The 72,089-nt window shown below is 44.9% G+C and overlaps 1 long non-coding RNA gene across 1 annotated transcript; it reads right to left on the bottom strand.

Annotated features, from left to right (window-relative positions):
- Positions 1-18,982: 18,982 nt before the first annotated feature.
- LOC146400259 (uncharacterized) lies at positions 18,983-39,531 on the bottom strand. Its single transcript, XR_014816679.1, has 4 exons — positions 39,231-39,531; positions 22,683-22,918; positions 21,044-21,256; positions 18,983-19,991 (listed from the first exon to the last, which is right to left on the bottom strand). It is a non-coding gene; the product is annotated as an uncharacterized LOC146400259 (long non-coding RNA).
- Between the last annotated feature and the right edge of the window lie 32,558 nt (positions 39,532-72,089).

Genomic DNA, 72,089 nt, shown 5'->3' with positions numbered 1-72,089 from the left:
TCTCCTGTCCTGCTAAAAGATAAACTGTGGTGCACCTATGCAATAGAAAACTACTCAGATATAAAAAGGACAAGAAGAAGGCAATACATGGTATCTTAGATGGCTGTCCCAGGCATCGTGCTGATTGAATAAAGCTGATATCAAAATGCCCGAGCTGCATGATTACAATCATACAATATTCTGATTATGACAAACTTATACCGATAGAAAACAGATTTCTTTTCCCACTGTGGTTGATGAAACCAATTCTGTACTTCGATTATGGGGGTGTTTCTTTGTACGATAAGATTTCAAAGTATTACACCACCCCCCCCACACACGGAAGCAGGAAACGACTGGTGAAATTTAAGTGGGGTCTGTAGTTTAATCTTCTGCATGCATCATGTTTTTGTTGTCAGGTCTAAGCGCTCTTGCCAAAATCGAAATCGTGAAGCCTTTCTCTCAGGTTTTATTCCGGAAGTTTTATGGCTGTACGGTTGGCATTTAGATTTAATTCTATTTTGAGTTAATTTTTTATGTCAATTTGATGGGCCTCTTGAATAAAAGCTTTCAGCCAGACCATTTGGGTGAACAATCAGAAGCAGAGCTGTCACCATTCTTCTGTGTTGACCAGACCCTGTCCAAAACCTGCCTTCTTCTTGACCTGTCTCTGATCGAACTTTGAAGAAGAAAACAGGTGCTTTAAGAAAACAGAGCCCTACTTGGGAGACGAGGGGTGCCTTCTCGTATTAGCAGCATCTGCCTCCTTCTTCAAGCACATCCTTTTTCACTGAACACAAGGCAGACACTGTCTTGGACATAAAGGCAAAAAAGAGGCGTGAGGCAGACTCGGCGCTCATCTCCCTCTGTTCTAAACAAGGCTCCACAGGTGCAGGTTCATGGCCACCGCGGTTGACGTCCAGACACAGTAGAGAAGGAGAGGTCCCTTCAAAGAGAGGGAAGGGCTCACAGAGAGGCGACACTAGACGTTCTCGGGAAAGCCGCGGCAGCGAGGTAGTGACGGGGGAGCAGGAGCCGAGCGCGGCAGGGTGGCTTGGGCACAGGCAGCCTCGCTCCAGGAGCAGTGACGGGCAGACGTGGCCAAGTAAACAAGCCTCGGGTGGAGCCGTCTTTTAGTTAATGGGGTTCTTTCAGCCAGTGCCGCACCCCATCTCCGCCTCTCGCATACGACCTTCGTGATACATTGAATGCATAGCTTTGTGATCATTAATATGCCTAGAAAATGACGAGAATTTCAATGTATATAAATTATATTATGTCATGTGTATGCTCGTTTCTGCCTCCCCCCCCCCCCCATCAGACCGCCTTTCCCTGGCAAGGCACCTGGGCTGGACCAGGAGGGGACAAAGTCAGGAGCCATGACAACCACTCAGTGATGGAGCTGAGGACTTTGGGCTTCTGAGAAATAGCTAATTTCTCTCCGTAAATTGTTCTAAGATACGCTTCTTTCCATTTTACCCTTCCCCACCTCTGGAATTGTATTGTCTAAGTAGTTACAATTTTTATACACTTCGATATTGTAAGTATGTATCTATACCCTCCAAGCCTATAATATCTGTTTTATTTTTTAAAATTGCTTTGGCCACTCCTGTGGCATGTGAAAGGCCTGGGCCGTAGATCCAACCTGTGCCACAGCAGTGACAATACTGGATCCTTAACTCCTTGGCCACCAGGGAACTCCGCATAATATTTTTTTGCATTTTCTGTTTTTCATCTTCTTTGTGCTGTCTTCTAGTAGACGGTCATCAGCTGCTGTCCTAGTTACTAGCTCCCTCTGCAGCTGTATTCTTCTGTTTGTTCTATTTATGTTTTGTACGACTGTTGAATTTCTCAAACCTGAAACAGACACTGTTCTTTTGATGACCTTGTTTACGTCTACGTGCTAACATTTTATCGTATCTTCTTAGGTATATTACATTAAAAATTCCTTACCCTTGCCACACATTTTTATTCAAACACTCTGTATCGACCACTTACTAGGCATCTTTTAACATGTTTTTTTTTTTTTTTTTTGAGTTCCCTGGAGGTACAGGGGTTAAGGATCCCTCATTGTCACTGCAGCAGCTCAGGTCACTGCTGTGGCGTGGGTTCAGTCTCTGGCCTGGGAACTTCCATATGCCATGGGTGCAGCAAAAAAAAAAAAGAAAAAAAGTGGGAGTTATTGCTCAATTGTCCGGGCCTGTTGGTTGATATTCCCTGGGGGCTGGTTATCACCACCCACTCTTACTGTGTGTCTATCTGGAGCAGAGGCCAAAGACCAGGGCCTGGCTGATTTCAGGTGAGTCTATCACTCCCTTTACTTCCAGTGCAGCAGCAGTTCCTTGGGCTAAATCGTCCCTTTAATGTTTCCTTGTATTCTTTCGGCAAAACAGTGTCTTTCTGCTGCAAACAAGCTGTGAGTGTTTGGGGAAGAGCTGAGAGGGCGGATCCAGAGGCAGAAGGGCTGCTCATTCCTTTTTCTATCAACTCTTGGTCCATCCCCGCGTCCCTACAGACGGGCCGATGCTCCTCAGAGGGCACAGCACCCCAGTGTTTAGGTCTTGCTACAGATTTCCACAAAGAATTATCAAAGATGTTCTCATCCCAACCCCAGGGAAAGACAAGAGAAAGTTGCATCTAGTCGTTCTGCCAGCTCATCCCTCAGCTCTGCATCCGGCCGCCCGCCGCCTCGCCTCCTTTATCCCCGAGATCAAGGCAGCCTTTCATTACTCAGCCTGCACAAACTTCACCGGTTCCTGGAACCCTTTCTCCCCATCAGTTTGGCTGATGTCTTCACTGTTGATTCTGGAGATCAGAGCACAGGCCAGCTTGCCATCTTGGTAGGAAACTGCTCGATGCTGGGTTTGGCTCTCAGACATGCTCAGTTTGACAAGCAAAGGCTTTTTATAAACTGAACTTGAATCCTACACATGGAATAAACTTTTCACATAGCTGAACACATACACCGAAGATTGAGACTTGAACCTGTCTGCTGGGACTCTAACCTGGCCAAGGCTCATATTGGGACTGGAACCCATTTTTTTTTAATTAAAATCACACACCTGTTGGTACAACCACTATGGAAAACAGCATAGAGGTACCTTAGAAAACTATGCATATAACTACCATATGACTCAGCAATCCCACTTGGGCATATATCCAGACAAAACTTTCCTTGAGAAAGACACATGCAGCAGCATGTTCATTGCAGCATTATTCACAATAGCCAGGATATGGAAACAACCCAAATGTCCATCAACAGATGATTGGATTAGGAAGATGTGTTATATATACACAAAGGAATGCTACTCAGCCATTAAAAAGAACCAAATAACGCCATCTGCAGCAATATGGATGGAACTAGAGACTCTCATTCTAAGTGAAGTAAGTCAGAAAGAGAAAGACAAATACCATACGATGTCACTTATATCTGGAATCTAACATAAGGCACAAATGAACCTTTCCACAGAAAAGAAAGTCATGGACTTGGAAAATAGACTTGTGGTTGCCAAGGGGAAGGGGGAGGGAGTGGGATGGATTGGGAATTTGGGGTTAATAGATGCAAACTACGGCCTTTGGAATGGATAAGCAATGAGGTCCTGCTGTGTAGGACCTCATTGCTGTATGGGACCTAGTACGATAATGTGAGAACAAAGAATGTATACATGTATGTGTGACTGGGTCACCTTGCTGTACAGCAGAAAATGGACAGAACACTGTAAACCAGCTCTAACGGAAACAATAAAAATCATTACTAAATAATAAATAAAATCACACACCTGGTCTCAGGACTTATTGAAGTTCATGTTCTTTATATTCAGCACAGGAGGAGTTCAGAGGCAAAGTGACGGGTAAGAAGTAGATTTATTGAGAGATAGGCAGAGTGTGGGCATCTCAAAAAGGCAAGAGAGCAGCCCTGGGAGAGACAGACTCCACAGACAGAGTGTGGGCGTCTCAGAGGGAAAGAGGTGAGCAGGCCTTGAAAGACGGGCTGGGGAGTTGTTATGGTTTGGGAGTTGTTATGGTTTGGGAGTTGTTATGGTTTGGGCAATATCACAGGCTAACAGTTGGGAGACTTATTCCAACTACTTCCGGCAAAGAGTGGGGCTTTCCAGGAATTGGCCACCGGCTACTTTTGGCCTTTTATGGGTGGCCTTGGAACTGCCTAGGCACCTGTGGACATGTTGTTCGGCCACTAAAGTGTCACAGTAGCCCTTAATGAAGCTCAGGTCGCTGGAAGTCAAATCTTGCACCATCCTGAACCTGGTTGGGTCCGACCAGTTTTTGCCACTCCCTCTGGTGTATGCCATTCTTTTAAGTGTTGCGAGCTGCCCCTTCCCTCCTGTCTCATAGCCACTCGAGTATGTATGGCATCCAGTCTTGCTCACTTGTCTGCGGTACGGCCCCGCTGTTGAAGGGGTGAGAGTCTGATTGCGGGTAGGATGTAGGGGAGTTGAATGGAAGAGATGAAACTGAAAACAAGTGATAAAAAGGGGAAGGATATTGAATGGCAGACTAAGGAGAGGTGATGTCTTATTAACTCACTAAATGGAGGTGTCTGAGGACAGGTTGTGAGGGTGACTGCTAGCCCACGTTCAGCCACCTGATACCTGGTGAGGCCGAGCACCCTGAAATGTAGCAATCTGGAGCAGAAGAAGGATTATTGCAGGGCCAAGGAGGGAGACAGGTGGCTTGTCCCCCGCCCAAAGCCCCAAAGCCCCAAACCAGAATTGTAAAGCATTTTGGAAAGCCAGGTGAGGGCGGGGTGGCCGGGTAAGGGGTCAGTTTGTGCGCAGTCCTCTGATTGGCTGATGGGGAGGTAGCAGGAGTGTCACAGGGTCAGTGTCACCAGTTCTAGGTCACCAGTAGGTCTGGGGGTGACTTGCTCATGGCATCAGGCCTTTCACATCTTCCGCTGGCGGGGGAGGATTTTCACATCTGGGAAACAACTCCGGACTGCCTTTTGGTCACTACTATCAGGGTCCTGAGAGAGGAGCTAAAGCTGAAGCTGGCGACGGCCCTCAGGGTCCTGCTGGGTTACGACCTGCTCTTCCTTCATCCTAGAGAGTGGGGGTCAGAGCATTTGCAGATGGAACCTCGCAGCACTGAGCCCCGTTAGAATGTCGTTGTTTTATTCCAGAGGAATGATTATGTCTCTACCAGAAATCTAAATCCTGTAAATGAAAAAAAATTAATAGGACCAAGTAACAAATCTGAGAAAGAGAATGAAACCCCTCTGAACAGCCTTAGAAGCGTTCTGTCATGTGACAGAAGCGTCACTGCGTATTTACTGAGCTGGTAAATTTGGGATAGGTCAGCAGGCTTCTGCAATAGTGAAAGCGACTTGAGACATTACTTGAAGCTAATGCCACCAGCAGAACACGGAGAAATAGGTTCATGGTCACATGCAAGAGATGTGAGCTGGCAGATCTAGACACAGCCTTAGGGTTTATGGTCTGGGCTCCTAGGTGACCGTGAAGGAATGACTCAGTGCATCACTCAGCTGCTTTGCTGAGGACTGGGTGTGAGCGTGGGAGCAGGGCTGGCTGGTGCAGGCTCAGCCTGGGACTCGCTGCGGGCGACACTGGCTGGAGACTCCTCCATCCGCCGGAAGGAAGGTCTTGGAACGCTGCAGCCGTCTGACCTCCCCTCCAGACCCCTCCTCCACCTCCTGTCACTGGTGTCACGCCTGCAGGGGGCCTGAAGTCTCCCTGCACCATCGCCTCCTGTCCCCTTCACCCCTCAGGAGCCTTCCTCCCAGTACATTTCCTGCCTGTCTAAACCTGGGTTGGTGTCTGGCTCTGTGAGGACTAAACTAACACAGGGAGCCAGGGAAAGGGGGGCTAATCGATTTTGCTGGGGGCTTTTGGATTTGAGGTTTACCCTGGGACCTGCTGGATACTATAAGCAGGTGACTGGAAATCTGTACTGCGGGTCCTTTTACGTTTGGGTACAATTTTCCTTCTCTGTGGAAACAGCATGATCTTCCCTATTTACCGTTGTATGGAGTCAAGGCAAATGTGTTGGCTTTCTTTAAACGTAAACTTCAAAATGTCATGTACATTTCAGTGTTAATCACCTTCTCCTTCAAACTGGTTATCTCCACGGGGACCTTGCAGATGCACAGGGGCAGATTCTTTAGCGAGGTTATTAATTCCGATTAAAGAGACATGAGGATGCATATTTCCCTTTCAAGGTTTTAGGGAGAGAATCAATTCTCAGGTGTAAGAATAGTTTTAGCATATTTATCCTTCAAGAAATGGCTAGAAGAAAATGCTCTCGCTACTTCTGAGAGTGCCTTCCCTTTCTCTGATGCCTCAAATGTATTAAGAAAATTATGGCTTTGTTCATTTATGTTTTAATCCATAAGCTGAGTGATAATGATACTTCTTACATTGATTGAAGACCTGCTCTGGGAGTTCCCACTGCGGCACAGGGGGTCAAGGATCAGACTGTTGTGGAAATATCAGCTGCCTCTGTGCACCGATGCCAAATAGCAACTTGAGACAGAGTTGGAAGAAATATAAAAAGAAGGTTTAATTGCCAGGCAAAGGGGAACACATCAGGCTAGTGCTTCAAGGATGGTGCCCCCCCACCCCCATTGGAGGGGGTGGTGAGGAGTCTTACAATGTGTGAGGAGCAGGGCGGGTCAGCTCGTGGACATCTTCCGGCTGGGTGGGCGGGGAGGTCGTTGGGAGTCGGCCTCATCAACCTTCTGGCTCCAGCGGGTCTGGGGTCTACTGTTTGTGGGCAGCAGCAGTGACTTCTTCCACCTCACGGGGCTGCAGCACCTGCAACACAGCTCCAAGGACACGGCTCAGAGTATCATGCACAGTCCTTGAGGAAGAACGAAAGGTCCTTGACGCTGGTGAAGGGCCAGACTCCTATCATTCTGTCTTGCTTGACTGTTTTGCTCCTTCTCTGCATTTTCTCACTTCTCTGATTAAATGGATTCTTGGACTCAAGTTTTTCTATAGACAAAAGGCAGGAAGAGGACATGAGTGGGGGTCTGTGCTGGGAGGGCCCCACGGGGTCCTGCTTGGTTTCAAGACTGCGGTGGCTCAGGTTGCTGTGGAGTCATGGGTTCGATCCCTGGCTCGGGAACTTCCATAGGCCTTGGGTGAAGCCGTGAAAAATAAAAAAGAAAGAAAAAAGAAAAGAAAGAGAGAAAGAAAACTGACTGTGGGCCAGGTCCTGGGGTGAGTACTGAAATCTACATCGTGGGCTTGCTGACTTTCCCACAAACAAGGTCCGCTAACCTGAGCCATCGCGGCACATCCTAGGACTGTGCTTTCTGGCTCCACTACATTCTAGTGGGAACGTGACTGATTCTACACACACGAAGATAGGAACAGAAGTGCATGTCAGTTCCTGCTCTTGTCTTCTCATCCCCCGTGGCGGAGCCTTCAGTCTCTCCTTGGCTCTTAACAAGCAACTTCCCAAGTATTGGTTGGCTTTGCAGCCCGGGTTCCAGTGTGAGGAAATGGGAAAAAGAGCCACGGCAGACCCAAATAGATGGGTTGAGGGTGAGCAGTAGCCCTCTCTGTACATAAATCATTAAAGCTGAGTTCTGGGAGTTCCTGTCGTGGCTCAGCGCTAATGAACCTGACTAGGGTCCATGAGGATGCAGGTTCGATTCCTTGCCTTGCTCAGTGGGTTAAGGATCCAGCATTGCCATGAGCTGTGGTGTAGATCGCAGACTCAGCTTGGATCTGGCGTTGCTGTAACTGTGGCATAGGTCTGCAGCCGCAGCTCCGACTCAGCCCCTAGCCTGGGAACTTCCTTGTGCTGAAGGTGCAGCCTTAAAAAATAAAGAACAAACAAAGACTGAGTTCTGTCTGTTGAGGTTGCCACATCATAACTCACAGAGGAACTGCTGCTCATTAGTGAAGGGACACTGAGGTACCTGGTGTTGTCTTAAGGACTCCCCGGGGGGATAGCAGAGAAACTGCCCTTGAAGGCTGGACGGCAGGCTGTGAAGCACTTGCTGAAACGTCTTCTGCAATAATGTAGAGTGCATGCAATAACCCACCGTCTTTAGCCTTCCAACCAGTACAATGTAACACTCAGACGGCGTTTAAGCACCACTGCAACTAAAAGCACTAAGAGAGATGCTTCATCATTCAGGGGCAGATAGAGTTTTCCTTAGGTGACACAAAGACCTAACTATAAAAAAATTTTGATAAATTGGGTTATATTTAGGTTTATAACTTTGAATATAATGAAGACAACATCTAGAAAATGAAAATCATGTCTCAGTGTGATAGAAAATATTTCCCACACACACACCTGACAAAGGATTTCACAAAATAAGACATTCAAATAACTCATACACATAGGAAAAGGTGTTGCATTTCCTTATTCCTTAGAAAAACACATCACATCAACACATAATAAGATAGTAAACTTACCAGAATGGTCACAAAGTATTGTCAATGGCAAGAGTTGTATGGGCGTTGGGTCAAGAGGAAATCTCATATGCTGCTGAGAGCAATTTGATACATCTGCTTTTGAAAGCTGGCAGCACCAATTAAAACTGGATCACACTTAATTATGAAACCAACAAAAATAGTGTCATATGTTCATCAAAAGTCATGGAAAAATGTTTATAGCCCTGAACACTGAAAACTCTCCACATCATCGTAAGAATGGGCTAATGTGCTTATTACTTACATAAAGTAGGACTAAAGAAAAATAGAATCAATGCTCACCCCCAAATCCTGTTGATTAGAAGAGTGCAAAGAGGAACGCATACTGCCCTTCTTCACCTATACAAATGTCACAAACAAGCAACAATCACTGATGATGGTAGAGCCGGACAGAAGGTTGTCTAGAGAGGGGGCAGTGACCACAGGGGTGACAGTGGTGTCTCTGGGTGCTGGAAAATTCAGTCTTTTAATGTGGGTGGTGATACACCAGTGGGCTTCTCATCTAGGGCTGGAACTCTAAAAACGGCGGTGTTCCCTGTGCTGTCTTACAAAAATGAAACAGAACAAAAACAAAAACAAAACAAAACAAAACAAAAAACTTTAGCTTTATGTCAATGTCAAAAAACTTAGTTTAATGTCAAGGTCAAATCAGACGTGATTATTATGCCAATTGCGACCTTCTCTGAAAGGATTTACCCTTGGTGTAACATGCTCTGAACTTAGATTTTGGGCTTCTTTTTTTGAGTGGTTTAACTATTTGTAAAGATTGGAATTTCATCACTTCATTCTTTTTTTTTTTTTTAAAGAATTTTTTCTTTTTTCTTTTTTTGTTACTCAAATGAATTTATCACATCTGTAGTTGTATAATGATCATAACTTATTTTAAAAAATGATCTTCTAAAGGTAAAAAAGAAAGAAAATCACTTTGTATTGAACATAAAGTGTATCACTTCAAGTGTTAAAACATATCACGGCAATATTTTGTGGCGGTAACTGACATCTACAATTAGGTGACTTTTAGTAGAGGATATACTGTCCTCAATATCGGTACACTGAATGTTTTATAAATCTAAGGTAAATCACAGACGCTTAATGATCTTAGTTTACTTATACCTTGGCATAATTTGCTTTTTATTATGCTAGAAATTATTTTATCATTACTCATAAGTCGTTCTTAACCATTCTACAAAAGACTAAAATAAAAATAAAATTGAATTGCCTAGAATGATGCACTGGTAAAATAAATTGCCTAAATTACATCACCACTTAGTTTCTTAACTGAATTGCCCAAAATAGTTCATCATCTTCTAAGAAGTTATACAATAAGTTTGGAAATATGATCATTGTGGTCTCTTTAAATAACATTCATTGAACAGATTTGAGAATTCAGATATTTTTCTCAAAAGTCCCAACAAAAGGGCCAAGAGACTGATATTTTCCATTATTATATGAATCAAAACGTGAATGTGTACAGACAACAGTACCTCAGATACAAAGGATGGCAAAATTAATCATATTGGCGAAATCTTAGCCTACACGTCATGAGATGAAATTATCCTATACACATTTTCTCAAACTCGGTAAGGATGGCGTGAAAGATATGGTTCTAAAACTATAGATACAGTTCTGAAAGCTCAACCAGTCCGTTGTGCATCAGGAAGTATTTTCTCACATAACTTCTTGTGAAACAAACAGGTACTGTCGTTGCGAGGGTATCCCTTGATTTTAACGGTGCTCATGCATCAACATTTATTTCATGAGGTTCATGCTTGGACAGATGTTGAAGACAAGTGTGATGGGTCATTGCGCTGTCTGTCTGGCCAGGCTGTTGTTCATACACTAACGTAGGTATTTTACAGATGTGTTTAACCGCCACAAGGAGTCAAAGAGATGATCCCCAGTCATCTTGCCGGGCCTCTTCCAGTTAGCTGAATGTCCTTAAGAGGAAAACTGAAGTTTCTAGAGGACGAGGACATTACCAGTGTCATTACTGCTGGAGTAGTGATGCCCTCACGATGGCTGACCCTGCCCTTCCAGTTGCATAAGCTGATTTCTTGCAAATTAATCACATATATAAGTATGATTGATGTATATTATGTATATAATTAATATATATATATGATTATACATATTTACATATGAAAGAGATGGTCTTTCTCTGGTTCTTTTACTCTGATCGAATTCTTACTGATACAACAGTTAAGTATAAAATATTTTGGAATTATTCAAATTGACTGGAAAAATGGATTATGTAGAAACTTTAAAATACAGTTACCAATCATCCAACTTGGTGTTTATAAACCTAAAAATGGAAATGTTTTGCAAGTATAGACCAAAAATGATAGTCAACCTCTCTACAACAAAATTATGGGCTTTTGAAGCACCAAAAGCATTGCATTTTGATGAATCGGGAGCTTGAAGAAGAACTAGCGGTGGTGATAAACTAGGATCTATTCCTGACTCTTTGAAATCAGGAGTCAGTCTTATAGGACTGACGAGGTCCAGGTTCATTCATGAGTTGACGAGCAGGGAACTGTATTCTAAGGGCATTGCCTGCTCCACCAAAAGAAAAACATGGAATAAAAAGATGCTTTGGTACATTTAATTCTTAGCAAAAATTTTAATAAAGCATTTTTACTATCCTTGTGCTCGAAGTTCTGCAAATTATTTGTAAAATGATTCTAAGATATTTTAAAATTGTCCACTATGCCCAGGGGGCTCGTGGTGATACTCCTGGTAGAGTGAAGGTCAAGATGTCCCTTGCCAATAAATTTGGAACAAAATTATTTGAGAGAGAGAGTAAAGGTTTGCCTCTCCCCAAGGAGCCTGTTAGATTCAAAATACCTGGAATGAACTGGAGAGAGTGGGGCATGTCTTACATAAATTGGTACATGGATTTCAATGAAATAAAATCAATGAGAAACAGGCTGTTTATGAGACAAGAGTACTTCCAAAAAGACTATGAGCCTAGACTTAAAAAATTATGTGGCAGTTCAGGACTTAAAACAACACTTGGGCCCACACATTGCTATGAAGGAGACGCAGATGGAGGAGACTGCTGGGTCCCCACGGAGCACATGTCACCTGGTGCCCAGGTCCGGCTCAAAGAGCATGATGACGGAAGGGGCTCTTCTGATGAGAAGACAAGGGCCTTGGGGAACTGCGGACAGGGTCACCCTTCCCAGGGAACAGGACCCACTAGGAGGATTTCCTTCTCTAGGGGGGGCCAGCCATATGACCTCCAGAGGAACTGCTGTGGCCATCGTCTAAATAGGAGGTTGTGCTGAGACCATCGACTTTGTGCTCCATCACTGCACAGAGAGAGCCGTGGTTCGCAGAGCTCTGGATGAAAAAGACCTGGCGTTCCCGTCATGGTGCCGTGGAAACGAATCTGACCAGGAACCAAGAGGTTGCCGGTTCCATCCCTGGTCTCGCTTGGTGGGTTAAGGATCTGACGTTGTCATGGGCTGTGGTGTGGGTCACAGATGAGGCTCAGATCTTGCACTGCTGGGGTTGTGGCCCAGGCCAGCAACTGTAGCTCCTGTTAGACCCCTAGCCTGGGAACCTCCATAGGAATGGCCCTAAAAAGCCAAAAAAAAAAAAAAAAAAAAGACCTGCAGCTACACCTAGCAGAGTCCAAAACCCATCACAGGTGCACACAGGTGTGCACCTGGAGCTCGCTGCCCATTTTGGATAGGGCTTCGGATTGCCTGTGCACTTTAGGGAGTGAGGGCCATCGGGAAGCAGACCTTTGTAGATGGTGAGACCTTCCACCAACCATTTCAGCGCCGGTGAGCTAGGGCTGCCTGACTTCGAGGTACTATTTGGGGCCAAGCGCTGCTCTGGGCTGGTGAGATGCGAGTTGACGCGCCCTCTCTCTTGGTTGGACCCAAACATTTAACGGCCCATTCGAAGCTCTGAACACCTCTTTTTCCTTCCTCCATAGCGACAGGCGATATGTAAGATGGTGACGGCTGTGTTAGTCTTGGTTTTAGAGTAATCCCCGAGCCAACTTGGAATCGTGAGCCATTACCCTGAATTTATCAGATGCGTACTTTCTGAGGCTGAGCTGATGCCAACCCCAACATGCTTCCTCGCCTTCTCTGCTCATCCTGCCTTGGTCTCCTCTGCCGACAGCCCGTCCCCACACTGCACTCCACCCCGCAGCCTCTGGGCCCCCTTCCTCTCCCACCCTTTCCCCTCCTAGGGGACCTCATGCATCCGTATCAGTGCTGAGGAACTCCGCTTCATATTCCCGGTCCAGACCCATCGTCTGACCCCCACATTCGGATTTTTTCAATTCCCTACTGAATACTTGCATGGGAATATTGCATTGTCTAGGCATCTCACCTGTCACCATTATCGCAAGGGGACTTTTGAACACACCTCTGAGCAAGCATGCGTCCTGCCAGTCTTTCTGTTACTCAAGAGCAAGTCTTTCTCTAGCTTTGCCCAGAGAGGCAGTAATCCTGCTTGAATCCTCCCTTTCCCAACCCGTTGTATTTAGTGCATCATCAGGGCCAGAGAGGTGTTTTCTGAAATGCACCTTAAATGTGTACATCCTGATGCATCCGCACTGCCTTTTGCCTTGGCCTGTGCCCCCATCGTCTTTCACCAAGAGACCACAGAAGGTTCCTGCCCAACCTGAGAGGCCACGTCTAGGCCGTGTAGGCCAGAGCGACTACTTGGAAAAGAGAAACAGCCATGATACTCTCTCCATTTTGATATTTACACAAAATCTTTCAAGGCCTTCGCTGTGCCTTGAAAATGAAGCTGGAAGTTCCCATCGTGGTCCAGTGGTAATGAACCTGACTAGTATCCATGAGGATGTGGATTGAATCCCTGGCCTTGATCTGTGGGTTAAGCATCTGGTGTTGCATGAACCGTGGTGTAGGTTGCAGATGCGGCTTGGATCCTGCATGGTCGTGGCTGTGGCGAAGGCCGGCGGATGCAGGCTGCAGCTCCAATTCAACCCCTAGCCTGGGAACCTCCATATGCCTTATTTGTGGCCCTAAAAAAAAAAAAAAAGCAACCGAACCCCGACATTCCATGCCTTGCAACCCCGTCCACTGTTAACCCTCTCTCTGCCCCTCTCCCTGCCCCTCCTGCACGCCAACCATCCCCGCCCGTTTTCGCATTCACTGAGCAGCCCCAGCCCGGTCTGACTCAGGTTTTGCACTTTAAACAGCTCATCACGAGGCCGCTGCTTTCTTATCGTCCCCCTTATCTTCCCCTCCATCCTGGGGGGATGTTTCTGGGCTCGAAATCTAGAGTAGAACCTCCCTAAAGAGCCTGTTCCTTGTTTGCCTTCTCGAGCCATGTTTATTTCACCATCTGCTTGGGTTCCTAGTTTGTTGTTAAGTCTTGTATTTTTTCTTTTTCTTTTTCTTTTGTTTAATATCTGCTGCTTGTATCTCCCAACATCAGGTGAATTCCACAAGGCTGGGCACTGACCACACCGGTCTTCTTCCCATTCGCATTTTCCTCAAGCCCAGCACGGGGCCAGGCAGACCGTGTTTGCTCAAGGAAAACTTGTGGCATCCACGCGAGTGGCTTTACTCTGCCACCCTTCCGTCACAGTCCTCTGCGTGTTTCTGCAACGGTAAACAAACCAGGGTAGTGAACATTGCATTTTTTTTTTTTTTTTTGGTCTTTTTGCTATTTCTTAGGCTGCTCTCGCGGCATATGGAGGTTCCCAGGCTAGGGGTCGAATCGGAGCTGTAGCCGCCGGCCTACGCCAGAGCCACAGCAACACGGGATCCAAGCCGAGTCTAACCTACACCACAGCTCACGGCAACGCCGGATCATTAACCCACTGAGCAAGGGCAGGGACTGAACACGCCACCTCATGGTTCCTAGTCGGATTCGTTAACCACTGCGCCACGACGGGAACTCCCGAACATTGCATTTTTAAAGAAAAATGAATTATGCTATTCCAACGTGGAGATTACAAAGTCACTTTTTATTCCATGGTACAAAAAAAAAAAATCCTTATTCTTCTGTCATAAATTTTTGAAGCCATTTTAATTAAGCCTTCTTCTTTTTTTAAATCCCATGTCCAATATGACGAAGTCTCACATGATGAATGTTCTAAATAAATTTCTGTACATTTGCCAACGTGGACATTTCTCACATAACTAGGGTTCTAAATGGAATTGGCTTTGTTTCGTATTCTTAGGCTGGAAATCAGGCTGGAAGATAATAAATAAATACATAATATGGTGGAAAGAAATACACAAATAAAAAAATGTGAGAACACATTTCTGGCATGAAAAATGAGGAATTGTATAAAGTGTAAGTGAGAAGAGAGGGCACTTACCAGCCTGACCTCTCTCTCCAGGAGATAGCGCGGGAAAAGAAAGCCTCGTGAGTTTGCTGCATTGTAATTCTGTGTATTCATTTGCCTCCTGGCTCCAGCAGCAAAGCACAGACACATCCATAAAGTATGATTTAACACAAAGTCACTTTTACTCTTCAAATTCAAACGTAAGGAAAGTGCAATAAACATTTCCTAAATTATGTGTAAATATACAAAAAATAGCTTGCAAGCACCTTAGTTTTTATGGAACTATCATGCATATTCTCCATTCCACAAACCCTAAAAACCTGTGTCTACTATTAAATTCTCATGATTTACAGGAGGGAGATCATGGGAAGTTAGAACAAATGCTTTATAAAATTTAAAAAAAAATTAGCCAGAGTTTCCAACTTGGTGACCTAGGAGGCTCCTGAGCTTGTGTCCACAAGACAGATACACAAAAGGTACAGCCACACAAACATCTCCTTCCCCAAGAGATCCAGAAACCGGTTGAGCAACTCTTCTGTATTGGAAAAAGGAGAAAAGGCCTCTATGAGAATGGACAGGAAAGGCTGAGACACCCTCTCATCATAAAACTCTCTCCTAATACAATGCCATCCAACTGGGACCAAAGATGCAGCTCCCAGCTTCTCCCTAAGGAGTGTGGGCTTTAGACCCTACATTTAAGAGTCTCTCTAGAAGAACAGATGCCTCCCAAACACCTAGTTCTGTAAGCCAATGGGGCTTGTGTCCATAAGGCACAGAACTATAGAAAAAGAACCTTAGGGAGGCTCGTCTGCACAGCTCGGCACAGAAGGAGCAGGTAGAATTGCCCCTTTCCAGCCTTTCTCTAAAAGTTCTCTATTACGTAATTCAAAAGCTGCCACACGAGGACCAGTGTCTTAATGTAATATGTATCTAGAGACAGGCTGTGGTCCTTCCAATGGAAGTAAAGCTGGGGGACGCCTCTTCCACCTTCTCCTCCAGCCTGTTTCTCGTGGGCAGTGTCTTCCCGAGAAAGAGCCTGTGCATGTGCCTGTGCCCCGTTTGAGAGGATGCTGCCTGAGAGATGGGCGCTGACCACCTGGCTCCGATGGCCAGCAGGACTTCTGGTCATGCATCCTACGCAACTGCACCAAATAAAGTAGTTCTTAACCGGCTCTCCAGCCCCCTGCAGCTTAGCACAGAGGGAGCAGAGGAAATTGCCTATTTTCCTGTCTTTCTCAGAAATAGAGATCTATTTGAATACTGCCTGGGGGTTACGCTTCTAACTTGAGCACATAGTTAATGGCTGGCTGTCATCTTCCCCAAAGATTGGGGAAGCCGAGGGATAACTCCCCCCATCTTTGCCTTTTAGCCCCAACAGTAAAACCAAGTCACCAGGGCATCTAGGAAAGAAGCATTACACACCTATGGTACCCCGGCTTTGGCAGCTGCCACCCAAGAGACAGGCTCAGGGACTGCCTGGCACTGACAGTCAAAGAGATTGCAGTCATGACTCCCACTGGGCTATACCAAATGGAGGAGCAGATCCTAACGGGCCCAGGAAAAGTCCCCCTCCCAGGGGTTTGGGCTGTGTACCTTGGACTAGCAGAGAGGGTGTGGCATAAAACACCCATTTCCCAATGTCTCCCCAGAAGGGGCTTAACTACCTACTCTCCCAGGCGCTACCCTGAGGGTCCAAATTTAATCAGCCTGCATCTAGAATCCGATCAAAATCGCCCGCTTTGGAACAGGTCGTGGAACACCCTCACCTACTGAAAGCCACTAAGAATAAAAAAGGCAACTTGGACACTCAGAAAAGTTCGAGGGGCAACCCAGAACTCAGGTCAGGCTATATAATGAGGTTCAGCCACACAAGACGGCTGTCTGAAAACTGGGAGAGGTGCTGTTTTTTTCCTAATGTGCAGATACCAATATAGAGAGTCAAGAAAATGAACCGAGAAATATGTTCCAAATAAAAGAAGATAAATCTTCAGAAACAGAACCTAAGGAAACAGAGAGCAATGATTTACCTCGTAAAGAGCTTAAAACAACAGTTGTAAAGACGCGCACAGAGGTCAGGAGAGTGAGGCATCAACAAAGGCAGAAAACATTAAAAAGTAGCAAACGGACAACGCAGAGCTGAAGAATTCAGGGACTGGGAGTTCCCACTGTGTCTCCGTGGGTTAAGCACCCGCATAGTATCCACAGATGACAAAGGCTGAATGCCTGGCCTCACTCAGTGGGTTAAGGATCTGGCGTTGCTAAAAGCTGCAGAGTAGATTGCAGATGCAGCTCAGATCCCGCGTTGCTGTGGCTGTGGCATAAGGTGGGAGCTACGGCTCTGAATTGACCCCTAGCCTGGGAACTTCCATCTGCCACAGCTGAGGCCCTAAACAAAAAATAATGAAAACAAGTAAGATTTCAATGACTGAACCAAAAATCTCAATAGAGTGGTATAGTATTTCTTTCTTGAGAGGTTTTTACCCCCATAATTTTAATTCTCCTGGCTTAGACTTTTTAATAAGCTATCAAATCTGGTCTGAGAAGGACTTTCTCCCCAAATAAAGTTCTGTGTCCTAAATCAGAGTTTCTGCCATAATTGTGAAGGATGATTGTGAAAGGAAGCGTCAATTGTTTGACACACTTAGGAGAGTAGGTCAGGCAGGTGGACCCCACCGAATCAGGTCCCTTTTAAAAGCTTGTGTGGCGGTTGCGAGTCTCCAGAGCTTGTCCATCCTTCTGAATGCATCATCCGTTTTTTTCCTCTTGATTTTTTTTTTGCTTTCTCTCCTCTTGTAGAGAGCTGGATTTTTCTATTTTTGCTTCTCCTCCACCTTCACCTCTGCCCTCCCTTACCTTCCTCCTCCATCCCCTCCCGCTTTCATTTCAGTATATAAATGTGATATGACGTCCCATATCGGAAACTATTTGCTTAGTCTCTTCACATGTTAAAAAAAAAGCCTCCCAGATGTACCATTTACAGATCTTATTTTCATATTTAAACTCTGTATCTGAATTCTGTCTTCATTATACAATTAACACATTTTTCTTTTGTATATGCATGCAATTTAACTTTTTTCTTTGTCAATTAAAATGTTTACCAATAAATTCTGATTTTCTCAAAATTATTAAAGCTATTCAAAATGCATATATTGGCATTTTTTATCTTCTTTGTTTTTTAGGAATAACTGTTTCCATCATTATTCCAGAGTCCTGATCTTGTGCGGGAAACTTACTCTGTTTCCCAAGATGATTTGTCCCTGAGGTTCTGATTCAGACCCAGCGATGATTTTTCTCTTGCTCCAGTCCACTGATTTCTGTGAATTCCTTGATTACTGCGGTAAGAACTTAATGACACAACCCCTGCTTTTTATTTGTCTAATCATGAAGCTTATGAAGCGCTCTCATTCATTCCCTACAGCATCCCCAAAGTGTAAACAAACTAGACATTCATTGTGAGGGCAGAACCTCAAACGCTGCGTCTAAGGTGAGCTCACGGCATCCATGGCAGAGGAGAGGCAGTGGACCAAACGGACAGACATATCTGTCCTCATGGGGCAGCCCCGAGGAGCCAAGAGAACCACATAAATACGTAAATACGGAGTCGGAGAGGTACCTAAATACCACGTAACAAGGAAGAAAACGTGCAAGCCTATGTGGGAGACTTTTAGTTGTGAATCTACGAAGTGATTTTTACCGACTGAAAGGAGGGGAGAACACGGCCGTGGGACCTCAGGCCTTTCCGAGGCACAACCCGAAGTGGGCACGTGCAGACCGTGTTGAAGGGAAACAAGAAAACTAGCGCAGCTGCACTGAGGGGCGCGTCCGGAGACAACCTCAGGCAGGTGAGAGGGACCCATCAGGTTGTGCCTGAGTCCCAGGATGGATTCCGGGGCTTTGCTGGAGGACCCACCTCCGAGGGGGCCTAAACACACGAGAGGCACCAGGGGTGCGTGTTGAAAAGACCACCAAGGTTACTGTGTTGGAAGTAAATCCAAACGCTGCAGGGGCAGGAAGGAGGGGGGACACTTGGAAACCTATTACAAGAATTTACGCCAGAGCGGGTAGAGCCTTTGTCTAAACCAGTGGCTTGGAGGGGGTGCAGTGGGGCTGAATGCTGGTTATACTTGAAAGCAGGTGAGTTGGAACTTGCTAAGAAACCAAGAGTGGGGTAGGACCTAAAGAGACCAGTCTGTGATGACCAGTGGCAAAAGGAGGGTTGCCTTTGACGTGGGATGCCCACAGGTGGGGCTGGTGTGTGACTGTGGGGGGATGGATAACAGTAGCCAGATGGTGGCAAGACTTGGAATGCTTATTAGACATTTGGGTGAGTGTCATGAAGACCACAGGAAATAGGAATACACAGTTCAAAGCTAGAGTCCAGGGTCAAAGACGTATTTCAGACTGGTCAGCTCTACGAGGTATTTACAGCTCAGAGTCTGAACGAGGTCACCTCGTGATTTGAGTATAAACAGAAAAGAGCAGAGAAGCCCGAGTTCTCCAGCATTTAGAGGTGCCAGCGAGCAGGAAAACCCAGCCAAAGGAAATCAGACATGTTGAAGAAAAACGTGTTATCGAAGAAGTTAAGGAAAGAGGACGGAAACCTGAAATAAAACTCTGTCCAGTGCCGCTGCTAACCCGATGGTGATGAGAAGACAAAACGGCCCTGCGTCCCGAGACACGAAGGCAGAACACAGAACACAGGCTCCGGGGCAAGTCGGTCCCATGCTGAGAGCTTGTGGATTGGACGACTGATGGATTGAGGGATCCATGAAATTAACCTCTACTGTTAAAAGTTCTAGAAGTACCAAAAATACATAAAGACAGTGCAAAGCGTTCCCACACATCCCACACCAATTTTTCCCGATGATTAACATCTTATATTATTGTTACGTTTAACGATTTTTACGTTTTCTATTACGGTTGATTCATGATGTTCTGTCCATTTGCGCTGTACCGCAGAGCGACCCGGTCACTCAGAGATTTTGTGGATTTAGTTCTCTTCTGATTTGCCCTGATTTTCCTGAGAAAGTGAAGGTAGGATTGAGGTAGAAGATGTTAGCGGAGCGCTGAGGACATAGAAAACCGTCTAGAAGCGCGGGCAGAGGATGGATGAGTCTGTGGCTGGCCGGGTGACCTAGGAGGACAGCTGAAGTCGCCTATCTTGAATTCCAAGAGGGATGTTCAGGCAGAATGGTTGGTGCTTTTTCTGCAACCGTGTTTGGCAACCTGGCTGGTTTCCCTTCAGAGCCTGGGTGGAGACGGGAACGATTCCTGGAGCCAGAGGGCAAGAAGGGGTCCTGGATACAAGGCCGTGTGGAATGGTCAGTACGGTGAAAAGGAGCCCGAAGCAGAGGCAGTAGGTTCCCCCTGGGTTCAGAAAGGAAGTAAGTAAAACAGTGAAGAAAATCCAAGCATTTATAAAACAAAGAGATTGTAGTTATTTCTGTGGCCTATGACTGGTCTCTATCTCTATTTTTTAAATTATTTTACCATTTTTAAGTTTTTATGGCCACACCCATGGCATATGGAAGTTCCCTGGCCAGGGACTGAATCCTAGGGGCAGCTGCCACCTACACTGCAGCTACAGCCATGCTGGATCCTTTAACCCACTGCACTGGGCTGGGGGCCGAACTCATGCCTCCACAGTGACCCGAGCCACTGCAATCGAATTCTTAAGCCACTGTGACATGGTGGGGACGCCTCTATTTCTTCATCTGGGTCTTCATTACTAGTCAGTAGTGTGGAAATGTGCTTGCTTTGATTTTCTCTTTTGGCATTTTATTTTGCAATAACAAGGTAAAATTCTTTTGCAACAAAAAGGTAAAATTGAAAGAAAAATTATAAATAGAATAAATGTAGTATTTTCAATAGACCCACTGCACTAAACCTAATAGGTCATCTTTTTTTTTCTTTCCCCATTTCGAAAGTTGGTAAACAAACTAATGTTCCAGGCATTGTGGAGAAACTGGTTTTTAAAGAAATGCTTTTCAAGCTTACCTGGTACCTGGCTCTGGTTACATTTCAAAAGCGGTAGAGGGTTCGATTTGGTTTTTACAGGACCAATGTGACCCCAGAAATGGTAGATTATAGAAGAGATTTTTGGCCCCCGAACAAGCAGCAGTTGAGACATTTCACTACCTTCCACTAGAGCTGCACCAAGCACATGGATGTTACAGGAAGCGCTGAAGGTGCATCTTCGCATAAAAACTCGAATGAAACTTTATCTTTGCTTAGTGCAGTTTCCCAAAAGCCTATTTTGCTTTAAACACATTTTTTGAACACTTCATATAGAAATATGCTGAAGGACAGGCTTAGACGCCCCGTGGGCCCGTGCACCCCAGGCACTCACCCCCAGGCACTGTGGACGGGCCGTCCTGTGTCCGAAGGGCTTTCCCTGCCGAGGAGCACGTCCCCTCCTCTCCTGCTCCAGGAAGACCAACCACGGCCCCTGGAGTGCTTCCTGAAGGGCCAGAGGGGTAGGGCCTCCGGGACACGGAACAACCAGCATTCTCACCATTCACACCGGGAAGCTGGATCAGAGTCATTGTCTGCATTTTATCTTCTAGGAAACGAATTTTCCAGAAAAAAAATAAATAAAAAAGCCTAAGAGATATTTTCAAAATGCGTAAGAGAAATCCAGCATATGTCTTCCAAATCCAGCACATATCCCAGGGTTCATGGAAGGAACCTGAGGCTTGGTATGCTTTCCAGGGTCGGTCAGAGGGTCAACGTTTTTCAGCCAAGCTGAAGGGCACCCCCTGACTTGCGTGTGGTGACAGGCATGTGTCTTGGCATCCATTCAGCTGTGGCACCTTGTTAGATTATCGGCAGGAGCCAGGCTAAGGATGCTCCAAGGCTCTGCTGGCTTTGATGTTCCCGTTCCTATCGGCATTCTTTGTATTTTAGGTCCATTTTACGGCAACATGTAACTGGACTTAAATGCGTCATAAAGATATCAAGCATTTAATGTCTTGTAGCAGACCTCTACCAGAACTGGCTTTAATCAAACAGACATGTGGCTATTATTTTTTATTTCTTAAAGAGGCCAATTACATACCCACTTATCCAGAGAAGCTTTGATTTACACATATTTTTACGTGTTTATTCTCTCTCCTTTTTTTTATTTATTTATTTTTTTATGGCCACATCTGTGGCATATGGAAGTTCCTGGGCCAGGGATCTAATCTGAGCTGCAGCGGCGACTTACGCCACCACTACAGCAACTCCAGATACTTTTAAGCCACTCGTCTGGGCTGGGATTCGAACCTACACCTCTGCAGTGACCTGAGCCTCTGTGGTGGGACTCTTAACCCATGGTGCCACAGCGGGAACTCCTAAGTTATCCCTTCTTCAATTTAAGTTCTATTTCCTGTCATTTCGTCCTCTGTGGAGATAGATAATGTTACTGCTAGCTTGAGAAACTAAATCTGCATGACACCTGAATACAGTTACTGAATCTTCAATTTAGAGGGGAGGGGCTTAAGTTAATTATTTACCTCCATGAAATCGTATTTTTCTTATCATTTAATAATGTATTTGAAATCTACTAAATTTCTCCTCATGTATGGTATGTCTTCCTTTAGATATGAAAGTGGGGAAGCACCAGGAAATCTCATTATTAAAATCCTAGTGGCCATGTAGCCTAAGCCACCACCTGATACCTGGTATTTTAATATTCACCATGGTATTTTCATCTGGTGGTCATTAGACCTTCTGAATGCTTGTGGCAAAGGAGAAGTCAGTATTCTACTTGGGGTAGCTATCTGATAAAGCTGACATTAAGCCAAAATTCAGCTTAGTTTCTTTTCCCACTGTGCTCTGGACAAGACTTCAGCGCCATAGGAAAAACGCTGCATATCGCTTCTCCGCGTCTGTCCCCCAAGTGAATACACATATCAATTTTCTTTTCTTATTTACTCTCTTATCCTCGCCGTCTACTTTAATGGGTCTCCCATGAGATAGTTTAAAGCCATTTCCATTTTCATTACCGTGCTGATTGTACCCGAACGCTTCTCCCGCCTTCTAATTAACAAAGCTCGGATGTCGCAGAAGAGCGGGCTGGTTGGACTGGCCCAGAGGAGCCTGGAATTAACTGCCTCCTCTCACCGCATCCGAGACGTTCTCGATGCTCCTTCTGCTGTCCCATGACCACTCGTGCGGTGGACCATGACCTGGCCCACTCTCAGCACGGACGGGGTGAGGTCCGGGGTGGCCGGGATGAGGTCTGGAATAGAGAGGCGAGGGATGTTTGTTCACCGCTTTCATGTGACGTTTTGTTTCTGTATCAAAGTCAGGCCGGGCCAGGGCTGCCTTTAGTGACGGGCCAACGCATGCGAAACACTTGTCTTTACCACCGTCTTGGTTCTCTCGTAAATTCTACCCCTTATCTTCCTCTCGTGTCTTTTATTTATGAAACCACGATCTTTTTGTGCAGTACAAATGGCTTTATACAAGTGAGGATTCATGTGTCCAGCCATGTGCCCAGGGCTTTTCTCTCCTGGTTGGTATATATTTTTAGCTCCCGGCAATGAGACCTCAATCAGGCCCCACCTCTGTGTGTAGCTGTGAGCGGTGGCTTAACAGGAATCCAGATTAAGTTACTAAATCTTGACAGAAATGCTAAAGGCATTTTGCTTACCAAGTTGTTCCATTTGAGTGCAAACATTAAATGGAGTTTGAAAATGAGGAGAGAGCTATATGCTGAAATATAATTTGAAATCCAGCAGATATATTAAGCAGAAAAATGGATTTGAGGTAAACAATGGAACAATTTCAAATTAAGAATAGCCATAAAAGGTGTGAAAGTGAACATTCCTGATAATAAATGGCAAATTAACTATTAGAACATAGGCCTGTATTATGTAAATTGGAGATTAAGGAGATAAAACTGTTGTGTGTGTGTGTGTGTGTGTGTGTGTTTAGAGCATGAGTTTTTGCAAACTTGTTTTGCCCTAGCTGGAGGCTAATGATTAATCTGTGAACTGGGGTTCATCAGCTGCTCACACAGAGCTTGGGTAAAGTCATATTTATGTATGTGTTACTTTACATATTCCTGGTGTGTTTATGAGCCAGGAGATGGCCACTGTTACACCTGCTGCCCACTGAAATTTTCTGGAGTAGCTCATTTCTCCCTCAAACCTGTGGTCCTGTTGGGTAGGGGATCAGAGACTCAGAGATGGTGCTTTCATCTCAGATGGGCCAAGGGGCTATAAAGGGGACACTGGGGAGGAGGAGAGGTCTGAGCATCTCAGCTTCTGCTTTGGCCCTTGAGGCGTCCTGAGGCTCCCCACTGGGCTGTCACCTTGACGGTTCTCACCTCCCACTGCAGCTGCTTTTTTTTTTTTTAATCTTTTTAGGGCCACACCCATAGCTTATAGAAGTTCCCAGGCAAGGGATCAAATTGGAGCTGCATCTGCCAGCCTACACCACAGCCACAATAATGCAGGATCTGAGGTGCATCTGCGACCTGCACCACAGCCCACAACAACACTGGATCCTTAACCCACTGAGTGAGGTCAGGGATCAAACCCACATCGTCATGGACACTAGTCAGAATCTTTTCCCCTTCACCACAATGGGAACTCCCTGCTTTCATTTCAAGTAGGATCCAGGGAGATCAGACCAGGGACACCTTGGTTTTGACATGAAAGTCTTTTCAACTTGGTCCCAACGGGATGGGTAAGGTTTTCCAAAGCAGGCAAGGTAATCAAAACCTATTTATTGCCGTTAGAGTCGCGAAACTGTTCTATGAACTTTGGATCAACTAATTAGCTTCCACATTTTCATCCGCATGTCTATTTAAAGCAGCAGGGACTGAATAATCCTGTGTAAGATATTCAAGGGATGTTATATTCCAGGCCCCCACCAGAAATGCAATTAGATGCCTGCGACTACAGCACACATTTGAACGTCTACATAAAAAGAGGAGGGAAACAGGGCAAAGCATAAACACATTTTTAAAAAACAGCTAAAGTCAAATCTGCTTATCTCAGGCCATTTACCTAAGACACGAAGGGTGACGGTGCAAAGTGGTTAAAACCAGTGCTGTAAATACTTTGTTTCTATCAATTATTCGTCATGTGGCTTATGTGACGTCAGGTTCCTTAACTATAATCGAGGGAAGGCAGTGGAAGCTAAGCGGACAATGGTTGTAAAGACTGAATTAATTCACATATATGCACAATCCATGAAAAGTTACCAGGCCCTGAGGAAGCACGACACATGCCTTTGTTTTACAATCATGTCGAAAGCACAACAACATTAAAGGTTCTCAGTAGTGTACTCCTCATTGTTCTGGCATTCACCAATCTCTAGCATATTGGAAAACTAAGAAATATTCTAGTTTTCTGAGAAGAAAAAACTAAATAACACAATTACAAAGTTCATTACAAATCAACTCATCTTTTCTTTACTCATTACCTATTAATGGATATTGGGGCGGGATTTTAAGAATCTTCAACCATTTACAATGTTAACATTTTTTTTTCTGGCCACACCTGTGGCGTATGGAAGTCCCCAGGCTGGGGTTTGAATTGGAGCTGTGGTTGCCAGCCACAGCCACAGCCACACCAGATGGGAGCCCTGTTTGTGACCTACAACAGAGCTCAGAGCAATGCCGGATCCTTAACCCACGGAGCAGGGCTGGGGATCAAACCCGTGTCCTCATGGATACAAGATGGTTTGTCACCACTGAGCCATAATGGGACCTCCTATTTTTAACATTCTGAGTTGTCCAATTTCTAAATCTCTGGGAAATGTTAAGAAAACATTTGGAAATAAGGAAACTGACCTTTGTGGTAGCAGTGCAATAGCTGACCTTTATACATAAGAGAAAAAAAAAATTATTATTATTTTTTAATAGTTATTTCCCCAATACAATTTTTTTCCCTACTGTACAGCATGGTGACCCAGTTACACATACATGTACACATTCTATTTTTGCACATTATCAGGCTCCATCATAAGTGACTAGACATACTTCCCAGCACTACACAGCAGGATCCCATTGCTGCTTGGGGTTAATAGATACAAACTATTGCCTTTGGAGTGGATTAGCAATGGAAAAGAGAAAATTTATACTATGCAGCTTCAAAACAAAAAATCAGACATGTGTTTGAAAAGTTTAGTCAGCAGGAAGGAAGCCCATTCGTGCGTGAGTTTGCTGGAGACCTTGGGATGTGCTAAGGATGCGAGGAATTCTCACGGTGCAACAGAGGGTCCCAAGGACAGAATTTCCTTCCAGATTATCAAGGCGGGAAACTGACCACGTACTTTCAGAAAGGTATCAATAGGGTATCTATCTCAGCCTTGTTAAAGAAGTAATCAGTTATCTGGCAGAAGGAACTGGCTTTTGGGATTCCCAGGAATACTGGAGGAGAAGAGAGTGGCTATGAATGTGGCTGCAGGGAGATTTGACAGCACAGTAAATTTTCATCCGTAATTGTTAGTTCATCATAATTATAACTTTCATACCTAATTGTTACTTTGTGTGTTTTTTGGGTCTTGAATGGTATGATCTGGTCCATTTCACTACGGTGACTTTTGCAAAAATGAAGAGGAAATAATAGGTAATTAAGAGTCAGTGAAGACTTATAAAGATGTTGTAAACTTGGGAATCTGACAGTGGAATGAAAAATGGGGAAGAATAGAGACCTTGCTGAGATAGTTATAAGGAACTCAGATGGATCATTGATTTTTTCAGGGGTAGCCTGGGTCTTTTGGAAGCCATTGTCACCTCTTCTCATCTATCAGTTTAAGAAGAAGATTCATAGGGAGAGAATTCTGGAAGTCCCCCCGCCACCAGCAGAAGATCAGAATGTCTGCTCAACCCGTCTGTGATTGCCTCTGATGTTTTCTCCTTTGCTTGGCATCGTCCCAAACACCTCTGCTGATATTTGCAATGCACGTAGTCCTTGCCCTCACCTTCTCTATTGGATTTTAAATAAAATGACAATAATATTTACTCAAATATCTTTTTTTTTTCCTTTTATAGACACACCTGCAGTATATAGATGTCCTGGGCTAGGTCAAATTGAAGGTCAAAGCTTCACCACAGCCATGGCAACACCGGATCTGCAACCTATACTGTAGTTTGTGGCAATTCTGGATGCTGATCCCACTGAGGTCAGGGAATGAACCTGGACCCTTACACATACAATGTCAGGTCCTTAACCCACTGAGCCACAAGAGGAACTCCCAAGCATCCCATTTTCCCTCAAGCCTGACTCAGGAATACTCTTTTCTGTCTTTCTACTTGCATTAACTGGTGGTAAGTGTTTGGAAATGGGAATCGAGGTGAAGTCGTGGGGAACAAAGAGGAGGGAAGAGACGAGACTCAGCAAGGTCCCTGGGTGGCCACGTGTACGGGAAAGAGGGAGTGCCCCTTGAGGAGGCCGAGTCTAGGAACAGATGTAAGTTAGGACCGTGGGGAAGACAACTCTGATTTTGGTGAGGTTCAATTGGAGGCTTGATGCAGCCTCTGCGGGCTGCTTGAGAGTCTTCGGACCTCGTGCGTGGTGTTCCGGGGGAAAGAGAGTGTGACAAATGCAGGGATGACTCAATGAAGAGGCCGTTGTCCAAGGGAACACACTGGGGAAAGCGAAGCAAGGAGTCACTTCAGGGATCATGAAAGAAGGAAAAGCAGGAAATAAAACAACAAGGGGGCAAGTCAAGAGGTTCAAAAAAGAGAGAGAGAGAGAAATACTTGAGGTTTTTCAGAAGTCAAACAGCAGTGGTTTATGGTTTATCGTAAGGAGAAGGTTGTCAAAAGTGCGAAGTATCTCAAGTGGATTATAATAACCTCATGTCCGACCAGGTAGGATTCTGTGGTTTTGACAATTTATGAAATTTGAGACCCAGTCCACTGGTGGAATGTATCATGGATGGTTAAGGAAGAAGTGGGGACAGTTAGTGCTTAAGAAAATTAAACTAGCTTATGACCAAGTAAGGATAGGAAGGAAAATAAAAGAAATCCAGTATCCAGCACAGTTCCCTAATCACCCTGTGGTTAACAATGTACAAGGCACGGTGACAATTCTTTCTTTGGTTAACTGATGCCATGAAAATAAAGGCAATATTAAGATTATATTAGCTTCCCAGACCATCTGTGCCATCCAGAGACATGAGCTGTGTCTAAGACTTTCAGTAAAATTATGTAAGTTCCTCTATATTTGGCTGAATCAAATGAAATGAGACCTTTATGGATCATTATAAGCAGAAATAAGAAAAGTACACAATTTAGTTATCTGGTCTCTGTGTGACATTAAAAAGCTACTTCGTGTAAGTCCATTTCCAGAACTTTTGCAAGAAATGCAGAGGAATTCTGAACCTTTGAATATATCCAAACATTTTAATATTGTCATCAGACTTGATCAATGTTTTGGCTGAGCATAGAAATCTAAACTTAAAATTCTTTTCCCAAGATTATTGAAGGCACTTTATTACTGCTCAGGACAGGTTTTTTTTTTTTTTTTTTTTTTTTGTTCTTTTTCTAACTCTTATTCTTTGGGGAGGAAAAAAAAATGTTCTCTTTACTCTTCCCTGCTTTCTCTCTCCTTAGCAGCTTTCAGGAAGTTTGATTTTATGTTTGGTGTTTTGTGGTGTTATTCCATTGCGTATACGTGTGAATTACCTTGTTTAACATATTATGCATTACGCCATCATAAAAAGCTCTCTTTTTTTCATATCAGTGATTTTCTTCATTTCCTTCATTGTTTTCTTGTCTCGTTTCTCTACTCGGTGTTTCTAAAATTGGAAAGACGTTATCCTTCTTGTACCTGATTTTCACCCCCCTAAATGTTCTCTCCTTTGTGACACAGTCATCTTTTGGCTGCCCCCATGGCATGCAGAAAGTCCAGGGCCAGGGTTTTTCCTACACCTACACCACAGCAGTGACCCAAACCATGGCAGTGACAACCCCAGCTCCTTAACCTGTTGAACCACCAGAAAATTCATACATGAATTTTTTTTTCCTTTCTGTTTCTTTGAATTTAGGTCATTTACACGTTATTATTCCGTCTATCTATTGTTATTTTGTTAAGTTGCCATTTTATATTTATTTCCCAATGCCTCTCTTATTCTCTAATTATTATCATTTTTACATGGTAGTTCATCTATTTTTCTTGAGGGGACTGCTTAACTTTTCCATAACTTCATTCTTGCTGCATGACTTACTTGTTTCCTTTGAATTAATTGCATGGTTGCAATTGCATTTTTTTTTCTTCCACACCGTTTTCCTGAAATATCTGCTAATTCTTGGATACCCATTCATTATTTATGAATAAACGCAGGGTCAATAAACCATAACCTTTGGCCCAAATCCAGAGGTTATATGCTTTTGTCAATCAAGTTTTTTTTTTTAAACACAGCAATACTCATCCATTCACATATTAGCTATAGAAATTATGACAGTTTTCATAATACAACAGCAAATTTGAAATAGTTGCAACAGAAACCATATCAATCTCAAAGCTAAAACTTGTTTATTATTAGCCCTTTTCAAAAAAAAAAAAAATGCAGACTCTGGGATTAGAATGGATGTCATTTCCAGCGTCCCACGGAGCTGGCACTGCCTGTCCTCAGGCAGTTTGTCCCGTTAAAGGGCTGGGCCTGCAGGCTGTGCAGCTCTTGCTCTGGGAGCAGTGAGTCAGATTCGAGATCTCAATTCTAGTTGCCAAAATAGGACATCCTTCTAGAAGGCAAGGATTAAGTACCCCTTGCTCTCGGAAAAACCTAATCAGCCCTTCTACTTACTTCCCGTCCCATCTGTTATCGTCTCGAAGTATCTCAGATCAGTCTCTGCTCCTTTCGGGGTCAGAGAACCTGCCTCTAAATGCAGGTCCCAGAGTTTATCCTGAGAGAAGAGTGTCACCGTCGCTTTGGTCCGTATGTTAGAGCAGGAATGGTCCTTAGTACTGAAATTACTAGTTAATGATCTCTGAAGCTACCACATAGCCTGGGGCCACTTATTTGCTGATTCAGGACTTTACATTTTCATGGCAGTTGTTTGGGAAGATCCCTTTTTTTTCCCGCTTTTTAGGGCCACATCCACAGCACATGGAGGGTCCCAGGCTAGGGGTGGGGGTCCAACTCGAGCTACAGCCACCGGCCTACACCACAGTCACAGCAACTCCAGACCTGAGCCGCGTCTGCAACCCACACCGTAGGTCACGGCAATGCCGGATCCCCAACCCACTGAGCCAGGCCAGGGATAGAACCCTCAACCTCATGGCTCCCCGTCGACCCGATTCCGCTGCGCCACGACCCCTGGGAAGACCCGTTCTTAACCTGCAGAAGTCTGGGCCTGGGCTGCTGCTTTTTTGCACAGATATGCAATCTGCTCTCCTCCAGTTTCCAGCTCCCCAGATTTCCCCAGAATTCCTGGTCCTGCCTCATGCCATTTTCCGTTTGCAGGCTTTGCTGAGGGAACAGTCCTTTCCTGTACCCCTTGGCGAAGCCAGAGAGACCCTGTCAGCTCCGTTGGAGGGTCAAATCTGGCCCTATGAAAACAAAGTGAAACACAAATGGAAAAGGATTTTCTCCAAGAGTCGTTGTTTAAAACTATGTCGGCTGCTGTTGACTTTTTGTTCCAGCCACGCCCGCCTCTGAACAGCTTAGCTCTTGCCTTCAATAGACGTTCTCTTTGTTTCAGCTCACGGAGGCCACGCCGCGTCTGACGTCTGGACCCTGGAACTGGACAGGCTGCCCTCGTGCCTCAGCTCCACTATCCCCTTGTTCTGTGACCTTCAGCAAATGACTTAAACCCTGGTGTCTCGGTGTCCTAATTTGTCTCATGGGAAGGAAAACAGAATGGGATTGTTTTGAATGAGTTAATCCATATCAACCCCCATCTCAGTATCTGGCACCTGGGAAATGCGATCTGTTTGCTATTATTCTGATGTGGATGAAAATCAAAATGATTTAATGGGTTAACACAGTCACAAGCCTTACTCACTGCGATACGAATTTTTATACAGAGTCAGTGCATTTAAATAAAAATCAAATGGAGTAGGACTCAAATGGCATATGTCTTTGGTTGTGTTTGTCTTACATGTAAGTGAAATGGCTCATCATGTGATAGCTCAGTGTGGTCAGAGGGAAAGCACTCTTCCAGAATCACAGGTACAACCCCTGCAGGACTTGGGGAAAGCAGCAGATGCTATACCATCATGAATCTAAAGGTACAACCAGCTGCGAAATCCCTGATATGTAGCTAATGTGCCCAGTAATGAAGTGAATTTCTTTAAAATGCAATACAATACAACTCAATTTCAAAGAATACATTTAAATCCGTTCTTCTTCTCAAATCTTGAGCGGGAAAACTACCGGCCCAATATCATTTCCTAAGAGCACATCTGAGCAACAGAAAAGAGTAATTACAGGCCAAGACTGATTACTGTCTTTTCTTTCACCCCAAGTGCTTTAGAACAGGCATCTGCATTTACAGACTAGAGTGAGGGAAGCAGGACCAGAACAAGGACCGGCTCGAGGAAAGCTCGCCTGCGCGGGGAGCCAGGCTTCCCGCCTTTAAGAGCTGGCCCGGCGGCCTTTCCGCCTTCCTCTCTTGCAGCCGGGGTTTCAAAGAAACAGCATCTGTCTTGTTCAGAAAGCCGCTATGTCCACCAGCCTCTCTCATCTTTCGCTCCTGGTATCTTAACTGATGTATTGGAAGCCTTTGCAACTGAGCCGTGTGAGGAAGGAAGGCGTCTTGCTGATAAGGTAGAATCATGCTCGACTATTTTGCATCCATCACCGTGCGCGGCTCAGCCGCGTCCCTTCATGTTTGGGATGAGCAGGTGGGGGGCGTGGGGCGAATGCTCAGGAGACGTCAGCCTCCTCGAATAGAAATGCAACCGCTTATTGACATACTGGATAATGTAATCAGCACACTTACTAAACTCTATTTAAATCCCTGTATCCCTCCTTCACTTTAGCTAAGACTCAATTTGACAGATAAATAGTGCTGCTGTTTCTTAATTACACGCCTAAATATGTTAGTGCAACCATACTCTTCACAAAACACTGACCCGGGTGGCCGTGTAGTTTCAGGTCGCCGTTCAGGGAAGGGATGGAGTGACTCGGCTGCTAAAATCCTAGGGGTCTTTGGTGGTGACTCAACTGCACTGGTCAAACTGAGAAACCACGCCATCGGCAAACAGGGCACACATATTTTTTGAAGTAATCAAGATCTCTAAACTTCTAAGAACATTTCATTTTTAGTTAGGAGGATATTTAAAAAAAAAATAGGAGTTCCCGTGGTGGGACAATAGGATGGGCAGCCTCAGTGGAATGCTGGGACACAGGTGGGAGTCCCATGTGGCATAGAGGGTTTAGGATCTTGGGTGCAGCTCCGATCGGATCCCTGGCCCAGAAACTCCTTGTGCCACCCTCCATATGCACAGTGGCCAAAAAAGAAAACTTAAAAACATAATAATAAATAAGAATAACACTAGTATGAAGTGGAAAGACTGTCAGATGGGAAAATTAAGGTGTCTCCAAGAGTAAGTGATGTGGTCACAAAATCTTTCCCAGGGACTAAAGCCCCAGGAAATACTGAACCTGACAGCCTGAGACGACAGCAATAGCAACCATGTTATATTTTTAAGTCAGTATCTTCAGCACAGTGTAATTATTACTGTAATCATTCGTGCTATACTTGATAGGTTCGCATAATTTTAAATTTATTCATTCTCTAAATTAAAGGTTGATACATTTTTGTTTTCCTGCCAGACAGAAGGCAGTTCTCAATAACTTTCTGAGCCACACTTTAAGAAAAAGAATTTCTCATTAAATATTTTATTTGGAAGATACTCCTCAATGATATAAAGTGGTACAATGCATTTTGTACTTTCATGGGCCCTCTTATATGTGAGAGAAATGTCAATAAACCCCAGCCGTTTGCCCCGATGACGGTGAAAAGAGTAAAGAGTGATGGATAACAGCATCTGCCCCGGTTACTGCAGAATGTCCAGCAGGGCATGTTGTCTCCTAGCCCAGGGGTACGCGGACAGACCAACCCTCCGCCGATATCACTCTGTAAAATAATCCTTAGCAAGTCTAAGGCCAGCAGTTAAAACTGAGGAAAATGAGACTCGCTCCCCACCAAAAGCCAAACTTAGAGAACACCAAAAAGGATAAATACTAAAATATCCACGTATCGCGGCTTTATATTCACACTGCAGAAAATTAGGCAAAGAGAAAATTCTGAAAGAAGCCAAGGGGGAAGAGGGAGACACCTTACCTATCTAGGAGCAAAGAGAAGAAGTACACTGAACCTGCCTTCGGGAACTAAGCAAGCAGCGAGAGGGTGTTGTGAAATACTGCTTTTTTTTTTTTTTTTTTTTTTTTTTTTTTTGTCTTTTTGCCATTTTCTTGGGCCGCTCCTGTCTTTTTGCCATTTTCTTGGGCTGCTCCTGTGGCATATGGAGGTTCCCAGGCTAGGGGTCTAATTGGAGCTGAAGCCGCTGGCCTACACCACAGCCACAGCCATGCAGGATCCGAGCTGCATCTGCAACCCACACCACAGCTCACGACTATGCCGGATCCTTAACCCACTGAGCAAGGCCAGGGATGGAACCTGCATCCTCATGGTTCCTAGTCAGATTTGTTAACCACTGAGCCACGATGGGAACTCCTGAAATATTGCATTTTGAAAGCACAAAAGTCACTACCCTAAAATTTTTTTATCCAATGAAAGTAGGCTTTCAAAGTGAAACGAAAAGTGCTTTTCCCACTAAGCAAAGAATGAGGGAATTTATCTCCCGTAGGGCTGCCTTGCAAGAAATGGTTTTCACTTCGTTAGAAAGAAGGAAAATTGCACAAGTTGGACCATTGGATCTACATGATGACAGGAAGAGTATTTGCGAAAAATTAAGTGTGATGAAATAAAACTTTTTCCTTATCCCATTTTTAATTGCTCTTGCTGATAACTACTCACAATAATTATAGAAAGTGTACTTGGCGACTTAGCTCATGAAAAATGCGCAGAATGACAGCAGTGTTATAAGGAATAGAAAGGAAGAATGGGGCTGCTGTGTTATAATATATATTTACTAGCTGTGACGTGTTTTAGTGCTATTTGTGGGAGGACTGGGATTAATTAAGAAAGCCCACGACAAGTGCACGTGCGACCAGTCACAAGAGGAACTGTAATTTACAAGCTAAGAGAGAAGGACGGCAGCACCACGTGACTCAGTTAAAACTGAAGGGAGGAGTTCCCTGCTGTGGCACAAGGAGGTTGGTGGTGTCGCTGAGGCGCCAGGGTGCAGGTTCAATCCCTGGCCTGGCACACAGTGAAAGGACCTGGCGTAGCCACAGCTACGGCCACGTCACAGCAGAGGCTTGGATCTGATCCCTGGCCTGGGAACTTCCATACGCCGTGGGGCAGCCCTTGTACATCAACTGTACTTCAATAAAACTAAAAAAAAAAGAGCTAATGATTAGGAAACGTGAAGATGCAGAAACAAGAACAGCTACTGCGCCGGGAAACTGGCAATAATTTAGACGATAGATCCTCCCTGTGTCAGACTCAGTGAACGCGCTGCTTCCTGAAAGGCAGAGCCGAAGGCCCCGCCCATTCCTAATTGTTTTTAGGGGAAGTAGATGCCCACCAGATGAAAACTGCTGATCACAAGCACACAGACTGGTGGAAACCAGAAGGTTGATGATGCTTGAGACTTCACCTTGAGGCCAACCAATCCAAGGCTTGTGCTCAGGATGCTCACGCACCTGGAGCCTCCTGCCTCCTGCTGCCTGTAAAACCCCTCCCCTGAAAGCCATGGGCGAGTTTGGGCCTTTTGAGCCTGAGCTGCCCATTCTCCTTGCTGGGCAACCTGAAATAAACATGGGCTTTCCTCCTCCAGAGCCTGGTGTCAGGGTACTGGCTTTATTGCACATGGGCGAGGGCGCTTGAGTTTGGCTCAGCAATGGAAGCAGAGCTTATTTGACGGTTGCACATCTTTGAGTTACAGGCAGGGGACTTTGGGAGAAAGCAGCTGTATCTAACAGAGCGCAGGTGACCAGGGTTGTGCTCCCATTGCCTGAGGGAGGGACAGGCACATTTCCTGTCCAAATGCAGGCCTGGCTGAGCTTTCCTGGCTCTCACGTTTCTGAGCAGATGTCCATGTTTCCTCACCACCGGGTCCTCTCAGCTCTCTCCCCTCCTGTGGAGACCACCTGGTAAGCAAGAGCTTCCCACTGCTGTCCCTTCACCCCACTGGGCAGGTACTTCCCAGGACCTCCACGAGCTCAGAGCTCTCACAGAACCTACAGTGCGAAGACCCGAACAGAATAAAGCGGTGCCCGGTGGAAAGCAAAACTGACACAAACCCAAGGCACCGTCTGCGAGCACTTTGGAGCTATTGCCTCGTTCTGAAAATAAGCATCTGCAGTCTCTCTGTACTCTGGTGGATCCTGTGAGTTCCGTGCTTATTCTGTTCCTCAAAACCTCATTTTCCACTTCCACCAGTAAAGGTTAACTTGACTTTACCAGTTATTTCTGGTTATTTTTAAGATTAGCAACGTACTTCAAGAACAACGAAGTTAGAATCCACTTTGATACGCTTATCTAAAGCAGCTAACTTTCCCTTACTTCAGGGGTAGGGAATTATCTTTATAGCCTGCAATATCACCAGAAACCACGGCATAAACTATTATACTCAACTGAATACTGCATTTCTTATTTCTGAATTATTTCCTATAGAAACATTACATTGATATAGTATAAATCTATCATTTAATAATAAATGTGTTATATAAAGATATCAAAGCTCAACACTTTATTAACACATTTATAAGTCTGTGTTGCATTTGATACTCCTAAAGAGTTAAAATTCCCACCACACACTTATGTATTTGTGGGATTTTTTTTTAACTTTTTAAATATTGGTCTAACAGTCTTTTTGCTATCTGTGTAGTGCAGAAATTGATAGAAGTTTTTCTGTATCTTTGTGTGATACATGGTTTGTAACAGACATGAGTACCACAGCTTAGAAAACAGGCAATCCTTTTATTTTTATAAGGCACTAGTTGACTTTGAGAGTTTCTACAAGAATCTCCTAGTTATGATTGGTTTGAGGGTTGTGTTTGTAGAAGGAAAAGTGTAAAAAGGATTTGAGAGTTTCATGAAATGCCACATGTTCTCTTTATGCCCAATTATATTACAAATTCAGATCTTGGCACTAGCTATTTTCATTGCTTTGGGATGTCTGTGCTCTTTCAGCTAACAGAGCAAGGGGACGTGTGTGTGCACGTGTGTGTGTGTGTGTGTGTCTGTGTGTGTGCACGTGTGCGCGCTAACCTGAGTGCGTACATATCTATAAATAATTCTGTATGTAACTACGTATTAAGCTCAGACAAGTTCACACTGAATTTTCCAGCTACGATCTATCCCACGTGGATTATTCCGACCTACAGGGGAGTTATGAACTTATCTTCTTCTCATCTATGGAAGAGATTTTGGAGACTGGGTCTCAGGTCTTAAATAAATGTTTGGTGCGATTCACCACGAAAATCATGGGGCCTTGTCATTTTTGTTTTCGAAGGTTGTTAGTCGTTGAATTAATAGATCACAGGCACATTTCTCTCTGTGTGACCTTTGTAGTTTATTTCTTTCAAGGATATTGCTCCAGTTTTTCTAATTTATGAAACTGTGGGCATAGAATTGTGTCTAGGTTTTCTTTGTTACACTTTTCTGCCCAAAGGATCAATGATGAACATCTCTTTTTTCATGTCAATGCTGGTAATTTTTATCTTTTCTCTTTTTCTTGATTAGCCTAGATAGATGTTTATCAATTTTATTGACCTTTTCAAAAAATCAGCTTTGTCTCATATAATTGTTTTTATCTTTTTCATTATAGTTGATTTACTTTATGCTAAATTATGTTGTGCACATATTTACACATTTACGCCCTATCTTTTTATCATTCTTTTCCATCACGGTCTATCCCCGGAGATTGGATGTGGTTCCCTGTGCTGCACAGCAGGACCTCATTGTGTCTCCATTCTAAATGTCAGAGTTTGCATCTGAGAACCCCAAATCCCCAGTCCATCCCACCCCTCCTCCATACAATTAATTTCTACAAACATTTTATGTAATTAAAATATCTTCTTAAAAATAATAACGTATTTTCAATGTATAGCATTTAGTATGTATTGTTCAAAAGTATATAAATTTTGTTATAAATTCTTTGTGTACCTATATATCTTTTGCTATTGGACCTATCATAGGAGTTTTTTGAAACTTCAATTTGGATTCAATAGATATTATGATTACAAATTTAATATTCATATATTTATTTTCAACTTTTTGATGAGTTTTATTTTCAGTATAGATGGATACACCTTATGATCCAGCCTTAGGCTGTATTCTAGTTAATATTTAAATTTATCTCCAATAAAAAATTAAGTTGATTATACTTATATTTATTGAAAGCAGACCTATTTTCTGAGATTTTGTCTTTAATCATATTGTGCCTTTGTTGTTTGTAAATTTCCTTTATACTATGCATTTAAATACTTTGTGCCTTTCTTTGTTTTTTTATAAATTTATTTCTGCTCATATGAACAGCTTTGTTTTATTAAGTCTAATGGCTAGCTAATACATTTATTTAATCAGCTATTTGTTCTTTTTCTTCAGTTAAAGCTGAAGGTACTAACTCCTATCTGTTTATTTATTTCACTCTCACATATTTCAATAGAAAATCAGCAAACGCACTGTCTCTCTGCCACGCTTCGTATCTTGCACTACTTAAATCAAATGGTATTATTCTCAGTTGACTCCGCGAAGTGTGTCAGTACAGCTTATGCTGCCCCACCGTAGTTTACTCTTAGATGCCCACGCCCGTGGTGCTGCGGTCCATCACACCTTCTCCACAATGGCCGCTGGGAGCGGTTTGGCAGGACTTGCCTTTCCTGTTAAGGAATAAACACACCATGCTTCCAAATGCTTAGAGGGTGAATGGTCACTTGAGAAAATACCAGGTCGGTCGTGGAGTCCATGGAGACGTCTCTCTCTTGAAGAAACCGGGGCTGCGGGAAGGGTGACGGATGGCTTGGCCTGTGGCTCTTTCCCTTTGAACCAGCTGTGTCAGTCCCTGCGTCACTCATGTGGGGACTTTGGGAGACGCTAACATACTGAGAAGGGCAGTCGACGTGGCAGAACGTTATCAACCTGGAGCAGACCTCGCTCAGACTATGCTGGCCCAGAGTTCTGAATCACAGAGTCCTAAGAGAGCAGATCAATACTCATCACTTTAACCACTGAGGTTTGAAATCCTGCGTTTTAGTTATTCAGCAATAGCTACGACGTACAGGGATAAATCCCAGTAATTCCTTATCAAATTACAAACTAGAGTCCTGGCAACTGGCCATTAAAAAATGTGTATCTCTCTAGTGGCTATACACAATCGCAGGTTCAGTCACATTGGGGTGACTTATGTGGCTGCAGCCACCTGTTAAATGGACTTGGGCTGAATGGTCCAAACGGCATCACTCACAGGTCTGTGGTTTGGTGTCACCTGATTCTCACTCTCCACCTTTGAAGCCAAGGTGAAGTGGTCCTAAAATATCATTTCCCTCATGTTCTATTGATCATGAAAGTCATCAGAGGAGTTCCCTGGTGGTTCAGTGGGTTAAGGATCTGGTGGTGTCACTGCTGTGGTGCGGGTTTGATCCCTGGCCCGGGAACTTCTTCAAGCCATAGGCATAGCCAAAAGAGCAAAACAAAAAACAAAACAAAGCAGCAAACAAACAAAAACCCCAAGTCATTACACCAGGATTCAAGGGTGGAACGTTAGACTCCATTCCTTGATGAGAGAGATGGTGAAATCGTATCTCAAGAGAGCGTACACCCAGGGATAGAAGGAATTACAAAGACATTGGAGAATGACTTGCACATTGCACACTCCTGGCCTGCAGTTCTAGACGTTCAAAACGGGCACTGGGAAATAGAAGAAAACTATTTTTAATAGATTTCATTTTTTGAGCAGTTTTTGGTTCAGAGAGAAATCGAGCGGACATTACAGAGCTCCTGTCTATCCCGACCCCTCACGCCACAGCCTCCCCCACTGCCGACATCCTGCACGGACGGTGCCCTTGTGACGATCGGTACGAACACGTATTTTCACCCAGAGCCAGAGTTTACGTTGGGGTTCACTCTTGGTGTATCTCCTATAGGTTTGGCAGATGTGTAATGACATGGACCCACCAGCGTGGTATCGCAGAGAATGCTTTCATGGCCAGAAGTCCTCTGTTTTCTACCAATTCATCAGGGACGATTGTTTGAACACCCTGTTTTGGGGAACATGTGAACAGGCTCACGGGGAGCAAATGTGACCACTAGGGGAATACGGAAATGATTTATGTTCGCCTCTTTCTTTGCGTCTCCAAACAAAAGGCTCTGGGGAACCTATGATGGAAAGTATGAAACATGCTACCACACACACACACACACACACACACACACACACACACACGGCTGTTAGAAAAGCACAGTTTTAAATGCCTTAACAATGAGAAACCATGGCCTTTCAGAAATATACCTTGAGATGGTGAAGACCAGGAGAAAAGCTGTTCCTGCTGATTATTCAGCAGAGTCTCCGTCTGGAATCCTTCCTGTAGGCCATCAGTCGGTCCGGCTCCGTCACTGCTCTGGGGCTGCATTTTCCTGTCTGCAGGTAGTCAGGATAGACTCCCAACACCCAGGCTACACTGGCTGCATGGACCCACACGCCCCTTGTTCCGGGAATCAGAACCTGAAAGGAATTACGCCCCAGTGGTCAAGCCATCCAGACATAGGCAGGGACAAACTGCCCCAGAAGGTTGCACCTGCACTGCTTTGTCAGGCAAAAGCCTCTCTTCAGCATTTTAACAATAATTCATCAGGAGCTCACCTTGCAGTTTACAGTCCCTGGGAGACAATGCAAAACACACACGCCGTGAATTATTTATACTCCCCTGTGGAGGCGCCACTCTGACACCGGGCCGGTCGCTCCTAAACGTGAGCACTTGAGTCAAAACGCAGCTCACTGGTTAGTTTCATTTCAATCCAAGGAGCACACCCGCCAGCAAACTCGGGGAACTTGTTCCACCTCGGATCCAAAACAAAAAGAAATCTCTCAGCGAAAATGTATCTGACAGCCTTAAGGAAAGAAAGGTGCAAATTTAGGCGGTGTTTTCTCCTCTGAGATTGCCTTTATTTGTACGAAACCCTCCCTTCCCCCGGTCTCTCTGTATTTTAATGTGTTTCTCTAGACTGCCAGGTACCCCCTCTAATGACGGAGGAGGAGTTACTCCCATAATTTCCAGTCTCCCTGAGGGGCTTCCTCGGAGCTGAGAGGTCCGAGGGGGCAGTAAGATGACTTTGCATATTTCCAAAAACCTGGCTGCAGGAACCGTGCTGTCCTCATTTGCCAGAGGTTTGCTAAAATCTACGAAGAGCCACATTTATGTGTTACGGCGAATCAGGTGCCTGACAGAATAGGAAATCTCACACACCAGAATGTCCATGCGCTTCTTCAGTCAAAAGACCTTGAATTTATGTGCGTTTAAGAAGTGAAATGGGCCCGAACCGCGCCTTCACGCAGCTCTGCAGGCCCACAGGCCTCATCCCTGCAGGCTGCCTCTTCCTCCACAAAACCTTGGCTCCCGCGTTTCCAGTTCTGGAGCTTTCTCTTGTTCTCTGTCACCTGGTTAATGACCCATGACCGATGCGATACATTTTAACAGCCAGAGGCTACAACACGCATGGTTCATTTCCGTGAGTTAGAGGAACGGGCGATGGAGGGAGAGACAAAGTGGACGGACTGACACTGGTCAATGGTGATGACCTCGGAGCTTCCAGGTCCATCCTACACAAAAAGCGAGATGCGCACGCCTTGCTCCTTGTTTTTTAAGAGAGCAATAACCACAACCACATCGATATGGTAAATCTATGTTTTCCTTTAAATTAAAACATCTCTAAAATTAAATTTAGAAAAGGGAAGTTATTTTGAAAATGTAACTAAAATCTTCAATATTCTTCAATATTTTAAAACTTCTTATAGATATGCACGATCTCCGGCCTCACGTGACACCTCCCTCCCCTAAGTTATGAACCTATTTGAAATTTCGAGCTCCCACCTGGGCAAACCCTCTCTCCTGTTTGACTTTTCACCATGTATATTAATCACCGGCAGGCACAAGCTCTAATTGATGGCCTCGTTAAATGCTTATCTCCCCCAACACTCTAGACTATGATATCATTCTCTGTTTTGCTCATGATGCAACCCACTTCCTAGATCTGGGTTTGTCACATTGTAGATATTAAGGGCGTATTTACATTCGATTGATGAATTACCTTCCTGAAAGCCGGGGAAGAGTGGGTCTGGGGAGAAAACCACGAGAGAAGTGACATCGTGTGCAGGGGGCGTCTAAGGAAGTTGTAGGTCATTCCTATGAATCACTAACGAGGGCATAAAGGCGCAGAAGAAAGACCTGGTCAGGTTTCAGGCTCGAAACTTGGTCAACCTGTTCTTGACGCGTCTTGCTAAAGGTTCAGATGACAAGTGAGCCACGCAGAGCAGTGGTCGGTCTGAGACAGAAGAGCCTGAGGTTCCCTAGGGCAGCAGCAGGGATGTGAGGAGCACCGCGTCTGGGAGAAGCCAGCGGCTCCAACACCAAGGAAAGCGGACGAGAGGCCAGTACCTGTTTGCTTGGAGAGGGTGCCCCCGGCTCTGCTCAGGGCGAGTCAGAATCCCTCAGAGCATCGTGCATATTTCAGAGACCTCCCTCCATCCTCTCCCTCAGCAAACACCCCAGGTACAAGCCAGGCTCCAAGAGGCTTCCATCTCTTTTTAGTTTATTACAACCCTTTATTTTATCTGCAAGATCTGCAATTAGTTCACACAGCCCCAACTAACACTACTGTCACGGGACCACCTAACGTGGTACCTACCACGGGGCCACGCGCTGTCTGCTTCAGGAAGTTCCTTGGAATGTGCCAGGCTAATCAGGCCGAACCTCGCCTTTCCCTCTCCAGTAGATTTCATTGCTCTAAGAATTAAAGCAAAATCAGAACTATAATTAATAAAACACCACCTGCCCTCAGGGTCACACCTCTCAGCTTTATCTCGTGACACTTTTCACCCGTTTACTCCGACCTGTGGCCACAGCTGCCTCCTTCTCCTCCTGTCCTCTCCCCGGGAGCAGGTGTCTGTGCTTCTTCGTCTTCCCCAGAGACCGTCTTCCCTTTCTTTTTCTAGTCCATAGTTTCTTTTTCTTCATATATCACTTAAATCATTGTTCCCTTGACACCTACAGTTTTTTAGGCTATATGCCTATCTCAGCCATGACTTATCATTTTAAGATTTATAATTATTTAAGTTTTGCTAGCTCATTTAATTAATGGCAGTTTTCCTACCTAGATTATAAATTAATGGCATGTTGTATGTTTGTATAGATGCAGTACCGGGACTTGAATAAATTACCAGTGGACATGAGGGCTGGTGTCTCCGTTCTGGTGTCTCTGCAGGTACTTCCGCCATCCGATCAGAGCTGGGTTTTCTTCCAGACTTGAATGACATGCAGATCAGCCTGAGGTTGTGGGGGTGGCCCCATCCCCATGGCGCTACCAGGCACTGCCCAAGAGGGGTCTCTCTGCCTGGATCTAGAGCCCAGAGCTCCAGGAAGCTCTTAGTTCAAATCCCAGGTGGGGAGAGCCACACCCGGGTGGCTTGCTGTGCTGAAGAATTCGGCAAGTCCAGCAGCCTCCCTCCGTCCCTCTTTCCTTCCCCTTCAGCTCACACCGGATGTTCTCCTGCAGCGAGACTAAGAAGTCCGCGGCCCACTCCCATGCTGCTCCCCTTATCCAAGGCCGCCTGGCCACAGCCTTGGTGTTCTCGTCCCAACATGCTCTCTCGTTTTTCGTGACATGGACAGAATAAGAATTTTCCAAAATTTTAAACTTTGCTTCTGTTTCAAGGAGCAATCCCATCTTTAAGTCATTTCTCTTGTCATATTTTACTATGAGCTCCAAGGGAGCCAAGCCGCGCTTTCAATGCTTTGCTGAGAGCTGCAGCCAAAGGGCCAGTTGCATTGCCTGCAGGTTCTACTTCCCGCAAACACAGGACACCAGCACAGTGCGGCCACGTTCTCTGTGACTTCCAACCTGAGAGTCCTTTCCCTCAGGCCGACAGGATGCCTCTTGCCCGGTAGTTTGTTCCTCGTTTCCATCCGGGCCCCGTCAGAGTGGCCTTGGCCGTTCACATCGCCTCCCACATTCCGTTCGGGACCATTTAGCCGTTCTCTCGGGAGACGGAGCTCCCGCAGACCTCGCATCCTCTCTTTCCGGGCCCTTGACAGAATCCACTCTAACGCCTTCTCACAACGATGCAGCTTTTTCTAGCAGCCTCACCTCCAGCCGCTTCCAGTCTCTCTGCCCATCATCCCTGTTCAATGCCGCTTCCTTCTCAGGTCTTGGTGGACGCATCAATCGCTCTCCTTGGAACTGATTTTCCATTCGAGTCACTTCTGTCTGCAGTAATAAGAAGGTACATACCGAACAGCTTACAGACAACGTAAATTTATTTCTCTCCCTTCCAGGGGCTGAGTGTCCAAGACCGAGGTGGCAGCATGGTCAGACTCCAGGGAGACTCGTCCACTCTGCAGACCGCCAGTTTGTCCTCGCCGCTGGAAGGGACAGTGGAGCCCTCGGAGGCCCTTATGAGGGCATCGATCTCACTCACGAAGCCTCTGCTCAGGACCTAGTCACCCCTGAAGTCCCCGCTTCCTAAGACCATGTCATCGGCACTATGATTTCAACATGAGACGTTCGAGAGGAGCTCCAACGGTCAGACCGTGTGTCCAGCCGCAAAAGACAACGTGTGTCGATTTTATCGGATTCCTGGGAATTTCCAATGAAGTGGTGACCTGGCACAAACCTCCAAACCCCATCCCCGTGTTAAACGCTGTTCGGGAACTGCGGTCCAGGAGGGCCACCCTCAGAGCGTGTTCCACAAAGAGGGCCCTTGCCGGTGCATGTCCTGTGTGGCCCCACTCGTCCCACGGAATACACGCAGCCTTATCTCAGTAAGTGGGGCGCACGCACCGCCTTCGGTCTGCCAGCAGGGGCACTGCCAGCCTTCCTCCATTTCTCTTCCAGTGAAACACAACTCAGGTGAAAAAAATATCGAGATCTCCACAGTCTCGGAATGGAAAGAACTGGCTCCCTTTCACTTAAATCCCTGGAAATATTTTCCCCACACTTGTTTTTGCTCAACTCCTTTCTGGCTCAGTGTTTTTGGATGTTTGAGCTGATGCCCAGCTAAGGGCGTCAAGAACAGTTTGGGAAGACCCCCTGCGGAGGCTCCCACTGGTGGCGGCGGAGTGCCCCCTTTGTGAAAATGGGGGGGCCTGCCGACCCCAGCGCTGTGTCCAGCCCTTAACCTCGCCTAAAAGTGACAACCCTTTCCATGCAACACTCTCTTAAACACAAAGCCTCCACACACACACACACACACAGAGCAGTGTAGAAGGAAAATAAGGTGTTATTCCCTCGTTTTGAGCTTCCGCAAAGCATGGCAGTGTGTTTTTTCTTAGTCTACTTTGGGGACCATTCTGGATGTATGGAGATCTGGCTCAACGGAAAATAGGTGCTTTTCTCAGAACTCTGGGTTTGACATATCGTAAACTCCTTTAACAGATGCGGGGTAGATGTGCAGGCCACAGAGTGTATGTGAGCAGAAATTTATGGAAGTGTTCTTAGTGTAAACAAAATAGCACTTTATGGGGAGGAGGTAGCTTCCATCATCCCTAAATTTTTAAATAGCTCCAAAGTCAATATTTTATTTTCAGCGTATACCAGGAAAGGGATACTAAATGTTGGATCTGTGTTTTAAAATGTGATAAGAATTTATAGAAAGACAGTCTAAATGCTTTTAAACATAAGTGGAAAGTGAGAACCACAACAGCCCAGTGCCTGCGCAGCTGAAAGCCGATGGTGAGTGACTGCATTCGTTAGCAGTGTCTCTCCAGGCGGAGCTTAAGATGACAAAATGTCTACTTTTGGACCCTAGGAAGTTGCCACGGTGGCTTCCATTAGGCCAGTGTGGTTACTGTGCAGTGAACGCAAAAGAGTCTGAAATAAACACTAGAAGGAAAGCAAAAGTGCTGCCATTTTGGTTTGTTTGAGCTTTGCTTCGATTTTTGCATTTGCTCCATGAACACTGCCTCCCCTTTCGGGGTAGAATGCTTGAGACAAACTCAGGGTTAAATGCCAGCATTAAGTCATCCACGCATTCCGCTCAGTCCTCTTCTCTAAGGAGAAAATGAAACGAAATTCTCCCCGAATTGCTCTCCAATATTCCGCTTTCTTCCACACGGACCTTGGGTCAACTATTGTGTAAACAACGTGATTGCCAACAGCCTGGATCCCCCAGGACGCTGCAGACAAGTATCACGTGGGGGAACGTGGGCTTGCTGCTCGGAGAAGGGGAGTCGCCGAGGGGCTGCGTGTACAGACCCAGGATGGGAGGCAGGCGTTTGGGGCTGTTTTCATCCATTGCCAGTGTTATTGCTTGAGCGCCATCCAGGCTGACGCGGCAACCTGCGCAGCCGCCCGATTTCCGGGGTCTCCCTCTCGGGGTCTGGGGTAGAGCGCGCCTGAGTTTAGCCACGCAGCACAGTCCACGGGAAACCACATCTCCCAAGGCCCTGCAGCTCCTGCAGCCGTGCAGCCGCGTGTCTACGGCGTGATGGTCCGGATGTGGGCACCGGGACTCCTGCACCTGCTCAGCCGTGTGGTTGCAAAAATGCCACGTGCCCGGTCACTTTTCTCCATCACTGTGGCTGGAACACAAATGTGCTTCAAAACCCATTTCACAGGAGTACCACCCCAGGAAATGCAGCTGTGAAAAAGGATGGTTTCTGGAAAAGCCCCCCAGACCTGTCATCTAAAACTAGGCCGTTATTATGCGAGAAAAATACACCTCTCTGTTATTTGAGCTGCCTTCGAGGGGAGAGGAGTTTTTTCTGACAACATCTTAGCTGTATCCTATTTAATAAAACAGAATTTATAACTCAACAGAGAAAAGCTTCAACGTGCTAAACTAAGGTGCGGGCTTGGTTTTCTTTTTCCCTGAGTTTGAAATAAAATAGGCTCCGTGATATGATGGTAAACCTGTGGAGAGGACCGACTTTCTCAAGATTGTGTGAAGCTTTGTGCGCTTATTTTCTTATAAATATTGCAATCTTGCTAGACTCTCATTCTTTACACTTTAAATGTATTTTATCCTCTCTTCTCAAAGCTGGTGTCCTCTTTCGACGTTAGGTGAGCCCCTCTGTGGAACTCAGCCACTTTCGACCCTGACTGACCTCAAAACAGAACATTTCTTGAGGCGTCTGAGAAGCCAGGTCCCCGAAGGAGTGTGGAGACTGAAGGACTTATCCCGACAGGGCAGCAAGTGTAAGCGCACATTTCTGCATCCCTCGCCTGAAAGAGGCACCCAACCATATGCTGCAGCAGAGACCTCTCGCCATGCACTTAGTTCCAGGAGCATCATTTACCCAACCAGCCAAGTTCTCCTCGCCCCCTCCCATTCCACACAGTCCACGCAAAGCCCTGTGAGCCCCCGTGGTCAAACAGGCAGCCTCTGATGCCAGCCCCTGTGTTCAAAATTAGTTCCACTAGGAGTTCCCGCGGTGGCTCAGCAGAATAAGAAACTGACTAGTATCCGCAAGGATGCAGGTTCCATCCCTGCCTTGCTCAGTGGGTTGAGGATACGGCATTGCCATGAGCTGTGGTGTAGGTCACAGACATGGCTCAGATCCTGCGTTGCTGTGGCTGTGGTGTAGGCTGGCCGCTGCAGCTCTGATTCAACCCCTAGCCTGGGAACCTCCATATGCTTCAGGTGTGGCCCTAAAAAAAAAAATAGAGAGAGAGAGGAAACTAGTTCATCTAGTATCTGTGAGGCTTACTGTCATGATCTTAATTTCGTTCTCAAAAATATCAATAACATGTACCCTTTCCCATAAGATTATTGCCAGATAAAATAATAAATTTGAAGTATTTAGCTGAGTGCCTCAGATAGATCAATCTATATCTATCTATCATCTATTATTGCCTATCATCTATTCACCTGTCTATCTATCTATAGCTTTCTGTCTTTATCTCTATTTCTATACATTTCTCCTAGAAAAAAAGTGTTATCATCTTCTTCAGGGGTACCACAAGGAACATAAACCACACTCCATGAGTGGGTTAGAAGTAGAATTCATATATTCCTCTCCAGTTTTCAATTCATATTTGTTTTTGAGAGCTACTGAAAGCTAGGTCAGCATAGGAATGACATACGTGCCAAAGCAAATCCAAAGAATAAGAGCAGGTCAACAAATCCAGTGTCCAGGGAAGAAAGATTATATACAAATAATATATACATATAACACATACGCATATATACGATGATTAATTGAACACACTTATGTAATAGTTTTCAAATCTTCTGTACTCACTACCTCTTAGTTTTCACTGATTTCTTCAATTTCTTAATTTACTAAATGTGTTTTGAAATACATCATCTTCAAAGCCAAATGTATTCATGAAAGTGAGAGTTTTGATAGAACGAATTTTTTTGGGGGGGTGGATAGAGGATGATTTTAATTCTAGTGGCTATTGTGATTGCCTAAGAAGAAGCAGGTCGCATAAGTATGTTTCTGTCTGATGCTTCATAACTGTGGACTTTTCTCCCTAAAACGTGTTAGGATCTTATAGGCCATTTATCACCATTGCATGTGCTCGGTGCATGTGTGCACTTCCATCCAAGTTCACTGACAGCCCCGTCTGTTATCAAATAAAGACCGTTCTCTAGTGGTGTGGGTCCACCCATGCCTGTGGTCTGAGACCAGAGAACCCCTGCTGAATGCCTGGGATGGGGCACTGGCAGCGGGAAGTAACGTGAAGCGGGATGCACTGCACAAACCCTTCTCTCCGTACAGTTCCCCTCTGGCCTTCATCCCAGCCCAGCCACCCTCCAAGCTGCCCAATGCACGACACACATGCACAAGTAGCTGGAGCTCCCGCGTCTCTTACCATTGATGAAGCCGTGAAGGTTAAGGGTCAGGATTCATCCAAGCTCACACTCCACTCACCTCAGTGATGTGCACATTGGCAGCAGACAGCTGTGGTGTGGGTTCGATCCCTGGCCCGGGAACTTCTGCATGCTGCAGGCACAACCCCAAAATTTGTGGATGATGAATATAACTGATTTAGAAGTTGATGTAGGTGTAACTTGAACTCCTCTCTTAAACAATTTTCAGGTCCTTGATCTTCTAGGCAGCTTGACCCGCAAAACTATGCTTTTTCCCAGGACTTCACTTACTCCAACTGGAGAACAGCCTCAGGCTTGGTCGTGGGTCACCTCAGAGAGCCCCCGGGACAATAGCACGTCCCAACATCATCCCCCCAATGAGGTCTTCTGGGAAAGACCTGGGCACACTCCACACAAACTTCCATGAGCAACAAGGCCCACGCGTGAGCAAGGGCTTGGGATGCGTGAGAGGCGACCTGCTCTCTGCAGGATCTTCGGAAAGAGGGAGCATCGGAGAAAAGGAAAGAAAGCCTTGGGCCAAGTCCACCATGCGTGCGAACTGCCTGGATTTGGTGTTTGAACCGATTCTTATTAGGTCAAAACCGACGTTCAAAATGATCATTTAGAGAAAAATCTCCTGATCAATACATGCCCATTTTATCAACCCTTCTAGGGTCTTAAGCACCAGTTTTTGGAATCTGTCTCCCTATTCCTCAAATCCCTAACAAACAGCTTAGTACAAGCATTCTTAAGGCGTGTGCAGAAAACCGCTTTAATTGCTCATTAAATTTCAAAAGGAGGATAACAAATATCAGAGATTAGCCTCTAATCAGAACATTTGTGATTAAATTCCCTGAATTTAATCCCAAGTTACGTTAATTGGCGTTAAACAAAGTAGTAAAGGTAACTTTTCCATCCTCAAATAGCCTGTTTCTCTACTTAGGCATCCAACATATTTTGAGGAGAGAAAAGGTAAAACTCCATATTTATTTGGTTTATATGATGTTTAAACCATTTATTTTCATTTTTGAGTAAACATGATTTTCAAACACACATTAAGGCAGACCAATTGATTTGATGAAATTTTCAACCTGATTGCCTATTCACTGGAATCCACTGACAGGTGTGAAAATGGGAAATTAATTTTAGACTAAGGCTGCTGGAATATGTATTCTTAAGTATAAATATTGGCTATGTACATATAGCAAGCAAAAATCTATAATTTTAATTCATTTTCTTATATTTGCTCATGTAATATAATTAAAACTTGTATTTAAAAGTCTCAGGTTTTTTCCATCACAACAAAGTTTCACAAGATTTTTCCATTGATGACTTTGCCTCTATTTTTTTCTTTTTAGCATTAACGAAATGTTTTCTTGGCATTTGGGCACATGGGAAACTAGCAGCTTTAAAGTGGTACCAGTTTTTGAATTATGAAAACATAAAAGGACATGGTGTCTCTTGCTGGGAATATTACATAAAGAGTAATTAAATTTGAAGAAAATAGTTTGTGAGTTAAATTCAGTCTAGATTCCTAAACCCCAGCGGATATGAAGCTATACCACCCACCTTAATATCAGGTTAACAAAAGTGGCACAGTGGTGAATTGGGGCATTAGAGAGGTTTCCTGCGAGTCTAGAACACTGAGCTTGTCCTCTAGTATTCGAATTATGACATCGACAAATAAAGGACCTGAACAGATAGACACACAACCACACGAAAACAGCAGGAAGAAGCCCAAATGAGCGATACCAAAAGATCCTAAAAGCAACGTGTTGGTCATACAGAAAATAGACCAGGAGAGACAGACTGCGGCAATATCCATTCTCTCTTTGCAGGAAGAAGGTGTGACTCCAGCCAAACTGAACTGAGAGTAAAAAAAAGTGATGGTCCCCTGCGTGTGCGGACATCTCTGAAACTAAACATCTGCAAGTGTGTTGTCATAATGGCAAATGCAATCAAACGCACTGTGAACTCATAGGGAGAGCGTGACCACGGCAAACACGCCATTGAGGAAAGTGGGCGGGATAAACTGACCAAAAGGCCACAGGAATATTAATTCTTGGGTCTGTAAGAAATGAGGTGCTTATGAAAATGGGAGAAAAGGAGACTTTCAAGGAATGGGATGCCCAACGGTTATTTTCAAGAGGAAATGGTGTTTTTAAAGCATCACGCTACTGAGTTGCCCAAGAGAAGGTGTTCTTGGAAGTTTCCATTGTCGTTAAAATTGGTATTTTAGTTCATTTGGTCGCTTGTGTAGATGAGAGATGTTTCTGGAAAGTGGTAGAAGCGGGAATCGTGGGAGGCCCGATTTCTGCAGGTGGAGAAATGAACTGGAAAGTAGAAACACGTGGACTTTGCCCACGGCGGGTCTCCTTTCAGCTTTAGGGGGTGGAGGAAGAATGAGCAAAGCAAGACCCCTTCGTGGCTTCTTCTAGGCAAGAGAGGTTGACTACTTTGGTCAACAGGTGCATCCACACGTACCTCAGGGGGTGTGAGAAATACGGATTACACCCACGTGGGGTTTTTGTGGTTTGTTTGAAATGGCAGAATAATACCACCAACATAGAACCCACAACTGAGGAGATGACAGTGCATGTTATTCAATCTCTGTAAGTTTGCATATAGAAAGAAAAGTTTAGAGTACATAAAATAATTCTATGACAATAAGGCAGAATGTTCCTACAGTAATTTACTAAGATAGATAAAATTGGTTTGGAAACATCTTGCCCTTGGCTTGAAGGAGCGTCACTGTCCACGGAAGCCCATCCCCTGCACTCCTTTTTTGGGTGTTTTGTTTTCCTTTAAGTTTTTTTGAAGGGTCGTTGATTTACAGTGTTGTACTGACTTCTGCTGTGCAACAAAGTGACTCAGTTATGCATGTACACACCCCATTCTTTTTCAGATGATCACGGCAGGTGCCCATATGCGCCAGTCACTCCGTGTAGCCTAATACGCCTTATTTTTTTTTCTACGTGATTTATAATATTGCGCCAGTTCTGCTGAAGCCCATGCACCTCTTAAGGATGGCACTCATAGCTGGATCCCTAATCAGCCCTGTCTCCAGCCACTGGCTCAGAAAATATTTCTGATTACATGATGCCTGGAGAATGTCCCTGTGCAAATACCTCACAGGATAAAAGGTCAGGAAGTCACTGAGCTAGAGAACAAGTTGCCCGAATACTACTTGTTAAGGAATATGTGTCTGTGAATATCCCTTTCTATAGCAGAATTTAATCTGAGACTGGCTTTAATTAAATCTTACAGCTCAAACATTTCTCACGACGACTGTTATTGACTAAAAAAAAATCCCTGTAATTCACTGCTAGGTCTATGTTCAAAAGAACTGAGAACAGATAATCAAACAAGTCCATGCACACACATTCGGAGCAGCAGTGTTTGCAAAGGCCAAGCGGCCGTCAGCAGGAATATGGGTGGACAGGTTTGTGTTCTTGCTGCACCAGTAGACTTGACCCTGCTCAGGGGTCAAGAGGGGTGGAGAAGTCAGTCTGTGTTTTGAGGTGATCTTGTCTTGTCCTAATTAAATGTCAGTAGTTATTATGGACACGTTACACAACTGTGCACTCCAGATTCTTCAAAATTTAATATGATTTAATATTTGATCAAAAAAGAAAGGTGGCTAATGACGTGGTCTGTGCGGAAGGAGGGAGGAGAAGCCGGTGAATGTCGGAGCTGCTTTCCCACATCTCGAGGTCATCGCCAACAGCTCCTCACTTCTGCTGTGTTCACCTAAAGTACATTCATGAGCAACTCTTCTCATCTTAGCAAGGACGTCCTTACCCGAATGCAGCACCTCTGGATCCTGGGAAGCTGCACCTTCACATATGTTTAAGAAAATCTTCCCAGGCCCCACAGTCCCCATGTTTGCAGCATCACGCCATGCATTGGTGTTGACACCAGAATGCTACCTAATGGAAACTTAAAGGGGGCAAGAGCACGGAGGGGGATCCCATTTGCCCTGGTCCGGTGCTGTGGTTAGATTTAGAGGGGTGCTCATTTGCACTGGCTGGAAAGGGTAGGAGGATATACTTACGGAAACCCAGGTGGAACCTGTGAGGAAACCCTCTCCGCCCTCTCAGAAGTCCCTGCTGAAGCGTGTGCTCTGTGCTGAGACACGCGATCAATCCTGCTCAACAGGACACTTTGGGCCTGGCGATTTACCAGGGGCCGCAAGAAGGTGGGAAGGTAGGAACTGTTAGGTGGGCACAGGATTTCCTTTGGTTTTGAAGCTAGATAAAGTCGACGGTTGCAAAATTATTTTGAATTACTGAATGCTAATGGTTATTTTTATGTGAATTTTACCTAAATTTTATATGTATGTACATGTGTGTATAAAAATATAAATCTATGTGTATATGTGTGTGTGTGTTTGTTTCATTTGTTTGCCCCCAATTTAACTGGTTTAAGGCAGCTCAGGTAACACAAAGTAACACAAAGTGTGTTTAAAATGATTTGTAGGGAGTTCCCTGGTGGAGCAGCAGGTGAAGGATCCAGCATTGTCACTACAGCTGCTTGGGTTTGATTCCTGGCCCAGGAACTTGCACATGAGGTGGGCACAGCCAAAAAAATAAAATAAATGCGATAAAATCATATGTCAATATTAAAATACTATGAACGGTAAAATACTGTTTTTATGGGGCAATCCTGGTAGTTTCACCACTTTCCGATTTATGGTAAAGCTAATGCAAATGACAGTAATTGTCCAAGAACTTGTCAGGACAGCCTGTGCTGGAGGCTGGTTGGCGGTCTCTCAGTGAGCGGATCGCCTGGCAGCTCCACTGGTACTGTGGGAGCGCTCCTGAGCACCTCTGGTTCTTCCCATTTGTGGTGGCGATGAACGGCTCCTCTGCTCGCGACTAGCGCTGGCACAAACACCTCCTTCGGTCCTCGGTGACAATCACTTGATGAGAGGAGGAGGAAACGAAATAGAGCTACCCTGGCTGCGTAGTCACTGTGCACCGAGATCCGGCCAATAACCACCTCGTGCAATAGCATCTTGCCCCCTCATTTCACAGAGAGAAAGCGGAAACATACACAGGTTGAGAAACATGCGTGTTTAGCACAGACCCAGGCTTCAGAGGCAGGCAGATTGTCTCTGAATCACGACTCCTGGTTGCCTCTCTCACAGAGGAAGCTCCGCAGAGGTGGTGAGCCCACCCTCCTAAACCGAGACTTTCTGTCGAAGTTACTGGTGCGCGCGGTCTCCAGATTTGACGGCTACACCCTTGATGCAGAGAACCTTCCTTCTTATGTCCTGGGGCCTTCCGAGTTTCCAGTTTCTGAGAAGCACTGGAAATAAAAGGAAACCATGCGAAAACACCTGCAGAAGCTGTGTTCAACATTTCATAAGCGGTGAAGAGTCATCAAATCATAAAGAGGAAAATAGCCAGAATCTTTCAGAAATTAGGACAGGTGGTTAGCAAAGAGAGGTCCGCCAGGACCCGGCTCTCATCAGCAGCAAGTAAACAGGCAGCTCTGGGAAGTCAGGTGAGTCTGGGCTTCCATCCCAGGACCGTTCCCCCCACCAAGGGGCCTGGGCAGGTGCTACCAAGAGAATAAAGCTCTAGGATTCTTGTAACGACCGGACAAGGTGAAGCATGTAAAGTGCGGCAGGTTAAACGGCAAATTAAAATAAGCACTCAGCAGCCGCGCTCTGTTGAGGGCGAGGATGGATTTGGCGCCGTCTGACTGGACCGTGGGCCGTGGGCTGCGCTGAGGACCTCCGGACCCTGCACAGCTGAACACTGAACTCTACCAGCAGTGAGAAAACCGGGGGGTCTGGGGGACACTCCCAGAAGAAGGGCTTGGAGGAGGGGAGCGGCCCTCGCAGAGAGAGCAGCTTTAGACAGAGTTCCCACAAAACCCCCCCCTCCTATTCCAATCCCCTTCCCGGGGTGAAACAAAACAGCATTCTCCCTCTGCACCCGAATCTCCCGTGGTTAATGAATCACTCGGCGGCGCCCCAAGTCCCCAGTTCGATTGCCTCTGTCAAGGACACAGAGGTCAACGGCTCCTCCGTCTCCACAAATATCCAAGTCACACAAAGAGCATTTGTTGGAATTTAGCTGGAAATCTCTTCAGCGAGATGAAGAGTTTCACACAAAGGCTATGACTAATGACAGCCACTCCTTCTGAGCTCATTACACAAACCCGCACATAGAAAATTCACCCTTTCTGTAAAGAACAATGAAGGGCCTTCGGAGAGAGGTCGCTGGGGAGCCTGGAGACTTGCAGGGCAGTGAAGGCAGACATGGAAGAGGCTTCTGCTCCTCCGCGGCATCGGCTGATGCTTGTCGGTAACGTACATCCTCCTTTAGCAAAGGCTCACTGCGGGGCCCCGTCTCTCGCCCCTGGGTGATGGACTGTCTTTGATTGTGACGGGAGACAACGGTCCCAGGAAGAGCTGGAATGCCTCCTTGTTTGACAGTGGATTTCTCATCCCCACGCCTGGCACGCCTGGACCTGGAGACCTGACGCTCAGCTTGCTCCACTGTGACTGGGTTCAGTTGTGACAGCAGCCACTTGCCTCCCGAACAGTTTTCTGTTCTTTCTTGACAGACTGCATACAGTATTCTTCGTTTGGGGTTTTGGAAAACAGGGACATGAGTTACTCAGATCTGCTGCTGGCACTGCTTTCCTGCAATCACTTGGGACTTTCACTTGGCAATTGTTCCTGGGTTAGCAATGAAACCGGTTATAAATCAGGAAGGCACAACTATTCAAGGAGATGCAGGGAAACAGTTTTTATTCTGGGTGTGGCCTGCCTTTGCTTACACCGTCTCCTGTTCTCCATCCACAGAGAAGGTCATCCTTGGAGAACGTTTTGTTTTTGTTTTTCTTTCTTTTAACACCATGCAGCCGGTTTCCACTAGTGACTTCAGTTTGCATTTATATTTGCAAATCATTAGCCCAAAGAAGCTGCACTTTATGCATTGCTGTGCTTATAATTTCACTGATCAGAACAGTCTATACAAATCTGCCAAACAAAGATTATCAGTTAGTATTTAGATTATACTGATATCTTGAGGAAATGTGTAACCAGGAGAGCACTCAACATTTCTTTTTTAACATGTTCATTTCCTTAAAAGAAAGAGAAGAAAAATTCTCATGGAAGGAATGTGATGCCCTCTCATCCAACTCAACATCGTGGTTTCACTTATTTGCCAGGGGCTCTGCGGGAACAGTGTGTGGTGGTCCCTGCACCCCAGCTGGGCTCCCTCACCAACTCACCTCAGTAAACCACCTATTTGACTGCACTTTAAATCCTTTTTAACGCTCTCTCATTTCTTTAGTAACAGCATCTTCTTGGCTATTCTATTTTTTTTTCTGTCACAGATTGGTACACTTTTCTGTAAAAATTGCAGTTAGGGCTCCAAATCTATTGAGTTTTTTAAAATTAGTGTCTTTAGGAGCGCCCTTGTGGCTCAGCAAGTTAAGGAACCAGCGTTATCACTGCAGTGGTTGGCTGCTGCTGTGGCACAGATTTGATCCCTGGTTTGGAACTTCCACATGCTATGGGTACAGCCCAAAATAAAATAACATCTTTATGGATAAAAGTACCAAGAAAAAGTTTAATTGAAAGAAAAAAAAGAAAAAGAGAAAAAGTTTTTCACCCTCTGTAGCCCTGCCAGTCCCTGAGCCCTCTCGAGCATGACTCAAAGATCCTGACTCTTCCACCTCCTACTCCACCGTCTCAACATCCGGGCAACCACGGTGAAGGGCAGAGCTACAGGAAGAGCTCGGAGCCAGCCTTCTGTGCATCTCTTTGGGTGTGACATTGGGCATTTTTGCGGAAAGCCTACTGAAGAGGGCGGTTCTCCCAACTCAGAAATTAGGGAGGACCACGGTACATTCAGTGATCACCAAATGTCCATAGCTTTCAGGCTTCCCTTTTCATCACTTCTTCCTAAACAGAGCACAGGCAGCCTGTACAACAAACTACCCCAAACCTAGACGCTGAAAGCAACACCCAAGGACCCTGAGGAGGTTTTCTGGTGGTTCTAGTTCAGGGTCTCTGGCGGGACTTCCCTCAAGTTGGTGGCTGGAGCTACAGTCCCCTGAATGCTTGAACCCCACAGCCATTAGCTGGACTTCCCTGATACTCACGGCACAGATTTCTCCGAGGGCCGGTGAATGTCCTCATGATGTGGGGGTGTCTGCCCCCCCAGCGAAAGTCAGCTCTGGGGGAGCAGGCAGGAGGCACTTCACTCCTAGGACTCGTCTTGGAAGTAGCAGAGGATCAATTCCACCCAATTCGGTTCAGCAGAGGTGAACAGCCATGTCCAGGCAGCTCTCCAGACGACGTGAACGAGGCTCCAACTTTTGAAGGGAGGCATCTCAAATAATTTGTGTATACTTATTTCAACCATCAGAAAGTTATTCCCCAGGGGAAGACAGTGGACAGTCCAACTCCCTCTTTCTATAGACCTAGAAGCGCAGCACCTCAGCGTGATATGAGGGCAGCCCCATCAAGTTAAATACGCCTAAGCTTGGTCCAGAGAACGAGGTAACAAAAAGCCAAGTTTTATGAAACTTCTTACTCCACCCTCCAACAGGAGAAACATAGACACTGTAGAAATTTTGAAGTTTTTCCAGGAACAAAAAAAAAAAAAATGTTTGAGGACACCAATTCATCTGGAAGAACAGTTGGAAGAGGCATCACCTTGAGGCTGAAGTGGTGGCTGATCAAGCCGCATTTCCGTGCTTTTGGAGAGCTCCCTTATCTTTTTCTTTTTTAATAGCCACACCTGTAGCTATGGAAGTTCCTGGGCTAGAGGTCGAATGGGAGCTGCCAGCCTATACCACAGCCACGGCAGCACTGGATCCAAGCCGCATCTGCCGAACTGTTAACCCACGGAGCGAGGCCAAGGATCGAACCCGCATCCTCTTGGATCTCTCTAATATTTTATTCTCTGTGGCCTCTTGTTATACTTTTTGAGGGTCTTTTCTTTTCCATTTTCCTACGTATTCACATTTGAAAAGAGCATAAATGCATTTACCTCTTTGGGGGCTTCAAACTTTTGCAACTCGTTTTCTGATCATGGGTTTTAGATCCACGCGTCTTCGTTAAGCTCAAAATGTCACAGGCTTTGTACACCAGGCCCATGATTTTTTTCTTCGGAAAGTGTTTTCTAAAAAATGAATAAATAAATACCTCTCAGTGGGTTACTTTCCTCTTGCCTTTTGTGAACTCCATTTGCTGGTGAACATAAACCGGGTTTATTTTAACTCCCCCCCGCTCCATGCTGATGCTTTTTCTTAACCGAAGGGACTGTCTTGAGGTTCATAGAACCAAGGACAGTGATTAGAAGTCAGTGCTGGTCTGATAACAATCAGACACAACCTAGAATAGATTTACAAGGAGATCCTGCTGAATAGCATTGAGAACTATGTCTAGATACTCATGTTGCAACAGAAGAAAGGGTGGGGGAAAAACTGTAATTGCAATGTATACATGTAAGGATGACCTGACCCCCTTGCTGTACAGTGGGAAAATAAAAAAAAAAAAAAAAAAAAAGAAGTCAGTGCTGGAATCGGCACCGAAAGGCATTACCACGGACGACCCCAGTCTCATCCTTCCTGGAACCACTCGGGGTCTGTGTTTCTCAGAAAACATCTCATGTTAAATGTACTCCTAAAATTTTTGGTCTTTTCTATTTTTAAAGACCCTGAATTCCTACACTTTTTTTTTTTCTAGTATCTTGTACTATTTCTCCCTGCAAGTTGAGCACTCTTTTCATATCTGTGTGTGTGCACGTGTGTGCTCCCTTGCAAAAAGCAGTCAAAACCCACCCATGTTACACTATTACACATTACATGACACTTTTGACAGCACTGTTTTCTTACTTTTCCTGCAGAGAAGCCAGCTTAGTATGTAGACATAATTCATGTTCCAAGATACTAAAACTGACAGTTTAAATTTATTAAGACATTTTAGTGTTAAAGTATGGACATGGAGGTGGTGTTTATCACAACGTAACCTAGTCTAGTGTAATACGGGATTCGTGCCGGAAGTCCTGTGCTGCTTTCAAAAATAATAACACATTTCTTCAAAGAAGATGTATGAAGAGCCAACAAGCATGCGTCAGGTGGCTCTGTATCCTTTGTCATCAGGGAAATGCAAATCAACCACACTGAGACACCACTTCGCAGTTACCAGGGCGGCGATTTTCAAAACAGAGGAATATTACGAGTGTTGATAAGGGTGTGGAAAAATTGGAAACCTCATGCTTCTTACTTGCTGGTGGGAATGTAAAATGGTTCAGCTGCTGTGGAAATTATTTGGCAGTCCTTCAAAAAGCAAGACATGGACTTATCACACGATCCAGCAATCTCAGTCCTGGGTATATACTCAAAATAATTGAAAATGGGAATGCAAACAAATACATGTCCTAACATGTTCACTATCCATACTAGCAGAAATTTCATAATAGACAAAGTTTGGGAAAACTCAGATGCCTATCAGTAGATGAACTAATGAAATAATTGTGCTATATAAATGCTGGAATATTATTCAGCTGTAAGATGCATGAGGTTCTGATACATGCTGTGAACGCTGGAAACGTTATGCTAAGTGAAAGAAGTCCGTGACAACAAACACATCGTGTGATTCCCGTCCTGCTCACATCCCTAACATGGAAATCTGCACAGGCGGAAGATGAGTGGCCGTCAGGGACTAGAGGGGGAAGAGAACAGGGAGTAGTGATTTAATGAATACAGGAGTTCCTTCTGGGGTCACAAGAGTGTCTTTGAAACAGACAGAGGTAATGGTTGCAAAACACTGTAAACATCATTAATGCTACTCGATCATCTCTTTTAAAATGGTGAATTTTACTCCATTGAATTATTAATCCTAAAATATTTGGTCTATAATTAATAGTCAGGTGAGTGGAAGCAAGAAAAATCAAGTTAAAATTGCAGGTAGAAGCAATTCCACTCCTAGGTACTTATCCCCCCCCCCCAAAAAAAAACCCTCTAATTCAAAAAATATGTGCACTCCAATGTTCATAGCATAGCTAATTACAATAACCAAGAAATGGAACGTAGATATATAGATACAAAGATCTATAGATAGATATAGGTATTGGAATATTACTCAGCCATAAAAAGAATGAAACTTGCAAGAACATGGATGACCTGGAGGGTTATTATGCTTAGTTAAGTAAGTCAGACAGAGAAAGACAAATACTCTATTATCACTTACATGTGAAATCTAAAAAATGAAACAGGAACGAATATAACAAAACAGAAACAGACTCACAGATAGAGAACAAACTAGTGGGGAGAAGGGATCAGACTACTGCATATAAAATAAGTAAGCAACCAGGATACATTACACAGAATAGGGAATGCAGCCTCTGTTTTATAATAACTATAAATGGAGTATAATCTTTAAAAGTGGTGAATCACTATATTGAATACCTGAAGCTAATACAATATTTTAAATCAACTGTATTTCAGTTAAAATACATTTAAAAATGGAGGTATAGAAGCTATTTTTACATGTTACGTCTGAAAACACAGATCCAGGAACAATAAGAGTTTATATATGACAATTATTTTTTTAAAAAGAATTTTCTAGTACAGATGACTTTTTTCTTTTTTTCAGCTTGACTCCACAGTTTACATGAAGAACTGGTTGACCACTCGGGTCAAATACCCATCTTGGATCTTCAGTTGTTTGGGCAGGAGTGAGAAGCATCAGAAAAGCCTTTGGATCTGAGCACCGCGGAAACGCAAGCGTGAAAACAGCTGCTTCTGTGAATATCACGTGCTGGGGAAGGACACGTTACCAGAAACGGGAAGGAGAGCAAGAAATTATCCAGAAAAATTGTTGTGGAAATGTGCTGCTTTAAATTTTTTTGTAGAATAATTTCAAAAGGAGTATAGACTTGCGGGGTGGGGGGAGCAGAAAAAATGTAAACATTGGAGAAAATATGAATAGAAACATATTAGTATCACTATTACAGTGACTACTTAGAAGTAACTAGACTCCTACCTCTTAAAAGTTAAACTAGAAAAAATATTTTCATACATTGTTCTAGGTTCTATTTCACTGGTTTATGAAATTAAACAAATTTGAAACATAACAACGTATAGTGCTAAATAAAAAATAGTTCTGAAGAATATGAAATGATGAAGATAAATTATTTATTAGTTTATAATATATAACTTATTATGATTTAATTTTAATATAATCTCCAATAGTTCAAATATGAGCAATTATTTTCAAATTTTATGGATTTTTGGATTGTGTATAGATTTCTGAAATTTTTAATGGGTCATAAGTATAATATATAAAATCAGGATAATATAGAGTTTTGCCGTTGTGCTTGAAAATACTGTATTAAAATAAACACTAGATCTTATAACAAAAGGAAAAGACAGCACATGGAAACTGACAGAAATAATCTCACATCCCACACTGCACACTTTCATTTTGATGGTTTTTATCAAGCGGATTGTCAAGGTCTAGAGAATTGTGCATAACCTTAAACAGGAAAGGCAAAAGCTGCAATTTCTCACTGTAGGTTTTCTGTTTTGAGAGTAGTTATATTTTTCAGAATGATAATTTCTACATGGATATCAACACTACCTGTCGAATGCTGCTCTGAATCGAAGAATCGAAGACCCAGCAAATTCAGCAAAGCTTGGTGAGTAGGTGGTGGCCTGAGTATTGGCCATCACAAGGAAGACAGGCAGAGCAGAGCAGATTTCGTAGTCGTTGCAGTGGGCGCCGTGTTAAAGCCTTGGCTCTGATGTATTTCTCTACAGGAATTTCATCACATGTTGGAAGTTTCCATCTTGGAGGCAGCGAACTTGAGGGGTTCTGGCGATCTGAACTGTGTGTTAATTAGTAAAACTTTCCTGTCAGATGGTTAGAAACATGACGTTAGTGTGAAGAAGTGAACTCCTGCTATTAGCTTCAGCTAAAAGAAACTGTCACAAATGAAACAGACTAATCAGAAGCCGCACAAAATTGAAAGCCCAATGATGCCTTTGTGTAAATGAATTTATGCCTACACCTATAAGCACGTGTGGGAGAAAGTATGAGGTTTATAAAAAAAAAAAAATAGATCTTCATTGTGATGCCACATGGCCCCAAAGCCAGATTAAAGCACAATATCGGATTGTGAGCTGTGACGAAGGTGAGGGATGTGATTCACTGTGGAATTACATGCTGACTCCAGGCTGTTTTCTCCACCTCCCGTAAGGTAGTTAACCAGCCTCCGCCAGCAGCTACGAGCGTATCCACCCAATAACACCGAAGTCCCTCTAATGTAACTCATAACCAGGGCTCCTTCCTGAATCCTGGGCAGGTTTTCCCCTTAAATAGCACGACTGCAAAAGGTCACCTTCTTCAAATTTCTATTCACACAATAAAGAACATGCGAAGCAAGGGTAAGTTAGCCCATACTCATACCATTCTTTTCATAAATAGATATTTCATACTGTGCAAAAATTCATTCGTTTACAGTTAGAAAATGTATCTCTACAGGAGGCAGATAAAGGGTAAGCATGAAACACTCACATAATCCAGGGGAGACAAACATCTCCTCGGACAAATGTTGAAGGAAATTGAGGCTGAAAGCAAAAGGCACACAATCAAAAGTAAAATTCTGGCATCTGAAATCAGAAGTTGTATCTGAAACTGATGATGATGGTGGCATTGAGGGTGGTATCACTAAACTGTCATAAGGAAGATACAATTTTTGCCTTTTTACAATAGGGGTGTTAATTTCTCAGGGCAGCCAACAGCTCAGTTGCTTCCGCGATAATACATAAACTTTGACTTTCCACTGACGTTCCTGGAAAAGAAAGGTACTTTTTGGCTAACCCAGCCAGTGTATATTCCTATTGCTGGTAAAATTGCCTCCTCCGAGATAGTAAGCGTCCTGTCCATTCTTTCTGTAATTCGACAAAGTAAAGATCTATTTCATCTTCAGCCTTTCCAGATCTGAAGGTTTGGTTGATGAAACTGATGGCATTTTAGCAAATCAATTGCACAGACTCAGCGGTGCTCATGGAAGATTCTCGATGAATATTTTCAAAAGCAAATTTAAGATTGCTGACTAGATATTTTATTTCCAACATTGTTGGTACTCTTTGCTGCTCACAGTCCTTTGAGAACAATTTGGTTTCAACTTAAGATTTAGACAGATGGCCCAGCTCTGCCTCGCACGGACCCTCAAAGGCAGTGCATGCCAAGGGAATTGTTCTCAGGTCGTTACCGGAAACACAGAGCTCTACATGTGAGTGTGATCTTGAGCAGTCCCAGGAACATGTCTGAGTTTTCACAGACCCTGTGGAAATCTCAATTTCTCATTTTCCTTTTAAATGTTTGGGTCAGCTTCTCGCTAGTCTTAACTCTTACTGCTGCCTCAGACACCTGCAACGTAAAACAATTGCTGCTGATTTCTTTCCAGAAACACCCAAGTGAAAAACTCTTGGCAGTGAGTGAATTCTGAATCTTGGAAGTAAAAGCAAGCCCCACAAGAAGGAGTTCTTGGGAACTGCCGAAGACTCAGATCATATCACTTCTCTGGAAGTGAGGCTTTCCTGGAGCTCCAAGCACTTTCTGCCCTGTTTGGGGACTGACAGGCTCCTGGTCTTCATGCCTGCTTTTTTTTTTTTTTTTTTTTTTTTTTTCCTTTCAAGGCTTCTTCTTCCCCTTCTCTTTCTCCTTCTCCTTCTTCTTTCTTTTTTGGCTACACCTGCAGCATATGGAAGTTTCCAGATCAAGGACGAAATCTGACCCGGAGCTGTGACCTATGCCGCAGCCGCGGCAACCCTGGATCCTTAACCCAGTGCGATGGGCCAGGATCTGACCTGGGCCTCCGCAGAGACAAGCTGGACCATTAACCCATTGCTCCCCACTGGAAACAATCTCTCCGAGGAAACAGAGTTTCTAGAGATCTTTCTGACAAATCCTCTGTCTCTTCTCTCCTCCTTACCCCCCACATGCAGCCCTCCTGTCCCCTGAACTGTTTATTGAATGCGCAGGATCTCACTTCGAGGACTTTGTGAATGGCTATTCTTTCTGCCAGGGAGACACTACGTCCTTATTTTCACGCATTTTCCTCAAAGGTGACGGACTCTGGGGTCTTACACGGATCACTCGATTTAAAATTGTTGTCCTCCCTTCTTGATTTCTTAAGAAGAAGACTTTATTCCTTCAGTGTATAAATATTTGAAGCAGCTACAATAAGATTAAAGAAGCAGCATCATTGGGTTTACAATTTAGCCTTGATGTCCACAATTTTTAAAAAATCACCCATTTGAAAATAGCATTATGTTATATATATCTATATTTTTTAATAGTCGTTATGACTTTGTTAAATGAACATTTATTAATAGATCACAGGGGCTGGATTGTAGGGGATAGTTCAACAAAATCCTGAAAGCGAAACGGAGAGAGAGAAACTCAATCACTTCCGAGTCCCGAGGAAGAGCAGCTGACGCGCCTCAAGGGGCCACGCAGGAGGTCAGGGTGGGGCAGCAGGCAGAGCGGGCGTGGCAGTACCGGGAACCCGCATCTTTAATGGGGTCCACAGGTGGATTCTTTGGCTATGGCAGGATTGGTCCGTTCAAGTTCAGAAGAGCTAGACTTATGCTGCACAGGAATCTTAGCTAAGGGGCACGGATTTAAACCTATTTTCTTTGTAAAATTGTGAAATGGCTAAGTGAATATTGTACTTTCACTTTGTCAAAACAAGCCTTTAAAAAAGGCCTACATAAAATCAAATAACTAAAAGTAAATGCATTGCCTAAAGATTATTCTGTGTAATGCTGCACAAAGGCTACAGCAACCAGCATCTTGAGATCCCATTTTGCCCACATAGAGTCGTGCTGGCCTCTGAGCTGAGAAGACCCTGCAGCAATAACCATCAGGGACCCTTGAAAGCAAAGGTTTATTACTTCCAAGACCTGGAAATTGCGCAGTACACGTAGGGCCACACCTTGGGGGATCTTTGGAGGGGGCAAATGGAAGGGAGGGGGCTGGAGGTCTGCGTCTCCTGGAGTCCAGGGTGGGGGCCTAGGGTCTTGCAGTCTCACTGTTGATTAATTTAAAACATGAGTCGGAATTTCAAGCACAGGAAGACACGGAAGCGAGAAACTCCAGTGGCCACTTACTGACCTTGGTCAAAATCTTCCAGACACAGAACCTCAGTGAAGCGCATTACCCGGCTCTGCGTCCCTGCGGCTGGCAGTGTGTTTGCGGGAAAAGCCAGTGCAGCCCTCTGCGAAGGGATGCCTCTATGAAATGGATGTTCTGGCAAAGCTTAGGTCCAGCACTTGCATTATAAACAGGTTAACACACACACGTGCACGTATCTAGCCTTACACGACACCTCATCTTTGCATTAGGGCTCCAACGCCCGAATTCGAGAGGCTTACAGCCGTAAGTAATTGGGCAGGTAAACAGAGAGAGGAGGACGGCGCCTGCAACTCCTCGTGGCCTCTCAAGCGTGTGCATCCGAGTGCCTTCGTGGGTTTACTGCCAAGGGCGTAATTTGTGAGGAATGACGACACGCGTGCCGGGGCAGTTTCTGGGGTCAGGGAATCACTGGGCTTGTGACTACGTGGCGGAGCACAATGAAAAAGCTGTCGAAAAAGGAGCAGTCACAAAGCACCCAAACATCCTCAGGTAGTCTGAGAGGTGGTGGTAACGAACGTGGAGAGAAACATGGAAAAACTCAGAGGGCAGAGCAGGGAACAGGGCCTGGCCCTGCCTGAAGGCTCTCCAGAGAGAGGGGCAGGCAAACACACAAATCAGCAAGACTGCGCGCGCCTCCTACTTGCATGATGTATTTTGAATGCTGTACATACTTGTATTTCTCAGTGGGAACTTTGTGTCCCACAGACGGACCGTCCAGGGTCAGTGACCTCCTGAAACACAAGAGGGTTTTACAGCCTGAAGGTTACGTAGCTGCAGGAGAGGATAGAAGGCAGAGGACACTCACTCTGCAACTGCACAGCAGGAGTCCCGTGACCCTAAGCCCTGCTGTGAGGCCCCCGGGACTGGAGATGATGTGTGGCCACAAGCATGTGTGGACCCACTGGGCTTGGGGGCGTCGGCTTTGGCAAGGCTCTGGTTTTCATACCAGGTACTCCCACAGCCGTCGGGGTGCCCAGCTCCCCTTTCCCGGTGCAGCTGTGTCCAGCTCTGCCGGGTACTCCTTCCTGGATAAACAGCCTCAGCAGCGAGGCGCAGGCACGTGGGCCACTGGCAGGTCCCTTGTTGGATGTCCACATGTCTTGGACCTGGAATAAGAATAATCCTCACAGTTCTTTGCGTTACTGTCTTCAGAGTCTCGGTGCAACTGACGCCAGAGAGGCAACGACAGAAATTCAGACGGTTGGGGTTCAACAGTGTTTGTAAAACAAACAGCAGCAACAACAATGCGAACTGACTTTACACATGGGGGTTGATGATGGCAAAATGGAAAATCCATCCAGGTTTGAATTCCTTTTAGGGGCAACATCCTGTGGTCAGAAGAATGAGGACTTTGGAGTCAGAGGGACCCACCAGTGGAGAGTTCTTTCACGCTGAAAATGAAGTAGTATCTCAGAACTTCCGGTATGTCACAGCTAAGCAATGCATTTAACAACTGGTATTTAATGGAACTGAAATGAAGGAAAATATATTTTGTGCAGCACTCACCTGGCGCTCAGTAACTGCTGATTCTTCTCTGTGGTCCATTTTTGCAAATGAAATGTGACAGGCATTTAATGCAGCTTTGCTTTTCTGAGTTCCTCCTCTGAGTTCAAATGGCCACAAAATAAAAGTCCAAAACATCACACCCTTTACCAAAAAACAATTCTCCGGCTCTTTCTTAATATATACTCCTCTAAATAAATATAATGTGATGAAAGCTTTCTAACTTGTATAGAAACAATATATATGATTTAATAAGATATCTATACATATCGGCATATATAATATATAACAATGTAATGTGAAACAGCAGACAAGAGAACCTTGGCTAAGAGTGACACTGTGTGCTAATAATTTCCCATTATGTCTTTGTTGGATAAATGAAGGACTCCAGTTCACATGTCTTATCTACAGAACAAAGGCAACAGGACGGATGATACTCAGTCTCTGTTAATGCTCAGATTTTAAAAATATCTAATTTTGATATAGACTCCTTCAGCATTAAGGTATAATTTGGTTATCTCAGCCTGAAAGCGTATTAGTCTTGAGTAATTCAAATGCAGCCCTGTACGGCTCAGGATGTTACCAGAATATTACTTCTCGAGCTGAAGAAAATCGGGAGACGCTGCTCAGTCTCCCACTCTTGGATCAGAAGAGCTGCACGATTCCCCAGCAGGCAGCTGAGTTGCATGAGACGGGAGGGTTACAGACGGGAATGGAAAGAGAAAACACTCACCGACAGGGCTCCAACCCCAGTTAAACAAAACACCAGAAAACCAGCTTTCAACATTTGTATGACTAATTTCCTGTTTTTCTCTTTATCTAAAATGTATATATTAGGCTCCATCTAACCGTTGGGATAAACACGTATAATAGGGATGTGGCGAACGGAGGGAAGTGTTTGCTGCCTCCCGCTCAGTGAGTCGCAGTCCGGGTTCCAGGAAGCCTGCAGGGCCCCCTTTTAATCTCTGCTTGGCCGTGGCCTGCGGCCTGTTCCACGTCTTTTGAATATGGTTATTTTCCAAGCGTCTGCAGATGGTGAGGAGTGCCTGCAGATTCGAAATACAACCAATCTCTTAAAAGGTACCATGGAACGTTTTAGTCCTCTGGGCACAAAGGGGAAAAAGGAGCTTCCAGGCAGAGCCCGGCACCCTCACAGCAGCAGTCCTCAGTTGGAAAGCGCCAGGAAGCCTTAGTGATGCCTGAGTCCGACCCGCCGGCCCAGCCACAGTCATTCAAAGTTCAGAGGGCCTTCGGGCCCGCTTTGCTCCCCGGGAAAGCGCACGCTCCAGAGGTGGTTTGGGAAAAAGGCAATCGCTGGCAGGGAAAGCCCTGTCTGCAGAGGTGTTTAGGTCTCTGAAGCCAGAGCAGGACTGGGTGCAGGGCACAGATTGAGCTGCCTCGGGGGCTCAGCGCCCTGCCGGCCACTGCTCCTCTGCTGCCTCCGCATGTCCTCAGCCTCAGGGGAGACGGAGGGACAGCGTGGCTTCTGGCAGAAGGTGTGACCTTCCTGGCTGTGCAGCTCGGTGGAGGCAGAGCACAGGCGCCCTGTGGAGTCCATTCCAGCCACATCCGGCCTCTCTCCTCCCGTCACGGCTGTCCCCACACCCGCCACACACGGAAAGCCCGGTCCTGTTTCCTTTCCCTGAGTCTGAAAGCTGCCTCTTCTCTTCTTAGATGGGCTGGGTTTTGACCTTGCCTCTCTGGAGCCCTGGCTGGCCTCCCTCCCGTTTCTAGCCCATTTCCCAGACTCTCACCACCTCACATTTACGGATGTTCCCAAGCTTCGCTGAGCCCTGATGTGCACGTTTAGTAAAACGAAGTTTGTGAATGACTGCTGAGTAATGAGCAAGCCTCACAATCTCTGAGTTCCTTCAAAAGCTCTGTCAAACAGAGGACACAGATGCTGTCGGGCAAAGAGAACAGGAGTGGTTTTCTTTTGATTAGGTAAGAGATACTTACGCGCCTGGACCACGTGGGAGAGGTATTTCAAAGGATTCTTCAAGAATGCCACACTTGTGTTAAGTAAGTTGGATAAGCAAAACAAAGAGTTCCTAAAGTTTTACATATTTAAAGGTCAAAAAAAGGTTAAATTAAGTATTCTCAGAGTTCCCTCTGGGGTGCAGCAGGTTAAGGATCTGGTGCATGTCTCTGGTGGCACAGGTTCAATCCCCAGCCCACTGTGGTGGTTAAAGATCTGGCATTGCCTCAGCTGAGGTGTAGGTCATGGTTGCAGCTCGGATTTGATCCCTGGTTTGGGCATTTCTGTATGCTGTGGGTGCAGCCAAAAAAAGAAAAAAATATTTTTTTTACCTGTTCTTATTTCTGGTGTTCAGAGCAACTTTTCATTCAGTATTGTGTCTAATATTTGTTGATTCTCTAATATTATCAAACTTTTCATTGAGTAAAGTGTATAAGAAGACAATTACAAACTCTCAAACCTCAAAAATGATAATAATTCTTTTTTTTTTTTTTTTTTTTTTGTCTTTTGTCTTGTTGTTGTTGTTGTTATTATTGTTGCTATTTCTTGGGCCGCTCCCGCGGCATATGGAGGTTCCCAGGCTAGGGGTTGAATCGGAGCTGTAGCCACCAGCCTACGCCAGAGCCACAGCAACGCGGGATCCGAGCCGCGTCTGCAACCTACACCACAGCTCACGGCAACACCGGATCGTTAACCCACTGAGCAAGGGCAGGGATCGAACCCGCAACCTCATGGTTCCTAGTCGGATTCGTTAACCACTGCGCCACGACGGGAACTCCCGATAATAATTCTTTAGGCCTGCGCCAGTTTTAATAATGTACCAAAAACCATAAGATAATGCATGTTGTTTCATTTAATGCTCTAAACACTACGAGTTAAATATTTGTGTTCTTGGTTTTTTGTTTTTGTTTTTTGTTTTTGGCCATGCCCGCAGCATGTGGAAGTTCCTGAGCCAGAGACTGAACCCAAGCCACAGCTGTGACCTCCGCCACAGCTGGGGCCACACCAGATCCTTAACCCACTGCTCCTGGCTGGTGGTCAAACCCATGGCTTAGCAGTGACTCGAGCCCCTGCAGATGCAATGCCAACATCTTGACCCACCGCACCCCAGTGGGAAGTCCAACACTGACATAAATCTGTACGGTGACAGAGGGTATGCACACTGATTGTGGCGATCATTTTGTAATGTACAAAAATATGGAATCGGCATGTTGTATACCTGAAACTAACGTAATCTTGTATGTTAATTATACTTTGATCAAAAAAACTGAAGTACTCCGTAGGCCTAAGTGGCCACCATACTGTTCCCAAAGCAAGCAGAGGATGAAAAAAAGATGAACTATCTTCAAAAGATGAAATATTCTTCAAATGAATATTTCCATATCCTCAAAAATATGACAAGTATGAAGATAGAGGAATGTAAAGTATTGAAAAAATAGCTGCCAACTTAGTAATCTATAGCCAGCAAATTTTTTCCTCCACGAAATAGACATCTTTTCAGAAAATTAAAAGAGTCCGACACTTGCAGGGATACGCCAACATCAAAAAAATATCAGAACATCATGAAAAGCTCTCGCAATGCTTTAAACAAGTAGGACGTAAATGTAAAAAAGCATAACAATTTAGGAAAAAGTCCTAAAGCAGGAAGACTTTGTCAAAGTGACATAAGAAATATTCAAAAACCTAATGAAGGTAATTGAACATTTTATTAAGTATTTTCATATAAATGAAAGTTTATAATTCATTTAAAACTTATTGATGGCTTCATAGATCAATTTAATCAAACATTCAACACAAATATAACCCCAATCTTGCAGAAGCTCTCAAGAAAATGATCAAGTTGAGGTTGCCATGAAGTCAGCACAAATGTGACAAGAAAACATGGTGACATGGAAGGTGCAGGGCCTCGTTCGTGAACTCGGGGCGGTTCCCCACCCAGAGGTGACCACGGCTTGATCGGTAACCTCTGCGAGTATGTTTCTTTTTGTGACAACGTGAACTTTCAAGGTGTAGTTAAGGTGATGGGTCTTGAGGTGGGTTATCTAGATGCACCCAGTCCAGTCACACAAGGCCTTAATTGAAGAGAACATTCTCCAGCTGGATTCAGAGAGATGGAAACGGGAAGGAGACTTGACCGGCCCTTGCAGGGGCAGGGCTGTATGGAAAGCATGAGGAGAGATGCAGGCAGGTTCTAGAAGCACGGACTGACTCTAACATACTGCCAACCAGGATAAAACACCCCCATCCTACAAGCATAGGAAACTGATTCTGGCGGACAACCTGAATAAGCCTGGTAGAGAATTCACCCCAAGAGGTTCCAGTCTGGTCGCTCCTGCCGATACCTGGATTTCAGGGAATGAGGCTCTATGCAGGAATGCATCGGAGCCACATTATACCTGGATTTCTGACCTACTGAATGGCCATATGGGTTTCCAGCAGCTTAATGTGTGGTCATTTGTAGCGAAGCAGTAGAAAGCTAGTACGCAGATCCATGCATTTATATGGATGCTGCATTTGTGATATTTATGATCAGTGATCCGGGGAATTATTTTGAATAAATGTTGCTGATGGAATTGGTCCTCTGCATAGAAAAAAATATAAATGGAAATATGCCCTCAATCTTTCGTCACATAAACAATTTCAGGCAGGCTGCCGATGTCAACATGAGAGCAAAGTAACGCGGACTTTAGAAGATGCTGTGAGACTACTGTCAGCATTTTGCAAAAACCCGAAGGATATTTTTAAAATGACTGAAAACCTCTAACCACAAAGGAGGAGTCCGATAAGTTGAATTATGTTGAAGTTCAGAATTTCTGCCTGTTACGATAAAGCAAAAAGGAAAGACAGATTGGAAGAAAACCACGGTTACTCCTGTAAGAGACAGAGGGCTACTAAAGACGTCCTACGAATCAGCAAAGAGAGGCACAATAATAGAAGAATAAAAGCATAAAACTTAAACAGAAAATTCACACAAACTATTTGAAAAGAGCAAATGGGGCAAATGCTCCCGGAGTTGAGTCCAGCTCTGAGAAATTAAGGAGGTTTACTCGTCAGGAAAGTGGCCATTTTTGAAGCAGTTGCAAAAACTCTCTCCAAGCCGCAGTGTCCCTCCTCATCCTCAGTGTCACGGGTACCACCCTCCATTGTTTCCACGTTTGTCGCGCTGAAAGACGCATCCTGCCGTCTGTGGCGTTAGTTTGCAAGTACCCGATCAAGGTGACACCTACCTGCTTGTTGGCCATTCGGATTTCTCTCTTGTGAATTGACGGTTTAAGTCTTCTCCTGTTTTTTATAGAGCAGGCTCGGTTTTTAATTGACTTGCTGAAGGTCTTTTGGCATGCTGTATATGAATTATCGTTATACGCACACATGATTCTGGTCACCAATCCCAGTACGCGTTTCCCCTCACCCACACCACCAAGCAATTCTGACACTATCCGGGAGTGCTAGGATTCAGCTCAGCTCTAACACCACCAGGAGGTAACAGCCAACCCCACAGTTAGGAGCTCAGCCCCACAAGACCCAAGACGGCCCCCGCTTCGGATGCCAATGGGAGGTCTAGGTGCCAATGGGAGGTCTAGGTGGTTACCTGAGCTTCTGATCAACCGGCTATAGGTCCGAGGTTCCCACAGTCCTCTCCCACAGTCAATTAATTTCCTGGAGCAGCTCACAGAACTCAGGAAACCCATTTGCTTGTGAGACACTAGAGACCAATACTACTCGTGGATAAGATGAAAAATCCTTAACAAGATATTAGTTCATTTAACTCAGTAATCTATAAAAATAATTATGTAGCATGATAAAGTGGGATTTATTCCAAGCATGCGTGTGTGTGTGTGTGTGTGTGTGTGTGTACACTTGTAATATATTATTTCCATCACTTTTCATTGTTCTTGATTGAAGATTTGATCTGGAAATCAGTCAAGTCTGTCCTTTACCCTGAACTGCACAATTTGGCCTCACCTGTGGCAAGCGGAAGTTCCTCACTAGGGGTCAAACGATATGTATAATGATCATTAGCTGCCTGGTTATATTCCCAGAGGACAGAGTCGTACTGATGTTATAACATTTTATTAACTTTTTAAATCATGTACAAAATTCCCTCCTCTGTGATAGGAACACAATAGGCACTCACATTTTTTCTTTTCATTTTAATCGATACGTTAATTTCACAAACACGTTCCGAGTATCCACTCTGTGTAGGTAGCACTTTAGGAGCTTGGAACCTTCCTGAACGAAACAAAGGTCTCCGTCTCCTCCGGAAGCTGCCGTTCTAATAGAAGGTGACGGTGGGGGACGCTCACTAAACATAACCAGACATCGGGTCTGCAGAATGATGAAAGGTGGCGAGGGCTGAGCCAGGGAACAAGCACAGCGGGAAAGGGGGCAGCGTCCTCACTGTCGAGGAGCTGTTTGTGCGCAGGTGCAAAGACAGCGAGGGGACCAGCAGGGCAGGTGTTCAGACGATGACCGCTCGGGGAGACAGTCAGACAAAGACCGACAATGGGAACGTGGTGGAATGTTCCGGAAGGTCAGGGTGGCTTGCGCGATGAAGGGGTAGACGAGTGGGTGGTTTGATTGAGCGAGGACGAGGGCCAGGTCCTGCTGGACGTGTGCCGTCATCGTGAGTCCTGCCCTTGCCCAGAGGACACAGGGAGCCTGAGCAGGGTTGGGAGAG

This window comes from Sus scrofa, chromosome 9 (genome assembly GCF_054392235.1).
Source record: "Sus scrofa isolate SSC_HxYL_T2T_F1_AM1 chromosome 9, Sscrofa_HxYL_maternal_Yorkshire_Landrace_v2.0, whole genome shotgun sequence".
Lineage (NCBI taxonomy): Eukaryota > Metazoa > Chordata > Mammalia > Artiodactyla > Suidae > Sus > Sus scrofa.
The sequence above is the reverse complement of the archived record's forward strand: the minus strand, read 5'-3'. Positions and strand labels throughout refer to the sequence as shown.